Here is a 72,089-nt window from a genome sequence, read left to right as displayed (position 1 = left end):
GTCCTTACTCCTTGTATCCCTTCCCCTGCATTCTGTTTCCTTGCCTGAAGCCTTGCCTTGTCTTGCCGGCAACTCTTGCCTCGCCTCACCCGAAGTTCTTATTTCGCCTTGCATTGCCTGAAATCTTGCCTTGTCTTGCCGCTAACTCTTGCCTCACCTCGCCTGAAGTCTTGTCTTGGAGCCACCCTGTATCTAGGTCCCTTCCTGTCCCTTGCCTCCGCCGGGTAAATCAGGCCAGATTACCATTACCCTGAAGTGGGTTCTGTCCCTTCCTGTCCCTTGCCTCCATTGGTTGGAGATCCGTGCCCTACCCAGGTGATCCGCGCCCTGCCCAGGAGGAGCTTGAAGACCCCAAGCCTCTAGCCGAGCCTCGCCTCAAGTCTCTAGCCAAGCCTCACCTCAAATCTCTAGCCGAGCCTCGCCCCAAACCAAGCTTCAAGACCCCAAGCCTCAAGCCTCTGGTCCCCAGCCTCGCCTCAAGTCTCTGGTCCCCAGCCTCGCCTCAAGTCTCTGGCCTCAAGCCTCACCTCAAGTAACTGATCTCAAGCCCCTGGTCTCTAGCCTTGCCTCAAGTATCTGATCTCAAGTCTCAGGTCTCTAGCCTCGCCTCAAGACTCAGGTCTCTAGCCTCGCCTTAAGTCTCCAGCCTGAAGAATCCAGCCTCATCCTGCCTGCCAGCCAAGTCACGTCCTTGTCTAGTTCTGGGGTTCGAGCCAGAGGCAAGACCCAGGTTCTGGGTCCTTGTCCAGTCTCTGGCTCGGAGTCCAAGCCCTGGCTCCTAGCTCTTTTGTCCTGCAATGTTCCGGGTTCCCGGTTTTCGTGTGCATGTCCTTGCCCTCACCCTGTATCCTAGTCCTGTCCCTATTACTTCAGTGTCTGTGTCTTGCACTTGGGTCCGTTCCCAGCCACCTCCTTATGACAGTTTTATGTTATGTACAGTTCTGATGAAGGGTCTCGGCCCAAAACCTCAACTGTACTCTTATCCTTAGATGCTGCCTGGCCAGCTGAGTTCCTCCAGCAATTTGTGTGTGTTGCTTGGATTTGCAACATCAGCAGATTTTCTCTTGTTTCTCATGTAAGTTCTGGCTGGCCTGTCTCAAGTTCTAGATTCCTCATTCAGGGAAAACACCTTCCTTGCATTTTTTCTGCCAAGTTCGTGAAGGTTTTTGTATGGTTTTTGAAGTTGAAGAGAGTACAATCCCAATCTACTCAATATCTTCTCATTTAGAAACCCTACCAATTCTGAATCATTATTGCACTCTGCCAATGGCAATTACATCCTTTCTTAGGCAGGGGTCAAAACGGTCCACTATATTCTGGGGTGCTTTTTCCAAGCCATTCTACAAGAACAACATGACTTGCTCATTGCTGTATTCAGATCCTCTTGTAACTGATAATCTACCATTTGCACCTACATCAGACTTTGGTCTCTAGAAAAATAAACACTGCCTTATCACTGCCATTTAATAATTAATTCATTTTTATATTCATTGTACTAGAATGGATAAGCTTTGAATTTTTTCACATTGTATTCCATTTGTCATTTTCTTGCCCTCTCACTGAGCTTGTTTATATAACCTTGCAGCCTCTTCACATGCTGCTCTGTGCTCCCAATCCCTCTTGGTCTTACACTATTGGAAAATGCAGAATATATAACTTGTTCCCTCATATATTTCATTGCATCTCAGTCCTGAATGATGATGCCTTATTTTGATATTTTGAGATGATGATCCCTACAGGCAAAGTATCTCTTACACCTGCCCTTTGACGCCCTCTCAGAATTATATACATTTCAATCAGTTCTCCTCCTATTCATCTGAGCTCTGCTGTGTATCAACATTTATTTCTTCTGATCAAGTCTTTTTTATCTGCCTATTGGCTTACTAAGCTTTCAGTGACCATGTACACAGACACCCAGATCCTTTGAATACCCAATCACTCCACCATATAAGAAAAACCTGTTTTTCTGATGTTCCTACTGAAGTGGATCATGTCACATTTCTCCACATTATATTCTATTCAGCATCTCCTTGTCTATTTAGCCAGTCTTCCCTGTCCCGCTGATTTCTCCTCGCATTCTCTGTAAATCTCACACAGTTAATCATCTATTGTTAAATCTTGGAAATGTTGCCCTTGAGCTAACTCTTTGATATATATTATGAAGAGAAGAAGGTCCAACCCTATGACTATGGATCTCAACCACTTGCAGTTTCCTAACTCAAGCTTATTCCATCTCTGTTTTCTCTGTTAACCAATGCAGATTTCAAAATTAACCCCAATCCAATGTGTTCTAATCACGTCTAACTGTGGCAGTTTAAAAATCCTCCAATGGTCAAAATGCTTAATATCCACCTGTTCTCTGTAATCTTTTCTACAAGTTGTATAAACTTGAAGTGAATAAAATTGCATGACAGGCATTGAAAAACATAAAAATAAATTTAATGTTTTTCTGTGACACAGACAAGCACACAGTTCTGTTGAGCACAAGTAAATGCTTTATTACATACAATGGAAATGATGTTGCTTACTTACATCTCTGATATCAATGTGTTTTGTTTGGATAAACTGCACTGTTGAATATAAATGGTAACAAGTATGCATTGAAATTGATTTTAATTGAAATGTTTATGTTTAGAACCTTAAATTTGGTGAAGATATTTGCATAAGGCAGGCTGGGAATGTTTGCAGTTAAAGTGAAAGTAAGACTTGCACTTAATAAAATGCTTTTGGCACTGAACAGCCATTGGGGTACGTATTTCCACAGACAGGGATGTGGTGATGATCAGATGTAGATCCTGATTGTAGATTTATTCAGTTGATTACCAGTTGTTTAGGAATTGAGTTAATTTCTTGTTCTTAAAGATAATCAAAGTCATGAAAATACAGAAAGACATAATATGACAATAATAGTGATATTGTGTCTGTTCATAGAATTTGCAACAAGGTAAACAAATCAGTGACATAGATAGAAGTAATCCTGATTTCATCACCTTGTGGAAACATGTCCACAATGTTTAATGAAGAAGTTCAGTGATATTTCAAGAACTTGGTGGCATCTGGGGGGCATTGGTAGTGGACCGAAATGCAAGACACAGATACTGAAGTACTAGGAACAGGACTCAGTGTGTCAAGAAAGCAGGGGATGTGGGGAAGAAAGGACGCTGGACATTGAAACAGGCCCTGGACAAGACTAGGGTGCAGGGTCTGGGCTAGGACATGGACAAGAAACATGGAACCTGGACAAGGAACTTGGACCAAGGAGCCTGGACTAGGGACAAAGGACTCCAGAACTAGAGCCTGGACAAGGACCCAGAACCTGAGTCTTGGTGGTGGGGCTAGGAACCTTGGAGCCTTGGGCTTGGAACTCAGGAACATGGAACACGGAGCTGGGACCCCTCCTTGGAAACAGGACCAGGGGCCGGGGCTCTTTCTATACACAGAACACTGAACACAAAGAGACAGTTCTCCACTCAAGGTAGCGGCAAACGGCCGGACCTATCCAGAAGAGACGAGGACACAAAGGGACGGTTCTTAACTCAAAGTAGCGGCAGACGGCTGGACCTACCTAGCGAAGGCGAGGACACAAAGAGACAATTCCAAACAACAACAGACTGCTCCTTATCTTGACACAGCAAGGCCCCGGTCTTGCTCTGGTGGTTGAACCTGTCTGTGTTACAAGCAAGGACACAGGCGAGGTTACAGGCGAGGCTTCAGGCAAAGTTTGCAGGTGAATGCTTCAGAAGGAAGGGGAAGGGAAGGGAACAGTCCAGCAAACAATCCCTGGTTTGCAAAGGTATTTATGTGCCAGACCAAAATGAAAAATTAAAGCACCCAACAGAAGAAGGGAGAAAACAGGAAAACCCAGAACAAGGATCAATGGACCGGGCCGTGAACCAGAATGCAGACTTCACGGACTGGACCATGACACTTGACAGATGGAGCACAATGAAGACATATGGGAGATCATCCATTTTAGTGCTGATAATGTAAAAATAATTTTACTTAAATGCTAAGTGATTGGATGGTGCTGAACATTAGAAACAAGGTGTGATGATACTCACATCTCTTCAGGAGACTCTCCAGGTGCAAATAATAAGTTACCATTTATTATTAGAAGCTTTAAACATAGGAGTCACAGAGTCATACTGTCGTTGGATAGAGTCTTGGCAAGACTGCACTGGGCAGGTAGTGGAGAGTTCTGGTTTCATAACAATGAAAGGACATACTTGCCAAAGAGAGAGCAATGAATAACTGGAGTCACAGATCCCTTCCCCCAGTCTTCTATGTACTGAGTGCTGAATATATTTGGAGAGTTCACGATAAAGTCATGGTTTGAACACATTAGTCGTCCATTTGGTCAGAATATAACTGAACAGCCCTTTGCATCAGCCAGTGTACAGACATTTATTCTCATCTGGAAATTGCCTGCTTACCATTGTTTCTCATAAACTGGAGGCACAGCAATCTGAGACAGAATGAATATATATCTGTAGCCTGGATCTTTTTCATGGAATCAATTTGATCACACTGTAAATCATTATCCTAATACTTCCATTCTTTGGTGTTATGTTCAATTCTGTCTGCCTGATTTTTTTTAGCTTTAATGATGCAATATAAATCATTATCAGTCCCTGCATTGCATTTAATTACAGTTGTTCTGCGTGAAAAATAACTGAATACCCTGGCTTGGGCAAATCAGTCTTCTGTTGTTTCTTTCCATCTCCTTCTGGCCATTATCATGGTTCATTTTCCCTGCTCACTCTTTCTCACACTCCATGCTTCCAATCACTTCCCCACCTCCCATTGACTCCCCACCTCCTTGATATTTCTTCTTCGCATCTATCAGCCAGTCACCTCCCAATTACTGGGGTCTGATCTTCATCTCACCTTTACCTGTGAGCTGCCTGGGAAGTGCGCCAGACATCTGATGTAGGCATCCCTAGTACCACGTCTGACCACAGCACCAGTATCACTCCCAGTGTCAATGCTTATTACAACATGATTGTAAAACTGCGGCTACAATTTGCAGTTCAGAGACGCTTGTGCCACCATTAAGCCTCTTCACAGTTGAACAGAGATTGAAAGTCCCTTCACTCCTCAGCAACAGATGACCTTGACTCCAGTCTTGAACTGCGTTGACAGACCAAATTTAGACTGCCAGTGCAGAGAAGGCTGGAGTTAAAACAGAAAATAGTGGAATCACCTTATCTGGGTCTCACTCACTCTCTACTTCACCCTCGGTTCCGTTCACGTACGAAGCATTGAAACGTGACGCAAAGTGACAGGACTCAACCGGACCAGCGACCCAGCAGTTCGAACAGCCAGTTGGATACTTGGCAATTTGCCCATTCGTGTTACTGATGGACATTTCAGACATGAATTTCTGTCGATGTCGCGTCACATCTGTAGTCGGAAGAATTGTTTTATCTCAAAACTGGGAACTGAAAGCAACGGTGAAGGAAAATCATGCACGTTTAGAATTTGATGGTAACGCCTGGGAGGAGACGACTGTTTGATAACACTTGCCTCATTTCTCTGGGGTGTCGGTGAAATACACTTGTGTTCCTGTGGAAGGAAATCTTGTCCACTTCAAGCCGGAAGCAACAGTTTAACTCGCAGCCACAGCAGCAACTGCAGCGACACGGAGAGCGGCCGCCACAGTGCCCGGCGCGATGCCTGTTACTGGCGCTGTGGCTCATTTGACAATAATGTTTCTTCTGTTGGGTACGTTTCAGAAAGCAGGAATTGAATTAGCTTGTTCAATCTTGTTGTTTTAACCTCTTGGACGCAGTAGTTGAGATGGAGACTGTGTGTGAGTGTTAGAGCCGGGAGGGATACAGCCGACACCCCGAGTGATGCCCGGCGCTGCTGGTTTTTGCAGATTAATGGATGTGGGGGGGGGGGTGTTGATGGTGAATTGACGGGGTGAGTGAACTTGGAGGACTGATCATTGCTGATCTGAATGGACTAAGAAACAAGACCAAAGCTCGGAATATCCCCGATCATTGCGGTGAAGGTTTGGGAGCACAGTGTGTATGTGAGTAGAAAAATGAATCACAGATCCAAAATGGCAAGAGAGGAGAATGATTTCAATACTCGAGATCACAATCTGATCTTCGTACCTTCCCTGCATGTTTCTGTGTCAGTGACTGAACAGCTCTCTGAAATGTTACCGCTGGACTATCGGTTGTGTCACAACTACAGAAATGTTGGTCGATCACCACATCCTAATAAGGGTCAACTGAGGGGTGGCTGTTTCAGGATGTGGGAAATACCTAATAATATCCACATGCTTTTGAATACGTAGAAATTTTCCGTAATATTCCTCAGATGCTGCCCGGCAGGTAAAATGGATCACATTCCCGTTGCTCGGGCAGGTTTCTAAACTGTGGACACACCCGTCTGATCATCCCATTCAGCGCCATCTGTAACTTTCTTTCCCTGGATTATTGCAGGTCGAGTCGCCTTCGTCTCTGGGACAAACGTGCGAGGAGTCACGGGAGAGTCGATCACACTGCCGTGCTGCTATTCTGTCCGAAAATATGTCAAAAGTGCGATGTGCTGGGGTCGGGGACAGTGCCCTTTAAGCGGCTGCGGACACGTGTTGATCGGAACAAATGGAGACAGAGTAACTTCTGTAACATCCCAGAGATATAGTCTTGGTGGTAGAATTGCGGCAGGAGATGTGTCGCTCACTATAAAAGATCTACAGAGAGAAGATAGCGGCTGGTATTGCTGCCGTGTGCGGATTCCGGGACCGTTTAATGATCTGATAACGAATTTGAATCTCCGGGTTTTGGACGGTAAGCAGCTCAATATTACATGATTGTGTGTCAGAAATGGCGGCATAGCGGTGTAGATGCTAGTGTATTTTGCACACATCTCCTGTGATTCTGGTTCGATCCCAAGCTCCTCTGCTTAGTGTGCGGAAATCATATGCCCTTCCTTGCCTCCTCCAGTGCTCTGAGATCGCAAGAACAGGTTAGTAGATTAATCGGTCAGCGTAATCTACCTCTAGTGTAAATTAACAGCAGGACAATGGCGGGGAGCTAAATTTCCAGGGAAATATGGGGGATGTATCTGATGGGAATCTTGGGTAGCTGATATGGTCGCGATGGGCTGAACGCCCCTCTTCTACCCCCGAGAACATAAGAAATAACACAATGAATACTGATTTATTGTTCGCTCTGTTGTATATCCAGTAGAATGGATAATGTGCAGGATGACAACGGCAGGACAGTGCAATGTGATATGGACAAAGAGTGCATAGTCTGAGATTCTCTGGAGAGAATTGTTTTGTGTGTTGCATCAGATATACCACACAAAATAATGGGCTTAGGGTGCCAATAACAGTGTTAATGCTGCTGTCATGGGAGCATAACCAATAGAAATAGGTGTTGTCCACTGGGCACTTCTGGCTGTTCCACCATTCATTCAGAATGTGGTTGATCTTCTTTCTACCTCAGCACCATTTTCCATCATTGTCCTGTATCCCTTGACTCCATGTCCTGACATCTATCAATCTGTGTTTTGAACAAATATGAAGAATGGGCATCTGTAAACTAAAGGATCACGATCACAGAAAGATCTTCTTCTGCTGAGCTTTATAAGATACTAATTAGGCTGCACTGAGAGTATTGGCTACAGCTTTGGGCCCCTTAGCTCAGAAAGGATGTGTTGTCATTGGAGAGATTACAGAGGAGGTTCTCGGGTATGATTTCAGGATTCAAGGAGTTAACATGTGAGGAGCATTTGGCAGCTTTGGGCCTGTACTCACTGGAATTTAGAAAAATGTGGGAAGATATCATTGAAACCTACAGAATGTTAAAGGACTAGATAAGGTGGATGTAGAGCGAATGTTTCCTATGGTGGGAGTATCCAGAACTATAGGGCACAATCATACAAGGGGGCGCTGTGAGCGTACCCTAATGCAAGACATAGACACTGAAGTACAAGGAACAGGACTAGGTTTGTCGAGAAAGCAAGGGAAGTGGGGAAGAAAGGACGCCGGACATGACACAGTCCCTGGACGAGACAAGGATTCAGGGCCTGGGATAGAACTTGACTAGGAAAGAGGGACCAGGACAAGAAAAGCGGGCCAGAGACTGGACAACGACCCTGAACCTGGGTCTTGACTCAGGCTTGGACCCCGGAACTAGGCTATGATGTGGCTACAGGACTGTACATGTCTTGGCTTCTTTAAGACGTGGCTACAGGATTGGATATGGGTTGGGTTCTTCAAGGCTTGGGTATGGGCGCCAAGCCAGAGACTGGGCTAGGACCCAGAATCTGGGTCTTGACTCGGGCTCGGACTCCAGGACTAGGCGAAGACATGACTTGGCTAAAGGACTGGACGAGGCTTGGATTCTTTGAGGCTTTCCTGGGCAGGACGATGTAATCTTGGGCTGGGCAAGAACACAAAGCCTTGACTTGGTCTTGGGAGAACTGGACCACAGGGTCTTGGTCTTGGCAGAACTGTAACACAGAACACAGAGCCTCGGTAATCTTGGGAGACTGGAATGCAGAACACAGAGATGGTTCCCAACACTAGGTAGCAGCAAATGGCCGGACCTACCTAGCGAAGGCGTGGACACGGAGACGGTTCCCAACACAAGGTAACGGCAAATGGTTGGACCTACCTAGTGAAGGTGTGGGCATAGAGATGGTTCCCAACACTAGGTAGCGGCAAACTGCCGGACCTACCTAGCGAAGGCGTGGACACAGAGACAGTTCCAAACAATGATAGACAGTTCCTTATCTAGACACAGCAAGGCTCCGGTCTTGCTCCGGCAGTAGAACTTGACAGTAATACAGGTGAGGACACAGGCATGTTGCAGGCAAGGCATCAGGCAGAGAATGCAGGCAAGGCATCAGGAGGAAGGGAACAGTCCAGCAAATGAAGCTGAACCCAGGAGCTATTTATATAGCCAGCCCAAAATGAGAATCAGGTGCCTCAATTAGAGCACCCAACAGAACAAGGGAAAACCGGAAAACCTGGAATAAGAAATGATGGACCGGACTGTGAATGGAATGCGGACTTCACAGACTGGACCATGACAGTACTACCCACTCCCCACCACCACCACGGGAGCCTCCTGGCGACCAAACAAGCAATCCCAAACTATGGACGACACGGGCGGGTTGGGGGCATTCAACAAGAGAGAACCCAGGATATTGAGAGTTGAAAGACAGTCTCTGTGTCGCTGGGTCCTCGTCTGGCTGGAGTGTTCTGTCATACAGGGGGCGCTGGGAGTGGACCCAAATGCAAGCCACAGACACTGAGGTACAAGGAACAGGACTAGGTTTGTCAAGAAAGCAAGGGAAGTGGGAAAGAAAGGATGCTGGACATGACACAAGCCCTGGACGAGACAAGGATTCAGGGCCTGGGCTAGGACTTGACTAGGAAAGCGGGACCAGGACAAGGAACTAGGAACTAGGAGCCTGGGCTTGGACGCTGAGCCAGAAACTGGACAAGGACCCAGAACCTGGGTCTTGATTCAGGCTCGGACCCCGGAACTAGGCAAGGACATGACGTGACTACAGGACTGGATGAGGCTTGGATTCTTCAAGGCTTTCCTGAGCAGGATGAGGTACTCCTGGGCTGGGCGAGAGCACAAAGCCTTGACTTGGTCTTGGGAGAACTGGAACACAAGGACTTGGTCTTGGCAGAACTGGAACACAGAACACGGAGCCTTGGTAATCTTGGGAGACAGGAATGCAAAACACAGAGCCTTGGTCTGGAGAGACAGGAACATGGAACACAGAGCAAGGATCCCTCCTTGGGAACAGGGCATAGGGCCAGGACCCATACACAGAATGCTGAACACAACAAGATGGTTCCCAACACTAGGTAGAGCCAAACAACTGGACCTACCTAGCGAAGGCGTGGACACAGACAGTTCCCAACACAAGTAGCAGCAAATGGCCGGACCCACCTAGCGAAGGTGTGGACACAGAGATGGTTCCCAACACAAGGTAGCAGCAAACGGCCGCACCTACCTAGCAAAGGTGTGGACATAGGGACAGTTCCAAACAACAATAGACAGTTCCTTATCTAGACACAGCAAGGCTCAGGTCTTGCTCCAGCAGTAGAAATTGACAGTGATACAGGTGAGGTTGCAGACAAGGCCTCAGGAGGAAGGGGAAGGGAAGGGAACAGTCCAGCAAATGAAGCTGAATCAAGGAGCTATTTATGTAGCTAGCCCAAAATGAGAATCATGTGCCTCAATTAGAGCACACAACAGAACAAGGAAAAACCGGAAAACCTGGAATAAGGAATGATGGACCAGACTGTGAACCAGAATGCGGACTTCACAGACTGGACCATGACAGCCACGGCCTCAAGATTGAGGGGTGATCCTTTAGAACAGAGGTAAAGAGGACTTTTTTTTTAGCCAGAGAGCAGTAAATCTGTGGAATGCTCTGCCACAGACTGCAGTGGAGGCCAAGTCTGTGTGTATATTTAAGGCGGAAATTGATTGTTTCCAGATGGGTCAGGGCACTAAAGGAGATGGCATCCAGGCAGATGTATGGGGTTGAGCGATATCCAGGATCAGCCATGATAAAATGGTGAAGCAGACTCAATAGGCTGAATGGCCTCATTCTGCTCCTATGTCTTATAGTCTTATAGTATGTACAGTTCTGATAAAAGGTATTGGCCCAAGCCATCAACTGTACTGATTTCTATAGATGCTGCCTGGCCTACGGAGTACCTCCAGCATTTTGTGTGTGTTGCTTGGATTTCCAGCATCAGCAGATTTTCTTTTGTTTCTCATGTAAGTTCTGGCTGGCCTGTCTCAAGTTCTTGGTTCTTCAGGCAGGGAAAACAGCCTCCTTACATTTTTTTCTGCCAAGTTCTTGAAGGATTTTTAATGTCTTGTTGAAGCAGAAGAAAGTAAAATCCCAGTCTACTCAATATCTTCTCACTTAGAAAACCTAGCAATCCTGAATCATTATTGCACTCTGCCTATGGCATGTACATCCTTTCTTAGGTAAGAGGTCATAAGTGTCCAATATACTCTTGGGTGCTTTTGCCAAGCCATTTTACAAGTACAGCAAGACTTGCTCATTGCTGTATTCAGATTCTCTTGCAAATGATAATCGACTATTTGCACCTACATCAGACCTTGGTCTCTATAAACTTTAACATTATGTAATCACTCTCCATTTAATAACTAATTTACTTTTCTATTAATTGCACCAGAATAGATAAGGTTTAAATTTTTTCACATTGTCGGAACATGGAAACGTAGAAAACCTACAGCACAATACAGGCCCTTTATCCCACAAAACTGTGCTGAACATGTCCTTACCTTAGATATTACCGAGAGTTACCCATAGCCCTCTATTTTCCAAAGTTCCATATACCTATCCAGGAGTCCCTTAAAAGACCCTATCGTATCTGCCTCCACCACTGTCGCTGGCAGCCCATTCTCTGCATAAAAAACTTAACCCTGACATCTCCTCTGTGCCAACTTCCAAGCACCTAAAACTGTGCCATCTCATGCTAGCCATTTCAGCTCTGGGAGAAAGCCTCTGACTATCCACACAATCAATGCCTCTCATCATCTTATATACCTCTATCAGGTCACCTCTCATCCTTCATCGCTCCAAGGAGAAAAGGACGAGTTCAATCAACCTATTCTCATAAGGCATGCTCCCCAATCCAGACAACATCCTTATAAATCTCCCCTGCACCTTTTCTATGCTTTCTACATCCTTCCTGTAGTGAGGCGACCAGAACTGAGCACAGTACTCCAAGTGGGGTCTGACCAGGTTCCTATATAGGTGCAACATTACCTCTCGGCTCCTAAACTCAGTCCCGCGATTGATGAAGGCCAATACACCGCATGCCTTCTTAACCGCAGAGTCAACCTGCACAGCAGCTTTGAGTGTCCTATGAACTCGGACCCCAAGATCCTGCTGATCCTCCACACTGCCAACAGTCTTACCCTTAATACTATATTCCGCCATCATATTTGACCTACCAAAATGAACCACTTCACACTTACCTGGGTTGAACTCCATTTGCCACTTCTCAGCCCAGTTTTACATCCTATCGATATCTTGCTGTAAACTCTGACAGCCCTCCACACTATCCACAACACACCCCGACCTTTGTGTCATCAGCAAATTTACTAACCCATCCCTCCACTTCCTCATCCATGTCATAATAAAAATCACAAAGAGTAGGTGTCCCAGAACAGACCCCTGAGGTACACCACTGGTCACTGACCTCCATGCAGAATAAGACCCGTCTGCAACCACCCTTTGCCTTCTGTGGGCAAGCCAGTTTTGGATCCACAAAGCAATGTCCCCTTAGATCCCATGCCTCTTTACTTTCTCAATAAGCCTTGCATGGGGTACCTTATCAAGTGCCTTGCTGAAATCCATATACACATCATCTACTGCTCTACCTTCATCAATGTGTTTAGTCACACCCTCAAAAAAATTCAATCAGGCTCGTAAGGCACGACCTGCCCTTTGACAAAGCCATACTGACTATTCCTAATCATATTATGCCTCTCCAAATGTTCATAAATACTGTCTCTCAGGATCTTCTCCATCAACTTACCAACCACTGGTCAATAACTTCCTGGGCTATCTCTACTCCCTTTCGTGAATGAAGGAACAACATCCGCAACCTTCCAATCCTCCAGAACCTCTCCTGTCCCCATTGATGATGCAAAGATCTCCTCCCCAACCTCCCACAGTAGCCTGGGGTACATCTCATCTGATCCCGGTGACTTATCCAACTTGATGCTTTCCAAAAGCTCCCGCACATCCTTAATTTCTACATGCTCAAGCTTTTCAGTCCGCTGTAAGTCATCCTTACAATCGCCAAGATCCTTTTCCGTAGTGAATACTGAAGCAAAGTATTTATTAAGTATCTCTGCTATCTCCCCTGGTTCCATACAAACTTTTCCACTGTCACACTTGATTGGTCCTATTCTCTCACTTCTTATCCCTCCTGCTAGCATTATAATCTTCTGGACTCTATCATTACCTAGCATGTTGAACCTTTCGTAAGTTTTTTTTTCCTTCTTGACTAGATTTACAACAGCCTTTGTACACCATGGTTCCTGTACCCTACCATCCTTTCCCTGTCTCACTGGAATGTACCTATGCTGAAAGCCACACAAATATCCCCTGAACATTTGCCCCATTTTTCTTACATTTCTCTGAGAACATCTGTTCTCAATTTATGCTTCCAGGATCCTGCCTGATAGCCTCATATTTCCCCTTGCTCCAGTTATATTGTATTCCATTTGTCATTTTCTTGCTCTCTCACTGAGCTTGTTTATATAACCTTGTAGCCTCTTCACATCCTGCTCTGTGCTCCCAACCCCACTTGGTCTTACACTGTTGGAAAATTCAAAACATATAACTTTTTCCCTCATATATTTCATTGCATCTCAGTCCTGAACGATGATACCTTATTTTAAGATTCTGACATGATGATCCCTACAGGCAAAGCATTTCTTACACCTGCCATTTGCAGCCCTCTCAGAATTGTATGCATTTCAATCAGCTCTCCTCCTATTCTTCCAAGCTCTGCTGTGCGCCGAACATCTGTTTCCCTGGAATCAATGTATGAATATTTATTTCTTTTGATCAAGTTTTTTGTTTATCTGCCTATTGGCTTACTTAGCCTTCAGTGACCATGAACACAGACACCCAGATCCCTTGAATGTCCAATCACTCACCGTATAACAAAAATCTGTTTTTCTTATATTCCTCCTGAAGTGGATCATGTCACATTTCACCACATTATATCCCATTCATTATGTCCTTATCTATTTAGCCAGACCTCCCTTTTCCACTGATTTCTCCTTACATTCTCTGTAAATCTCATGGTGTTAAATCTTGGAAATTTTGCCCTTGAGCTAAGTCTTTGATATATGTTACGCAGAGAAGAGGGTCCAACCCTGTGACTATGAAGCCCATCCACCTGCAGATTCACAACTCAAGCTTATTCCATCTGTTTTCTCCGTTAACCAATGCAGATTAGAGAATTAACCCCAAAACAATGTGTCCTAATCACAGCTAACAGTGGCACTTTAAAGATCCTCCAATGGTCTAAATATTTAATATCCACCTGTTGTCCCGAATCTTTTCTACAAGTTATATAAGCTTGAAGTAAGTGAATAAAATTGCATGACAAGCATGGAAAAACATAAAAATAAATTTAATGTTTCTTCTGTGACACAGACAAGCACACAGTTCTGTTAGCCACAAATAAGTGCTTTATTACACACCATGGAAATGATGTTGCTTACTTACATCTCAAATATCAATGTCTTTTTGTTTGGATAAACTGCAATGTAGGTGATAAATGTTAATAAGTATGCCTTGAAATTGATTTTAATTGAAATGTTTATGTTTAGAACCTTAAGATTTGGTGAAGATATTTGCATAAGGCAGGCTGGGAATGTCTGCAGTAAAGTGGAAGTAAAACTTGCATTTTATAAATTGCCAATCACTCTGAGCAGACATTGGGAACCTGTTTCCACAGACAGGGATTTGGTGATGATCAGATGTAGATCATTATTGCAGATTTATTAACTTAATTACCAATTGGTTAGGAATCGAGTTAATTTCTTGTTCATAAAAATAATCAAAGGTATGACAACACCAAAAGACCTTAATATGACCAAATTAATGGTACTGTGTCTGTTCACAGAATGAGCAACAAGGTAATCAAATCAGTGACACAAGTAGAAGTAATCTTGATTTCATCACCTTGCGGAAATCTGTCCAAAATGTTCTATGAAGAAACTCAGTGAGATGACAAGAACTTGGCAGGTGGAAAACAATGAAGACATATGGGAGATCATCCAATTTAGTGCCAATCATGTAAAAGTAGTTTTTCTTAAATTCTGAGTGATTGTGTGGTGCTGAAATTTAGAAACAAGATGTGATGAAACACACATCTTTTCAGGTCACTGTGCAGGTGGAAATAATAAGTTACCAACTGTAAATCATTTAATCATATCTGGTGTATTGTGTGTTATTTGGGCGGGGTGGGGTACATCACACAGCATCCACACAAACTGATTCCCCAGTTTGGCGGGGCCGACGGCTGTCTCCCTAGACAACAGCGAACTGAGCGACCCTGAGGCTGGCCAGGGGGCTACATTGTGGGCTTTTGTCTGGGATTGGATCTACTGGTATGCTGTGTGGTTGCCCTGTTTAAATCAGTAATGTGAGTCTCTGTGGGTTATTTGCTGGTTATCGCTGTATGCGTGGAGGGTGAGGTCTTTGTTCGAGTTCAGACTAGCATTGATGAGTTGGAGGTGCTGTTGGGAGAGAGAGGAAAGTGTGGTCTGATTTGGTGGTAGTGTCTGTGAATGAATGTTCTAGCTCTGGCAGGCTCTGCCTGGTGCTTGGGATAGTATCCACCCCAAGAGGAGCGGAGGCGTGCAAGACGTGGGCGGAGCGGATCTCTCAGTTGTTAGATGAGTGACAGTGCTCTGTTGAGGAAGAGCGACAGGGATTGGCTGAAAGTTTAAGTAGGCGGGCTGGTGACGGTGTTAGAGCTGTCAGGTTCACTTACACCGTAGTGACAGCTGTCAGTTATTTGAAAGAGGGGGGGAAAGCTTTCAGTGTGTCTTCTCTGGCTAGGAGGGCGACTAAATTGCTTGCACTGCCGGGGGATCATTTCAGGGGATCAGTTGTTCAGCTGATCAGAGAGGTGTCGGGAAACTTAGTGGAGGACCAGTGGGGGAACGGCTTGGGGTCTCTGAGGAAGCACGTTCCCAGCAATGTACCAATGAACTTCCGAAAGAAAAAGACCCTATTCCTGAAGGCTTAGAGGGACCACGCCCCAGGGTGTCGTTATGGATAGAGGGAAGCGATGTTAAAGTCATCCTCGACCCCGGGGTGCAGGTCAAGTTGTTGTACAGTTCGTTTTACAACCGGTGTCTGAAGCATTTACCCTTGACAACCGCAAGGGCACCAGAGATTTTGGGTACCAGTGCCAGTAGTTATCCAGAAGACGATGACTGGTTAATGACCCTGGAGTTCATGGGGGCATTGTCTGGGCTCCCAGCATGTCGAGTTGCTTCTGAGGACATGTGTAGCAGCCTTGAGCCGGTACCGAATTTAAACGAGACCCAGCGGTGGTACGGCCTGGGGAGAGCAGCTGAGGGTGAGACCCTCTTAGTAGACGCTCCGAACTACCACGAGGGAGGGGAGTTGACCGCTGAAAACACCTCAGTGAGAGAGAGGTCGCGGCAACTGAACCCTGGTGGCATGGAAGATGAAGGCAGCGTGTGTGTGGATTATGCGACATGGTTTCATGTGCTGGATCTGAGGGGTGGATGTTGCCAGATCCCGAGGAGTGCAGCTGTCGAGCTGGAGATGGCCGTTATTAGTTCCCTAGGATTCTTCCGATCGGAAAAGATGCCCAAGGGCATATTTGGAGCCCCTGCATCCTTCCCGCGGGGCATGAGGAAGACCATGGGGGAAGTGAAGGTGTGTGGAGTTTTGGCATATGTGGATGACCGCCTAGAGCTTGGATTCACCTGGGGGGACTATGAAGCGAGGCGAGTGGCTGAGCCCAGGCGACCGAAGCGAAACGTCAAATGTAGAGGAGTTTTTGGCCGGAGGAGTTTGATGCAATGTGAGAAAAACGACCCGACATACCAGTTGAACTTCCTGGTGTTGGAACCGACGGTGGTGGACCTGGGGATGGAAACCCAGGTCGACAATCTGAATGAGACTCAGGGGAGAGAGGGGATTTGCACCGCTGGACTGAGTGCTCTGAAATGCCAGCCGGAGACTGAATGCCGCACTTGTGGGACGACCAATGCAGACTTGGAATTCACGCTCATCAACATGGAGAAGGGGCAACGGAATTCCGAGCTGACACTGCGGTCACGTACTGATGAACTAATCCAGGGAGAAGAAACAATGACCCACCTTCGAAGGGATCAGCAGAAACTCAAGAAGTTGATTCAGAAAAGATTGAAAGACTTACAGGTTGGGGAAGATCAAGGAAGTGTTCTGATTAAAGCCAACAGAAAACCGAGAGCCCGGGGAGGGGATTTTGACTACACTCCCGAGGAGGTGAAGAAATGGAGGACAGATTTCGGAAAAGGGAGGCGGATGCATGAAAGGAACCTGAAGATGACTATCGACAGTTTAAATGCTGGAGGAACTCAGAGTTGACTTGGAAGACGTCATCAGGATGGAAAAACAGGAGGCTGAAGGGGTAGCCTCAGCGAAATGTTTCAGTTTGGAGAAACTCAAACAGCAGCTACCAATCAAGGGAATGAGGAAGAATACGGATTCGAAGGATGATGTGCTGGACATGTGGTACGTGCTGCCTTTCGCTAACTTCCCCGTCATTGAGGAAGAGACCTTTGGCCCTTCTCAGGTGTAGTGGGGAGGGCTAGCTGTGGGCAGTCTGAGTTACGGTAGGATCAGGAAGGAAAAGAAGCGGGGACCCGGACACGGGACAGGGGGCTCCGAGTTGTAATGGTGGCCTGAGTGAAAGAGTACTCAGCAAGCAGGCCTGAGGTATCCCTAGAAGTGTCTGAGCCTCTAGGGTTTAGGTGAGGGGGTACCGAGGTCTCGGAGGATTAGGGAGCTCTCAGACAGGTTGGCCTATGTAGCGCCCGTGGACGGGCGGAAGGTCCATTGTTTGGGGAGCAATGTCACTGTGTGTATCTGGATGGGTTTCTATGTCTATAGGACTGGTTGGCGAGTTATTTAGAAGTCATGAGGACATGACTTTATTTGGTGGGGGGAGAGTGTAAGGGGTTTCTTTTTTTATGTCCCTGCGTAGTCTAATTGAAAGGGCTTCTTTGTTATGTTAACTGCTGAGAAAGTCCTTCCCGTGCATGAGTGGGCCAGTGAAGGAGTGGAGCTTTGAGGCTATGACTCGAGAGGCTTCGACGAGAAGAGGCGGAGGACAAGCTAGCTCGCAGTTAGTTTTTACAATGTCTCCTGGGATGGTGATGTGCCTCTCATGTGAGATGTGGCAGTCTTGGGGGAACTCCCCTCTCCCACAGAGTCAACATCTGCCAGAAGTGCATACGGCTGGGCAATCTGGAAGACCGTGTAAGGAATCTGGAGCAGCACCTGAATGACCTTCGACTCATAAGGGAGAATGAGGCAGTCATAGATGAGAGCTACAGGGAGGTAGTCACACCTAGGCTGTTGGAAGCAGGCCGTTGGGTGACAGTCAGAGCGGGGAAAGCGAAGGTGAGCAGACAGGTAGTGCAGAGCACCTCTGTAGCCATTCCCCTGAATAATAAGTTTACCGTCCTGGATACTGTTGGCGGGGACAACCGACCAGGTGTGAGCCACGGTGGCAGAGCCTCCAGCACTGAGTCTGACCCTGTGGTGCAGAAGGGTGGAACGGAGAAGAGGAGAGCTGTCGTCATTGGAGACTCTATAGTCAGGGGAGCAGACAGGAGATTTTGTGGACGTGAGAAGGACACCCGCATGGTTTGTTGCCTCCCTGGTGCCAGGGTCCGGGATGTCTCTGACCGGGTGCACAACATCCTGGTACGAGAGGGAAAGCAACCAGAAGTCGTGATACATGTTGGGACCAACGACATAGGCAGAAAGAGGGATGAGGTCCAGAAGTGTGAGTTTCGGGAACTAGGCAGAAGGCTGAAGAACAGGACCTCAAGGGTGGCGTTCTCAGGATTGCTGCCAGTGCTACGTGACAGTGATGGTAAGAATTGGAGGAGATGGCAGCTGAATGCGTGGCTGAGGATTTGGTGCAGGGAGCAGGGTTTTAGATTGTTAGATCATTGGGATCTCTTCTGGGGAAGGTGGGACCTGTACAGATTGGATGGGTTGCACCTGAACTCAAGGGAGAGCAATATCCTTGCTGATAAGTTTGCTAGCATGGTTTGGGAGGGTTTAAACTAATTTGCCAGGGGGATGGGATCCAGAGCGATAGAGCAGTGAAAGAAGTGCATGGAGTAAAGCCAGATCTAACTTACAGAGAGACTTTGAGGAAAGAGAAGCAGAATAAATGGTGTAAAGACAGTAAGGTAGAAGGGCTGAAATGTGTGTACCTCAATGCAAGAAACATCAGAAACAAAGGTGATGAACTGAGAGCTTGGATAAATACATGGAATTATGATGTAGTGGCCATTACAGAGACTTGGCTGGCACCAGGGCAGGAATGGATTCTCAATATTCCTGGATTTCAGTGCTTTAAAAGGGATAGAGAGGGTGGAAAAAGTGGAGGAGGGGTGACATTACTGGTCAGGGATACCATTACAGCTACAGAAAGGTGGGGTAATGTAGCCTGCCCACCATATCCTCTTTTGAGTCAATATGGGTGGAAGTCAGGAACAGGAAAGGAGCAGTTACTCTACTAGGGGAATTCTATAGGCCCCCTGGTAGCAGCAGAGATACAGAGGAGCAGATTGGGAAGCAGATTTTGGAAAGGTGCAAAAATAACAGGGTTGTTATCATAGGTGACTTTAACTTCCCTAATATTGATTAGCACCTGATTAGTTCCAAAGGTTTAAGTGTGTCCAGGATGGATTCCTGTCACAGTATGTGCACAGGCCAACCAGGAGGAATGCCATACTAGATCTAGTACTAGGTAATGAACTGGGTCAGGTCACAGATCTCTCAGTGGGTGAGCATCTGGGGAACAGTGACTACCGCTCCCTGGGCTTTAGCATTATCATGGAAAAGGATAGAATCAGAGATGACAGGAAAATTTTTAATTAGCGAAGAGCAAATTATGAGGCTATAAGGCTAGAACATGCGGGTGTGAATTGGGATGATGTTTTTGCAGGGAAATGTACTATGGACATGTGGTCGATGTTTAGAGACTTCCTGCGGGATGTTAGGGATAAATTTGTCCCGGTGAGGAAGATAAAGAATGGTAAGGTGAAGTAACCATGGGTGACAAGTGAGGTGGAAAATCTAGTCAGGTGGAAGAAGGCAGCGTACATGAGGTTTAGGAAGCAAGGATCAGATGGGTCTATTGAAGAATATAGGGAAGCAAGAAAGGAGCTTAAGAAGGGGCTGAGAAGAGCAAGAAGGGGGCATGAGAAGGCCTTGGCGAATAGGGTAAAGGAAAACCCCAAGGCATTCTTCAATTATGTGCAGAAAAAAAGGATGACAGGAGTGAAGGTAGGACCGATTAGAGATAAAGGTGGGAAAATGTACCAGGAGGCTATGGAAGTGAGCGAGGTCCTCAATGAATACTTTTCTTCGGTATTCACCAATGAGAGGGAACTTGATGATGGTGAGGACAATATGAGTGAGGTTGATGTTCTGGAGCATGTTGATATTAATGGAGAGGAGGTGTTGGAGTTGTTAAAATACATTAGGACAGATAAGTCCCCGAGGCCTGACGGAATATTCCCCAGGCTGCTCCACGAGGCGAGGGAAGAGATTGCTGAGCCTCTGGCTAGGATCTTTATGTCCTCGTTGTCCACGAGAATGGTACCGGAGGATTGGAGGGAGGCGAATGTTGTCCCCTTGTTCAAAAAAGGTAGTAGGAATAGTCCGGGTAATTATAGACCAGTGAGCCTTACATTTGTTGGAAAGCTGTTGGAAAAGATTCTTAGAGATAGGATCTATAGGCATTTAGAGAATCATGGTCTGATCAGGGACAGTCAGCGTGGCTTTGTGAAGGGCAGATCGTGTCTAAAAAGCCTGATAGAGTTCTTTGAGGAGGTGACCAGGCATATAGATGAGGGTAGTGCAGTGGATGTGATCTATATGGATTTTCGTAAGGCATTTGACAAGGTTCCACACGGTAGGCTTATTCAGAAAGTTAGAAGGCGTGGGATCCAGGGAAGTTTGGCCAGGTGGATTCAGAATTGGCTTGCCTGCAGAAGGCAGAGGGTGGTGGTGGAGGGAGTACATTCAGACTGGAGGATTGTGACTAGTGGTGTCCCACAAGGATCTGTTCTGGGACCTCTACTTTTCCTGATTTTTATTAATGACCTGGATGTGGGGGTAGAAGGGTGGGTTGGCAAGATTGCAGACGACACAAAGGTTGATGGTGTTGTAGATAGTGTAGAGATTGTCAAAGATTGCAGAGAGACATTGATAGGATGCAGGAGTGGTCTGAGAAGTGGCAGATGGAGTTCAACCCGGAGAAGTGTGAGGCGGTACACTTTGGAAGGACAAACTCCAAGGCAGAGTACAAAGTAAATGGCAGGATACCTGGTAGTGTGGAGGAACAGAAGGATCTTGGAGTACATGTCCACAGATCCCTAAAAGTTGTCTCACAGTTGGATAGGGTAGTTAAGAAAGCTTATGGGGTGTTAGCTTTCATAAGTCAAGGGATAGAGTTTAAGAGTCGCGATGTAATGATGCAGCTCTATAAAACTCTGGTTAGGCCACACTTGGAGTAATGTGTCCAGTTCTGGTCACCTCACTATAGGAAGGATGTGAAAGCATTGGAAAGGGTACAGAGGAGACTTACCAGGATGCTGCCTGGTTTAGAAAGTATGCATTATGATCAGAGATTAAGGGAGCTAGGGCTTACTCTTTGGAGAGAAGGAGGATGAGAGGAGACATGATAGAGGTGTACAAGATAATAAGAGGAATAGATAGAGTGGATAGCCAGTGCCTCTTCCCCAGGGCACCACTGCTCAATACAAGAGGACATGGCTTTAAGGTAAGGGGTGAGAAGTTCAAGGGGGATATTAGAGGAAGGTTTTTTACTCAGAGAGTGGTTGGTGCGTGGAATGCACTGCCTGAGTCACTTATGGAGGCAGATACACTAGTGAAGTTTAAGAGACTACTAGACAGGTATATGGAGGAATTTAATGTGGGGGCTTATACGGGAGGCAGGGTTTAAAGGTCGGCACAACATTGTGGGCTGAAGGGCCTCTACTGTGCTGTACTATTCTATGTTCTATGTTAGCAGTCGGTTGAATCATGTTACTGATAAGAAGATGTTATGAACCAATTGCGGTAGTTGTTATGTTTTTGGTGTATCTGTAAGATATTCGGGGAGAAGGCGGGAGAGAGGGACAGAGGATGGACCAGGTGCTGTGAATCCGCTAACAGAGTTGGACCCCGAGCGGGACGTTTGGCGAGGAGAGGAGACGGAGACGGACTCGTGTGGAGCATCTGGTCGACCACCGTTGTTGGTCCCAGGCGGCCAGGCGAGGTGGTCTGAGGGGTCGCAGGGCGAAGAAGAAGGGTCCTGAGCTCCAACTGTTTGTGCACAAAGAGATTGAACTTTGATAAGTGTGGCGCCTTTGATTTTCCTTTTATATTTTATTCTCTATTAATTATATAGTTCCAGTAATATCTATAAACTGTAAATCACTTAATCATATCTGGTGTATTGTCTGTTATTTGGACGGGGTGGGGTACATCACACAGCATCCACACAAACTGTTACCCAGTTTGGCAGGGCTGAGGGCTGTTTCCCTAGACGACAGCGAGCCAAGCGACCCTGAGGCTGGCCAGGGGGGCTACACTATTTATTATTAGAAGCTTTGAACATTGAAGTAACAGAGTCGTACTGTAGTTGTACAGAGCCTTGGCAAGACTGCACTGGGCAGGTCATGCAGAGTTTTGGTTTCTTAACAATGAAGAGACATACCTGCCACAGAGAGAGAACAATGAATAACTGGAGTCACAGACAGCAATTCACACCACCCTTCCCCCACGCTTCAATGTATACTCTCAATATATTTGGAGAGTTCAAGATCAAGTCATTGTTTGAACACATCGGTGGTCCATTTGGTCAGAATATATCTGAACAGCTCTTTGCATCACCAGGTGTTCAGACAATCACTCTCTTTGTCTGCAAATTGCTCACTTATCATCGCTCCTCATAAATTGGAGGCACAGCATTCTGAGACAGAATGAATATATATCTGCAGCCTGGATCTGGGGCACTGAGCATCTTTATCCCTCTGTAAATCATCATCCTAATACTTCCATTCTTTGGTGTTATGTTCAATTCTGTCTGCCTGATTTTTTTTTAGCTTTAATGATGCAATATAAATCATTATCAGGCCCTACATTACATTTAATTACAGTTGTTCTGCATGAAAAATAACTGAATACCCTGGCTAGGGAAATCAGTCTTGTTCTGTTGTTTCTGTCCATCTCCTTCTGGCCATTATCATGGTTCATTTTCCCTGCTCACTCTTTCTCACACTCCATGCTTCCGATCACTTCCCCACCTCCCACTGACTCCCCACCTCCTTGATATTTCTTCTTCACATCAATCAGCCAGTCACCTCCCAATTACTGGGGTCTGATCTTCATCTCACCTTTACCTGTGAGCTGCCCGGGAAGTGCACTAGACATCTGATGTAGTCATCCCTAGTACCAGGTCTGACCACAGCACCAGTATCACTCCCTGTGTCCATGCTTATTACAACATGATTGAATAAAGTAAAACTGCGGCTACAATTTGCAGTTCAGAGACTCTTGTGCCACTATTAAGCCTCTTCACAGTTGGACAGAGATTGAAAGTCCCTTCACTCCTCACCAACAAATGACCTTGACTCCAGTCTTGAACTAGGTTGACAGACCAAATTTAGACTGCCAGTGCAGACCAGGCTGGAGTTAAAACAGAAAATAGTGGAATCACCCTTTTTGGGTCTCTTGATCTTTCGCTCACTCTCTCCTTCACCCTCCGTTCCCTTCACGCACAAAACATTGAAACGTGACACAAAGTGACAGGACTCAACCAGACCAGCGACACAGTAGTTCAAACAGCCAGTAGGACGCTTGCCCACTTGCCCACTCGTGTTACTGATGGACATTTCAGACACGAATTTCTGACGATGTAGCGTCACATCTGTGATCAGAACTGTCTTATCAAAAAGCCGGGAATGAAAGAAATTGAAGGAAATCCGTACGCATTTAGACTTTGATGGTAACGCCAGGGAGGGGCCGAGTATTTGATAATATTTGGCTCATTTTTCGGGGGTGTCGGTGAACAACACCCGTGTTCCCGTGTGGAAGGAACTCTTGTCCACGACAAGCCGAAAGCAACAGTTTAACTCGCAGCCACAGCATCTGCTGCAGCGACACGGAGAGCGGCCGCCACAGTGTCCGACGCGATGGCTGTTACTGGCGTTGTGGCTCATTTGACAATAATGTTTCTTCTGTTAGGTACGTTACTGAAAGCAGGAATTGAATTAGCTTGCTCAATCTTGTTGTTACAATTTCTTGGAATACAGTAATTGAGGTGGAGCTGGTGTGTGAGTCAGGGAGCCTAGACCCTGAGTGGTGCCGGGTCTGCCGGGTTTGAAGATTGAAGGGTGAACTGACGGGGCGAGTGAACTTGGAGAACTGACCAGTGCTGATCTGAATGGACTGTAGAACACCTGATCCTTGTGTATCCATGATTATTGCGGTGAAGGTTAGTTTGGGAGCACAGTGGGTATGTGAGTGGGAAAATGAACGAGAGGCTGGATCTGTGATCAGAGATGTCCTTTCGATTTGGGGATTTTCCGTAATATTCCCCCGATGCCTCGCAGCAGGTAAAATGGATCAGTTTCCCAATGCTGGGACGGGTTTTCAAACTGTGCACACACCCTCTTTCATCATCCCATTCAGCGCCATCTGTAACTTTCTTTCCGGGACTGCTTCAGGTCGAGTCGCCTTCGTCTCTGGGACAAACGTGCGAGGAGTCACGGGACAGTCGATCACACTGCCGTGCCGCTATTCTGTCCGAAAATATATCAAAAGTGGGATGTGCTGGGGTCGGGGACAGTGTGGTGTTAGGAACTGGGGAGATGAACTGTTCGGAACAAATGGAGACAGAGTAACTTCTGTAACATCCCAGAGATACAGTCTTGGTGGTAGAATTGCGGCAGGAGATGTGTCGCCCACTATAAATGATCTACAGAGAGAAGATAGCGGCTGGTATTGCTGCCGTGTGCAGATTCCGGGACCGTTTAATGATCTGAAAACGAATTTGAATCTCCGGGTTTTGGGCGGTAAGCAGCTCAATGTTACATAATTCTGTGTCAGAAACGGCGGCATAGCGGTGTAGATGCTAGTGTATTTTCCACACATCCCCTGTGATTCTGGTTCGATCCCGAGCTCCTCTGCTAAGTGTGTGGAAATCATATGTCCTTCCTTGCTTTCTCCGGTGCTCTGAGACCGGGTTTTGGACGGTAGAGAATTCAATATTACATGATTCTTTGGTAGGTTAATCGGTCAGTGTAATCTGCCTCTAGTGTAAATTAACGGCAGGACAATTGTGGGGAGCTGTTTCCAGTGAGATATGGGGGATGTATCTGATGGGAATTTTGGGCAGATAATATGTTCTCGATGGGCTGAACGGCCCTCTTCTGCCCCGACAGCACAAGAAATAACATAATCGATACTGATTTATTGTTTACTCTGTTGTATATCCAGTAGAATGGATAATGTGCGGGATGAAAACGGCAGGACAGTACAATGTGATATAGACAAAGAGTGCATTGTCTGAGATTCTGTGGAGAGGAATGTTTTGTGTGTTGCATCAGATATACAACACAAAACAATGGGTTTTGGGTGTTAATAACAGTGTTAATGCTGCTGTCATAGGACCATAACAAACAGAAGCAGGAGTTGTCCATTGGACATTCCTGGCAGTTCCACCATTCATTATCATTGTGGTTGATCATCTACCTCAGCGCCATTTCCACCACTGTCCTGTATCTCTTGACTCCATGTCCAGATATCTATCGACCTGTGTTTTGAACAAATACAAAGAATAGGCATCTACAGCCTAAAGCTTCACCACCACATTAAAGATCTTCTCATGTATGTCCTGGCTGGCCTTCCTTAAGTTCTAGGTTCCTCAATTAGAAAAGCACCTTCCTTGCATTTTGTTCTGCCAAGTCCTTGAAGGATTTAGTATGTTTTATTGAAGTTGAAGAGAGTACAGTTCAAGTCTACTCAATATCTCTTCATATAGAAACCCTGCCAACCCTGAATCTTCTTTGCACTCTGCCTATGGCAAGTGCAACCTTTCTTAGGTGACAGGTTTTCTTGTCCACTCACTGGGCTTGTCTGCCTGTTCCTATCCTCTTCTGTGCTCCCAGTCCCACTTGGTTTTACACTGTTGGTAAATCTCCAGATATATCCTTTGTTCCCTCATAAATTTCATTCCATCCCAATCCTGAATAATGACCCCTTATTTTGAGATGATGATCTCTATTCTTGATAGGCAATGCTTCTCAGACACCTACTCTTTCACACCCTCTCAGAATTTTATGCATTTCAATGAGCTCATCTCTCATTCTTCTAAGTTCTGCCTTCTCCTCAACGTCTGGGTAAAGAACGATATATATTTGCATGTGAAACCTTTTTCCTGGGTGTCTATGGAAATGTAGCTCATCAGCCCCTCACTAATGTGCCACTGGATCCCACAGCAAGAAACCCACCTTTCTCTGGCTTTGTATGTCTAGGGTGTATATGACTTTGGTCCCACCAAATCCCTGAGGTTGGGGTGTTTCACCCACCCAAACCCCGGTTTAGAAACATAGAAACATAAAAAACATACAGAACAATACAGGCCCTTCCGCCCACAAAGCTGTGCTGAACATGTCCCTACCTTAGAACTACCTAGGCTTTACCTATAGCCCTCTATTAATCTCCATGTAACCATCCAAGAGTCCCTTAAAAGACCCTATCGTTTCTGCCTCCACCACCGCGGCCGGCAACCCATTCCATGCACTCGCCACTCTCTGCGTAAAAAACTTACCCCTGACACTTCCTCTGTACCTATTTCCAAGCCCCTTAAAACTATGCTGTCTCGTGCTAGCCAATTCAGCCCTGGGGAAAAGCCTCTGACTATCCACATGATCAATGCTTCTCATTATCTTGTACACCTCTGTCAAGTCACCACTCATCCTCCATCACTCCAAGGAGAAAAGGCCGATTTCACTCAACCTATTCTCATAAGGCATGCTCCCCAGTCCAGGCAATATCCTTGTAAATCTCCTCTGCACCCTTTCTATGGTTTCCACGTCCTTCCTATAGTGAGGCGACCAGAACTGAGCACAGTACTCCAAGTGAGGTCTGACCAGGGTCATATATAGCTGCAATATTACCTCTCGGCTCTTAAACTCAATCCCACAATTGATGAAGGCCAATGCACCATATGCCTTCTTAACCACAGAGTCAACCTGCATAGCAGCTTTGAGTGTTCTATGGACCCCAAGATCCCTCTGATCCTCCACACTGCCAAGAGTCTTACCATTAATACTATATTCTGCCATCATATTTGACCTACCAAAATGAACCACCTCACACTTATCTGGGTTGATCTCCAACTGCCACTTATTAGCCCAGTTTTGCATCCTATCAATATCCTGTATAACAGCCCTGTATGACATTATCTACAACACACCCAACCCTTGTGTCATCAGCAAATTTACTAACCATCCCTCCACTTCCTCGTCTAGGTCATTTATAAAAATCACAAAGAGTAGGGGTCCCAGAACAGATCCCTGAGGCACACCACTGGTCACCGGACTCCGTGCAGAATATGACCCATCTGCAACCACTCTATGCCTTCTGTGGGCAAGCCAGTTCTGGATCCACAAAGCAATGTCCCCTTGGATCCCATGCCTCCTTACTTTCTCAATAAGCCTTGCATGGGGTACCTTATCAAATGCCTTGCTAAAATCCATCTACACTACATCTACAGCTTTACCTTCATCAATGTGCTTAGTCACATCCTCAAAAAATTCAATCAGGCTTATAAGGCACGACCTGCCTTTGACAAAGCAATACTGACTACTCCTAATCATGTTATGCCTCTCCAAATGTTCATAAATCCTGCCTCTCAGGATCTTCTCCATCAGCTTACCAACCACTGAAGTAAGACTCACTGGCCTATAATTTCTTGGGATATCTCTGCTCCCTTTCTTGAATAAGGGAACAACATCCTAACTCTCCAATCCTTCAGAACCTCCTCCGTCCTCGTTGATGATGCAAAGATCATTGCCAGAGGCTCAGCAATCTCCTCCCTGGCTTCCCACAGTAGACTGGGGTACGTTTTGTTCGGTCCCAGTGACTTATCCAACTTGATGCTTTCCAAAAGCTCCAGCATATCCTCTTTCCTAATATCTACATTCTCAAGCTTTTCAGTGCACTGCAAGTCATCCCTACAATCACCAAGATCCTTTTCCATAGTGAATACTGAAGCAAAGTATTCATTAAATACCTCTGCTATTTTCTCCGGTTCCATATACACTTTTCCATTGTCACATTTGATTGGCCCTATTCTCTCATATCTTATCCTCTTGCTCTTCAAGGTTTGTGTGAATCCTTTGTGATTTGCTGCCCCCGGCAATCGCCATTGGCAAGAAATAACAGATCATACACCGCATACATTTATAAAGAAGTATATTTAAAAATGTCAACTTAAGCAGCCAGTTGTTAAAGGAAAGAAAAAAAAACAAAAAAAGGCCTATTATAGTTAAACAGTCACATATGCACGGTGGAGCTCAAATCTTCCAAACGCTTTTGGTTTTTGATGTACACACTGCACCTTCCTAACGTCACTCAAAATCCATCTCAAACAAGCGGGCTCTCCCTCACAAGTATTGGTCTTCCTTCTTGAAGCCACTCATCTGCACAAAACACCTTGTGGAATAGGAATGGCATCCTCAGCCATCTTTTCTCCTGTCTTCTCCCAGCAAAGACCTCTCCACCCAGTGTTCTCCAGAACCCCCTCCCAATTCCACCATCCTGATTGGCTGACATCCTAAGCTGAACAACAAAGCTCTTTATCTCAGATCAAACCCAAACAAGCTGAAAACAGAACTGCTAAATTGAAACACCTACGGCATAGCAGTAAAAATCTTAAACAGGCTGTTAAACCTAGAATCAATATATGAACATTTATTTCTTTTATTCAAGTTTTTTTTATTGTGTATCTTCTTATTGCCTTACTTATTTTTCAGTGACCATGTACACAGACACCTAGATGGTTTCAATGTTGATTCACTCACCATATAACAAAAATCTGTTTTTCTAATGTTCCTACTGAAGTGGATCATGTCACATTTCAACACATTATATTCCATTCATCATGTGCTTGTCTGTTTAGCTAGACCTCTCTTTTCTGCTGATTTCTCCTTGTATTCTCAGTAAATCTCACACAGACAGGTGAGGATCCATCATTAAATCTTGGAAATGTCCTTGAGCTAAGACATTGTTATGTTATGAACAGAAGAGGTTCTAGCCCCATTACAATGGAGACCAATGAATTGCAGCTTCCCAATGCAAGGATAACTTCAACACACACAAAATGCTGGAGGAACTCAGCAGGCCTGTCACAACCACAGATTCGGCAGCGCAGTAGATACGGCAATTGTGCAAGTGAATATGCACATGTCAGCTAATTATTTCATTGTGATTGTATTTAACTCCACACTTGTCATCATAGTGCAGTCAAGACTTGGACACAGCACAGCAACGCTTCGCTGTCTGTTTGCATTTGGCCTTGCCTGAGAAATTGGACTGTTGAGACAACTGACTCTGAAGACTAGCGGTTTTCATTTAATATTTAGTTGTTCTTTTCAGCCGCAGTATAGGTTTCGTTTTCCATTTGAGAGTTTTAGTTAACAGCCCTGTTTGGCCTGGCACTTATTGTTTTCTTTTCCCTTTAACACTGTTCGCATTACTGTCTGAATTATCGACCCGCTTCAGTGTCTCTCACTCCGCACTTGGGCCATGTCCAAACTGTTGGTGATAAGGCCAGGCATCATCTATGGAAAAGAATACAAAACTAATAGACCCTGGTGATGGATTTCAACCCCAAACCCTTTCCATAGATGCTGCCTGGCCTGTTGAGTTCCTCCAGCATTTTGTGTGTGTTGCTTGGATTCCAGCATCTGCAGATTTTCTCTCGTTTGTGACAAGGGTAATTTGTTTATTCTATCTCCGTTTTCTATGTTAACCAATGCACAGTAGTATATTAATCCCAATCCAATATGTTCTTATTGTGCTTAACAGTGGCAGCTTAAAGACCCTCTACTAGTCAAAATACACAATTTTGACCTGTTGCCACTGACCTTTGCTGTAAATTGTCTGAGCTTGATGTGAGTGAGTAACAGTTTCTGACTAAGCATTGACCAACAGAAAAATAGGTTTAATATTCCTTGTGTTACACAGACCAGCACAACAGTTCTGTTAACCAGAAGTAATTGCTGTATTACACACCATGGATATGATGTTGCTTATTTACATCCCTGATATTAATGTCTTTTTATTTAGATAAACTGCACTGTCAATAATAAAGGTTAACAAGTGTGCCTTGAAGTTGCTTTTAATATAATTGTTTCTGTTTAGAACCTTAAGATTAAGTGATTAGGTGAAGATTAGATTTGTATAAGGACAGACTGGGAATGTTTGCGATTGAAGTCAAAAGTAAGATGTGCATTTTACAAAGTGCCTTTCTCACTGAGCAACAAATGGGAAGATTCTTCCACAGACAGGGATGTGGTGATGATCAGATATAGATCATGATTGTAGATCTTTTAATTTGATTAATTCTTGGGCAGGAATGGTGATAATTTCTTGTTCTTGAAAATAATCAAAATTGTGCCAATAAGGAAAGATCTTAATGTGACAATATTAATGGTGCTGTGTCTGTTCATACACTTGCAACACAGTAAACAAATCCATCATACAAATAGAAGTAATCCTGATTTAATCACCATGTGGAAGCATGTCCACAGGACTTTACAAACAAGCTGAGTGAAATGACAAGGACTTGGCGGATGGAACACAATGAAGAAAAATAGGAGATCATCCATTTTAGTACCAATAATGGAAAAGCAGAGTTTAATAAAAACTCTGTGATTGGGTAGTGTTGAACTTTCAGAGTAACAAAGTTGTAGTTGTGCAGAATCTTGGCATTGGTCCAGCAAATCCATTTTGTAAAAACACTGAGCTATGTAACCACCAGCAGAAGCTCCTAAGTCCTCATCCGTGGGAGAGGACGGATACACCATGATGGCTACACCTGTGGATGGTTTGAAATACTGGCTCAGGACACAGGATTCTGGCGAGTTACTCTTGGTGGCCTGTGCCACAGTAGAGGTGATGGTTTTAGCTAACTAACAGAGCATTGGCAAGAGTGCTCTGAGAAGGTAGTGGAGAGTTTTGATTTCTAAACAATGAAAGGACATACTCGCCATAGAGAGAGAACAATGAATAACTGGAGTCACAGACAGCAATTCACACCACCCTTCCCTCACTCTTCAATGGAATGAATACTCAATGTATTTGGAGGCTTCATGATAGATTCATTGCTTGAACACGTCAGTGGCCCATTTGTTCAGAATATATCTGTGATGAGAGACTTTGACAAGGATGGTTAGCATCCAAGTACTGGAGTATCAGAGACTAGAATCAAGACATAGCCACCAATTAGCAGATCAGGTCTGAGTCTTTAAAGACTGTATCAGCAATCAATATTCTGGAGAGTCAGCGTGTCCAAACCCCAGAAGCTGGTGTGGTCGGGTGCTATCATAACAATATCTGAACTGCCCTTTGACCTCCCAGTGTTCAGACAGTTACTGTCCTTGTCGAGAAACTGCTTACTTATCTTTGTTTCTCATAAATCGAAGGCACAGCAATCTGAGACAGAGTGAATATACTGTATATCTACAGCCTGGATCTGGGGCACTGAGCATCAGAATGCACCCTGTGTGTTCACACAGCAGCTGAACATTCCGGTGTGGGTGAATCTTTTCTGGTGCAGTACATCTGAGATTGTCACGTGGCATTCTCAAGGTGTTTAAATAACATGGAGAGATTCATAAAAAATAGTTGATTGACATGTTGAAAATATGGTGATGTATACTGAGGTCCATGTTGGTCAAGCTGATGTCAAATCAGGCTTGGACATTGACTAATAATCCAATTTGTATTTTAGATTAGAAGTCACCTCATGACTACGTAGCTCTCAGAACTGGAATAAAAATATCCCAAGGTGTTATTTTCAATAACAAGAAATTGTCTCCATTCCTGACCAATAATTAATCAAATTAAAAATCTACTATTGCCATCTACTATATATCTATTTATATTATCTGGTACTTTCCTCTTTCTCTTGCAAACACTCAGAAATCCGTAGTTAGAGTTCTTTCCAATATGGAGAAGAACATATTGTGAGAACTAAATTTAATATACCAATGTGGAAGAAGTACAAATGGTGATGGGAAGCAGTACTTGGGCAGACGTTGCATCGCAGAAGCTGCATTGGTAGTTGTAAGAGGTGGACTGTGTAGAGATGGAGGCAGTATATTGAGCCTGGTAACTATAGAGAGGATGTACACCTGGAGAGATGAGAAAAGTGTTAGGTCCTATTGGCAACATATTGATGATGGGGAAAATGACCCAGGATGGATGTAGAAGCTGGTGGGGTGGGGGCGTGGAAGGTGAGGTCACTGTCCTTGCCGCTGATATGAGGGGAGGAATGAGAGCACAAGTGAGGGGAGCAGAACTGTTACAGTTACTGACAGTTGGCGAGAAATAAGCAGTAAGAATATTTGCAACTTATATGTATAATAATAATACCAGCAGAGATTAAAAAATCAGTATTTATCACTCTTCCTAAGAAAGGTGGAGCAATAGAATGTGAATTACATAGGACCATAAGTTTAATGAGTCATATCACCAAGATACTTCTAAGAATTTTGATGACAAGAGCTAAAAATAAGATACAAGCTGAAATAGGTAAAGAACAATGTGGTTTTGTGAAAGACAAAGGTACAAGAAACGTAATATTGATGTTAAGGATACTATCAGAACTAGCAATTCAAGTGCAGAAAGATTTGTTTCTTTGTTTTATTGACTACACAAAAGCATTTGATAAAGTGAAGCACAGTGAGTTATTTGAAATATTACAGAAAACTCTAGATTAGATTCGAAAGATCTCCGCCTAATCAGAAATCTGTACTGGGAACAAACTGCAGCTGTAAGAATAGATGGAGAAGTGAGTCAGTTTATGAAAATCAAGAGGGGCGTTAGACAAGGGTGTGTTTTCTCCCCTGATTTATTTAATGTGTACAGTGAAGCAATATTACAAAAAATAAGAGACATCTTGGGAATCAAAGTTGGTGGTGAAAACATCAATAATTTCAGATATACAGATGACGCTGTGTTAATTGCAAGTACGGAGGAAGAACTACAAAACTTAATTGATACAATTGCTGAAGAAAGTGCAAAAATGGGTCTATCTATCAATTGCAAAAAGACAGAATGTATGGTGATATCCAAAAAGAAGGAGAATCCTATCTGCAGGCTGAGAATAAACGGGGAAGACGTAAAACAAGTACAGAACTTTTGCTACTTAGGAAGCTGGGTGACATCAGATGGCAGGTGCGACTTGGACATCAAAAGAAGAATAGGGATGGAAAAAGACACCTTAACGAGAATGAAGTGTATACTTACCAATACTAAACTAGGCATGACAATCCGCCTCAGAGTACTGAAATGTTACATTTATCCAGCTATGTTATATGGCTCAGAATATTGGACAATGTCTAGTAACATGAAGAAATGAATTGTAGCAGCAGAGGTGTGGTTTTTGAGGAGGATGCAAAGAATATCATGGATGAAACGAATATCTAACGAGGATGTCATGAACAGAACATACACAAAAAGAGAAGTAATGTATGAGATCATGAAAAGACAACGTAACTTCATTGGACATGTGATTAAGAAAGAGGAGTTAAAATGCATGGTAATTATGGGAAAGATTGAAGGAAAGAAAGCAAGAGGAAGACAAAGACAAATGATGATGAGGACAGCAGCCAGAGAACTGGAAATGAATACCAATGAATTGATCCACTTGACCCGAAACAGGAGCATGTGGGTCATGGCAGTCAAAGCTCAAACTGGGCATGGCACTTGATGATGATGATGATATTATATATATATAATATAAAACAAGTAGTGCAGAATTAGAGAAGCAGTGTTCATGGATGGAGGAGGGGAAGAAGCTGTTCCCCTCCACTGAGTATGTGTCTTAAAGCTCCTGTACTTCCTCGTTGATGGTAGCAATGAGATGAGGCCATCCCCTGGGTGGTGGGGCCACTTAATGATGGATGTTGCCTTTATGAGGAATCAGTTTTTGAAGATGTCCTTGATGCTGGGGAGGATGGAACCAGTAATGAAGCTGGCTGAGTTTGCAGCCTTCTGCAGATTTTTCTGATCCATGCTATGGTTCATTGATACCTGATAGTGAAGTAACCAGTTAGAATGCTGTCCGTGGTACATCTGTCATAATTTGCCAGTGTCTTTGGTGACACAGAAAATCTCTTCAAACTCCATTGAGATGGCAGTGCGCTTGGTTACAGCGGCTCTCGGATTTAACCAAACATGTAATTGTTTGTCCTTTCTGTCTTTTTTATGATCATAAGACACTACTGGACACTATGAACACTGAGTACTGCATGACTACCCCACTAGTGAATTGCTGGATAGTGGGGGAGCTGGACTTTTTGCATACTGTGACATCAGCTGCTACAGCCACACAGGGAAGAAGGCATCAGAGGCAGTGCATGGTCCAATAAACTGTGCAAATGATTGTCTGGCACTTTTCTTATAATCGCAAGTCCCTGCTGGAAATTGATAATGTGAAATACTGCATTGGGGTTCATTAGCGAGAGCAACAGGAGGGCAGATGCGTGGCCTTGGTTGTTGTGTGAACCAGGTCTCGTACTGTGATGACTCCTGTTGCAGCTGGCCAGGGGAGATGACGCAGGAGGCAGTGTAGGAGAGAGCAGAGACTCGGCGGGCACACTAATATCTATGCTGGGTTGAAGCTGACCCCTGTAGGTCGGTTCTCCTGTTGGTGCTACTCGCTAGTGTTCACTCAGCGGAAGTCAAGCTGGATTGCTTTGGTTTGTGGCTGCACTAGTTCATGATGAGGAACTGCTGCGTGCTTGTTCTTGTGGAAACGTGGCTCCATGATAATATCACATGCACCATCAATCTATAGGCCATGACACTGACTTGGGCTATATTATCTTTTTGTGACTGTATGCTTTTCTGAAATCATAACTACGGTATATGTCTTATACGTGCTGTGTGATGTGTGTGACTATTGGAACTGTGTTTTGCCACGTGGCTCTGGAGGAATGCTTCTTTATTTGGCTGTATATGTGTGCATAGTTGAATGACAATTGAATTTGAAACTGAAATACAGCCACTGACACTGTTACTAGCATGGAAAGAGGATTAGCTCTTTTATTGGCAGGAGAATAAGAGTGGGATTAAATGGAGCCTATTCTGCTTGGCTTCTTTCTTTCTTCCTCAATCTCTATCTTTCTCTATCTCTATCTGTCTCTATCCCTTTCGCTATCTCTCTCTCTCTTTCTCTATCTCTCCCTCTCTCTATCTCTCCCTCTCTCTCTCTCTCTCTCTCTCTCTATGTATATATATATATATCTGTATATATCTCTTTCTATATATCTCTCAGCACAAGTTTACTCCCAGTACAAATTGCTTTAACAGATCCAATAATAACTGTTTCCATATTGGGAATTTTAAAGGTTGCCTTGCATTTATTGTGGACTGCACATAGGCAGGTATACTAGAGATTCTGAAACAAGCACTATATGACTGTAGTTGAGAGATTTTAAACACAAACTAAATTGTTGACATTTGCCTGCAAAGTTTGTTAAATTTTCTCTCACATTTTAATTATCAGGTATTTCATTCGCAATGACATGTTGATTCCAGTAATGTTTCCAATGACTTGAGTGGTGCAAATACTTTTGTTATTGATCCTGATTTTAAACTTACTCAGAGTGACAGAGTTCCACGTCATGTAACAAACCAGCAAGAATGTTCTTTGTGATTGCCTGTGGCTTTTCAAATAATACTCCTCATTGTCCCATTTGTTGTTTATAGAAGTGAGAAACAATACACTGGCAATGGGAAAGAGAAATCCAGTGCAGAAGATCAACAACCTGTTGTAAATTGTTCAAGAGAATTGTAGCAGAAAGTGAGTCTGTAGGGAGAAAATGGTTTATTAATCTCACAAGTTTAGCAAAAGTTGGAATAGATGCATGTTCCACATAGGATGTGCATTCCCTAACTGACTATGCAAGGATATTCAGCATTAGTGTAAAAGAAACAGAAAATATTGTCTCAATCACAAGTTTTAGGCTAAAATCTATTTTTTAGGCTAAAATCCATTTTTTAGGTTATTGAGACCATTTGGTCTTTATCAGATTGTGTGACCAACTCCAGACATTGTAACATTTTAATCAAAAATCACCCAAAGTAGCTTTTTCTACAGCTGTGCAAAACCTGGAGACAATAAATCAGTCATCTTAAAGAAAATGAAAAGTATCTTAGCTTTGAAATGGAGAAAGTGTTGGAAAAGGTACAGAATCAGTAATCACTGCGACAAGTGTGGATTGTTTAGAAACATCCAGTGTGTCTTTGTTAAAAACTAATGGTGTCTAATTAATGTGACACAGTTTTTCAAGAGGTCGAATTATCACTGAGCATTTCATAATGTGTTAGATTTGCAAGTACGAGTAGCTTAGGTGCACACCTTGGTTGGCATGAATGACATGGGCCTATTTCCATGCTTTATTACTCTATACTCAATTATAGATTTTTCAGCAAGGTTAATATAATATAAAAGATAGTAAATAAGAAATAAAAACTGTAAATTATAGTAAGTATATATAAAACATTTAATTAAATAAGTAGCGCCAACGGTGAGGGAAAGAATAGATCATATTTTCAAAATATACAGATGGTGTAAAACTTGGCTGCATTGTGAATCATGAAGTAGACAATAGTGGACATCAGGAACTGGATGGAGGAATGGGTGATAGATGCTCAGAAGTGTGACGTGTTATATTTTGTGAGGAAAAGCAGATATAAACCAGGTGGTTCATATGAAAGTGAGAATAGTATGGAAATTTGTAACAAGCAACAAGAGACTTTCCACTGAAGATGGAATTTAATGCAGACAAGTGTGAAGTTTTGCACTTTGGCAGGACCAATCTTACACAGTGACTGGTGGAGCAATGAGGATTGTGGTAGAACAAAAGGGATCTGCAAATACAGGTCCGTAATTCGTTGAAAGTGCTGTCATGGGTAGATAGGGCCATAAAGAAAGCTTTTGCACATTGGCCTCCAAAAATCAATGTTATGTTGAAATTGCATAAGATGTTGGTGAGGCCTAATTTTGAGTATTGTGTGCAGTTTTGGTCACTTGCCTATAGGAAATATGTAAACAAGATTGAAAGAGTGCAGAGAAAATTTACAAGGATGTTGCTATACCTGGAGGACCTGAATTATAAGGAAAAATTGAACAGGTTAGGACTTTATTCCCTAGAATGTAGAAGATCAAGAGGAGATTGGATAGAGGTATACAGCATTCTGAGAGGTATAGATAAGGTTAATTCAAGCAGGCTTTTTCACCTGAGGTTGGTTGGGACATGGGTTAAGTGTGAAAGGTGAAAATTCTAAGAACATGAGGGGAAACATCTTCACCCAGAGGGCCGTGAGAGTGTGGAATGAGATGACAGTATAAGTGGTGTATGCAAGCTCAATTTCAACATTTAAGGGATCTTAGATGTTCCAGGTCGGGGGAATAAGAGTCCGACAAGACCATTGTGTCCAAGCACCACAAAGAGTTTATTATGAAACACAGGCCCCCATCTATTGCCTTCTCTGAATCAGCAGTCCAGTCCATCCTGTGTATTGAGAAGTCATTGGGTCTCACAGATTTATCCAGTATGTCTGAAGTAAGCCTCGTCTCCATGAAACAGAGAATGTGACAATTCCTCATTTCCCTCTGATACAGTAATCTTGCCCTTAGGTCCTCAATCTTGTTCTCCATCGACTGTACATTTGCTAACAATATACTGTGTAGAGTAAATTTCATGCCCTGATGTTTCACTCTAGCTTAGAGTCTTCCCCTCCTCCCTCTCATCCAACCATGGCGATCTACCTTTGTCTGCTTAAGGATGCCATACCTGCTTGCTTGAGAGTTAAGTCCGCTGAGTTCTTCAGAAGATTGTGAAATGACTAATTCTTCTAAATGGTTTAACATGATGTTAAAGGGAAATTACAGTCTACGGACAGCAGTGAGGGTCATTCAGAAGAAGTATATTTTGAAGTTTTGTAAGCCACCCGTAGCACGTTGCCATTTTTCACTCATCCTCGCCAAAAGAGTGTAAGTAACTGGGTCCTCCGTAGAATTACATTTGACCCAGCACTTACTGACTCCCAATTCAAAGACATTCTGTTTACTTCACTGTTTTATTTCTGTAACAAGAGCATTCCTGTGCATCAGCGCAAATTCAAAGTTTTTTTTGCCTAATTGTGGGAATGAGAAAGGCACTTTGAACCTGCATATCCATCACACTTACTGGTTCTCCAGAGCTAACCCAGCCCTCATTTAGTTCTATGTGAGTTATTGATTGAGAAAAATGAATGAGTTCACTGACATGAAAGTAAATTAACTTTTCTTCTGTTGCAGGAACCAGCACAACATCTGCTTCACCCACAATTAAGTCCTTGTCTGCAGACCATGGAAATGACATTGCTCCATCTGCTTACCAGGGTCAGTCTGCATCTTCCAGGCGGTACAATTTATCTTCTAAACAATGACATTAATGCTTCTTTATTTGTGTAAACTGCACAATTTAACTATCGATCTTCAAAGTGGGCAAGGAGGCCTCGAAATTGCTTTCAATTTAAATGTTCATGTGTAGAACATTAACAATTATGGTGGCTTTAACTTAGATAAAGTATTCTCTGGCCAGGTCTCTGTCGATCCCATGGTCCTTAATCTTCTAGATCAGCCTACTCTGAAGCACCTTGTCATTCGCTTTACTGAAATTGAAGTCAACAGCATCCACTCTCATTAATTAACCTAACATCTCCTCAAAAACCACATATAGGTAAAACATTTCCTTCCCTGTCTAGAGAAGGGGCTAGACTTGACCTCTCCCTAGGAAATGAGGTGGGCAAGTGGTTGATTTGCTCAGTGGTGGGGGAGCACTTTGTGATCAGTGACCATAATTATATTAGCTTTTGATATGATTCAATATAATGTCGTAAACTGGGGTCAGGCTTATTCTGATAGCATCAGACAGGAATTCTTAAAAGTTGATTGGTAGAGGCTGCTTGCACGTAAGGGGACATCTGGCAAGTGGGAGGAACTTAACTGTGCGACAGGAAGACTTCAGCAGCAGCATGTTCCTGTTATGGTGATGTGCAAGGCTGGTAAAATTAGAGAACCCAGTGATAAAGGATATGGAGGATCTGGTGCAAAAAAAGGAGGCAAGTGATAGGTATAGGCAGCTTACTTCAAGCAATTATAATATTGGATGTAGGAGAACACTGGGGAATGAAATTAGAAGGGGGCTACAAGATATCTCTGGCTGATAAAATAATGGAGATTATCAAAGATTCCACAAGTATACTAAGAATGAAAAAGCAACTGGAGGAAGAATTATCCTTCCATGGATCACTGTGGTAATCTAAATTCTGAGTCATGGTAAATGGGCGAGGTCTTCATTAGAATTGGTATCGGTTTATTTGTTGTCACATGTGTTTTTACAGTGAAATGCTTATTTTGCATACTGTTCATACAGATCAAATCATTAGGTAATGCGGGGTCACATTTCAGACCCTGAAGAAATATATACAGTGCTTTCTGTCAGTATTTATTGTGGAGAATGACATGGAAAGCTAATTGGAGCAAATCAAGTAGCCTCTCAGGCAGGAGATGATACGTTTCATCACCAACCTCTCAAAGTACTTCATCACAGTGGATGTAAGTGCTGCTGGTTGTTAGCTATTCAGGCAGGTTACCACAATCTTCTGAGGCAACAATATAATTGAAGCCTGCTTGAAGCAGTTGCGTACCTCAGACTGTTCAAGCAAGAGTTTAAAGATATCCAGTCCGTTGATTAGCACCAGGTACCCCCTCTGGGTCAGATGCTTTTTGTGGGTTCACCCTCCTTCAGGACGCACTCACGTTTGCTTCAGAGACTGAAATCACAGGGTCATCGTGGGCTGTGGGAGTTTGTGAAGTTTCCTCAATGCTTTGAGAGCCAAAGCAAGTACAGAAGGCATTGAGCTCATCTGGGAGTGAAACCTTGTTGTCATCTCCGAGCCCTGAAGAAGGGCCTTGGCCAAAATGTCAACTCTTTGTGTATTTCCATAGATGCTGCCTGACCTGCTGCATTCCTCCAGCATTTTGTGCGTGTTGCTTTGTCACCTATGTCGCTTGGTTTCAGTTTGTAAGATATAATAGCATTCAAGCCCTGCTGTAGCTGTCGAGCATCCCCAGTGACTCATGCTTGTTCCAGATTGCCACTTCACATGTGAGATGGCTTTCCAGAGATTGTAACTGTGCACCTTGTATCTTATTTGGCTACCATACCTGAGTGACACTGATCTACAGTAGCCCTCAGCAGATTGGGGAGCTCAAAGTTCATCCAGCACTTCTGGTTGGGGAAAACTCTAAATGATTTTATGGGGACATGCCCATCTACAATTGTTTTAATAAACTCCGTCACCACAGTGGTGTATTCATTCAGATCTTTTGATGAGTCCTTGAACATGGCCCATCCACTGACTTGAAGCAATCCCATAGCCACAACTTTGCCTCCTGCAACCACCTCTTTGTTGTGCTCATCACTGGAGCTTTGATCTTTAGAATCTGCCTGTATGCAGGTAGGAGAAGGACAACCAAGTGATCAGATTTCTCAAAATGTAGTCTAGGCATGGAACAGCAGGCTTTCCTAATTGAGGTGTAGCAGTGGTTGGGACCCCTGGTGCTGCAGGTTAAATGCTGACGATAACTGGGCAGAGATTTCTTCAAATAAGCCTGATTGAAATTCCGAACGACGATTCAGGTGGACAATTTCTTGCTTGTTGATGGCAGCAGTTAATATTTCAAATGCCTGGAGAAGGTCCGCTTTTGGTGACAGATTAGCAACTGAAATGGCACCACAAGACAGTCAACTGTATCAAGTCTGCTATGGAAAGGCCGGGACTGAAGAAAGCTGATTGCCACCACCTGTCTGAGGACAAATTTGAGAAGTGAGGGAGGTGTAAGCAGCTAACATCCCAGTGAATAGGTAGAAATTTTCTATAGCATTCCTCAGATCCTGCCCTGCTGGTAATTCGATCTGTTTCTCAGTGTAGGGACAAGATTTCAGACTGCGGTTGTGCTCCCTCTTCTCGTACCAGACAGTACTATTTGTGACATTGGCTTGTTACTGGTTAGAATGAATGGAGACAGAGTAACTTCTGTGACATCCCAAGGCTATCATCTTGGTGGTAGAATCGGGGATGGAGATGTATCACACACTACAAGTGATCGACAGGGAGGAGTTAGTGGCTGGTATTGCTGCCGTGTGGAAATTCTTGGACTGTTTAATGATCGGAAAATGAACTTGAATCTTCTGGTTTTGGACAGCAAGCAGTTCAATATTCCATGTATCTGTCTCATCAATGGTGGTGCAGCAGTGTAGCAGTTTCTGTAACTGTCCCACAGATCCTGTGACCCAGGTTCAACCCTGAGCTCCGATGCTCCATATAAGAAGGTCACCTCGGTTCCCCAGGTGCTTGAGTTTCCTTCATTTACATGGGGAACATTTGTTTGGAGAGATTATATTGCTTTGATTGAATGAATAGTGCTCTTCCGCCTGCTGAAAACATATGAAGTAACACAAGAAATATTGATTCTGTCTTTGTTGTTAATTGATGTACATGTAGTATGGATAATGCGCTGGGTGAAAGTGGCAGGATGCTACAATATAAAATGTACAATGTAATAGTGATCTCTGTAGTACCCATGAGTTACCACGATAATGTCAACGGCTCGTTAATGACAGAATGCCTTTTTCACTTGACTCTAATTCTCACCTTGGAACATTCTCATTACTTATTTCAATCTCTTCCTGGGGAAAAGCACTGAACTCAGAGGTAGAGGATGTAACAGACTCCTTGACTTACTGGTAATATCTGACCAAATTAGTGGAATGCAGAAGCCCAAGGAAAATTGATTCCCCAGGAATTATGTATAGGGAGATAGGAAAAAGGCTGAAGAGCAGGACCTCCAAGGCAATAATTTCTGGTTTAATCCCTGTTTCACCTGCTAGTTAGAGCAAGAATAGGATGATAGTACAGATGAATGAATGGCTATGGAACTAGTGCAGGGGCAGGGTTTCAGGTTCTTGGATCATTGGAACCTCTTCTGGACCAGGGGTGACCTGAACATAAAGGACATGAGGCACCTAAAGTGGAGGAGAACCAATTTCTTGGCCAGGAGGTTTGCCAGTGCTACTCAGGATGGCTTAAATTAGTTTGGCCGGGGATTGGAACCAGAACACCAGGTCAGAAAGTGGAGGGATGCAGAGGAAGGTAGATGTCAGGGCCAGTAAAAACAGGCAGGAGAAAAGTAATAGGCAGATGCAACAGATAGTTTGAAGTGTGTGTAATTTAATGCTAGGAGTATTATGGATAAAGATGATGAACTGGAGCATGGATCAGTACATGGAATTATGATGTTCTGACCATTGCAGAGACTTCGTTGAGAGAAGGATAGGAATATGTGCTTAATTTATTTGTTTTGCCACTACATTGTGGGTTGAGGGACCTTGTTATAAGAATCACCCATTGTAACAATGATCAGAAAGAATCTCTATTTGCCTACAAATAACCTTTATTGTCTAAACTAAAAAGTATGTGGGTTCACGAACTAACTACTTGTCTACACATCCACCAGAATTCCCAGAGCCTCCATGAACAGTCAGTGAACGGAAAAGGTACTACCAGCAAAAGGAGTCTATGCTGGCCAGGCGCTCCTCATGGTCCTGATCTCCACATGTCCGTGGGATCCTCCTCATCTGCAATTGTTGATCTCTGGTTGCTGGAGAGTTATCGCTGTAACGTATTTGAATCGCCTGACTTTTATGGTGTACCTCATCAGTTGAACTGGTGGATCTCCATCCATTGGCTCAAGGTCACGTGGCCCACCTGGGTCATCTTCTTACTGGTTCTAGTCCAGGGTTATAACCAACATTGTTTCATGTTTTTGTCCACCCCAGCCTTATGTATTTGTGTCTTTCAACTCTGACTGGTCCAAACCAGTTAAACTAAGTAACCCAAACATCACTTCTCTGGTAAATCTACCACTTTACATAATAAATAGCTACCCATCTGAGAATGGCCTCAGGTTTAGCAGGTCATTAGCTGAAGCTACTTGTGTCCACATTCAATTGATCTGATTAAATTACCACAGAGCAAGACTCAGTTCAGAGTTCACAAATTGGGTGGGGGGGAAATAATGACAATTGGTTTGTCTACTTCCCCTGCCTTTGATTCATCCAAGTCCACTAATTTGTAGACAGTAGTTTCTTCAGGCAGTAGTAGGCATGAGGGTTTAGTTTAGTTGGCTATTTTATTACTAATTTATTTGGTTTGGGACTACATTATGAGTTGAAGAGCCTGTTTATGTGCTGTACTGTTCTATGTTCTGAAACATGGGTCTGGAAGTTTTGGCAAATTATCTCAATATCTGGGTAAGACTGTTTTTACACTCAATACCATCTTGTTCTGATTTCTGCACATTTCATTCTTACAACTGTCATTACAGATCTTACAACCTCTCTGTCTACATCTCCCAGAGATTCCAGTTCAACTCCACATTTACCTGTGAGTAAATAACTTTTTATCCAGAAGATGTGTTATTATTCATAAAATTTCACTGAGAGGACAAGATTATCTTTTTCTGCATTGCTTGTTCCAGAGTTGTATTGTACATGCATACTTTGACAATGAAATAATCTTTGGAATGCCAGATCTTTAACATACACATAGACATCCGTTAGTCTCATGAGACCATGGATTTGTGCCTTGGAAGGTTTCCAGGGCGCAGGCCTAAGCAAGGTTGTATGGAAGACCGGCAGTTGCCCATGCTGCAAGTCTCCCCTCTCCACGTCACCGATGTTGTCTAAGGGAAGGGTACTAGGGCCAATACAGCTTGGCACTGGTGTCATCACAGAGCAATGTGTGGTTAAGTGCCTTGCTCAAGGACACAACACGCTGCTTCATCTGAGGCTCAAACTAGTGACCTTCAGATCACTAGACCCACACCTTAACTACTTGGCCATGAACCAACACCTTTCATAGAAAAAGTTAAATAATTGAAGAGATTGTTCTGAAGTGAAAGCAGAACTCTGTTTGGTTCCTGGTGAAGGGAGGGGAGACCATAAGACCATAACAAGAGGAGGAGGACAGGAGCAGAATTAGAATTTGGCCCCTCAAGTCTGCAGTCTCTTGCACCCTTACTAATCAAGAATATATTAACCTCCACTTTAAATGTATATATTTAATATATATACCATCTCTGACAATGAATTCCACAGATTCACCACCCTACAGCTAAAAATATTCCCACTAATCTCTATTCTAAAGGGATGTCCTTTTTATTCTGATGTTGTCCCCTTCTTGTCCAAAACTCTCTCACTATTGGAAACATCCTCTCCATTTCCAGTCCATTCCGGCCTTTCGATATTCAGTGGGTTTTAATGAGATCTCAACTTATTCTTCTAAACTTGCAGCAATTACAGACCCAGAACCATCAAACATTCCTCATACATCAAGCCTTGCATTCCCGGGTCATTCTCATAAACCTCCTCAGGACTCTTTCTAATGTCAACACATATTTCCTTAGATATGAGGCCCAAAAGTGCCCAAAAGATTCCAAATATGTTGACAAGCACCTTATCAAGCCTCAGCATTACATCCTTGCTTCATATTCCAGTTCACTCCAAATAATTGCTAACATTATATTTCTTTCCTCATCACTAACTCAAACTGAAAGCTAAAATCTATGGAATCCTACATTAGGACTCTCATGTCTCTTTGCACCCGACACTTCCAGTCAAGATGGTGCCAGCAAACAACGGCTCCTCAGGCAACATCTTCCAGGTAGCCAATCTCTCCAATTATTTAACTTTTTCTACAAAGATGTAGAACTTTCAAAGTTCTGGCATTCCAAAGGTTATTTTATTGTCAAAGTAGACATGTACAATACAACTCTGATATTCGTCTTCTCCAGATAGCCACAAAATACAGAAAAACCATGGGTGTTGTTAAAAGAAAAGACATCAAACCCTCTCAACCCTTTGTTTCTGTCTTGATGGTTTTGGAGACTGTTAGAGCCTGTGATGGGTTGTTTGGAGCTCGATCAGGTTATCTGGCATGTTGCAATCCTCAAATAGTACAGGTTACCTCATGCAGGAGACCAGAGAGGGGCCATAATCAACTCCATTTTGAAGCATTGAGGGAGATTGAAGTATCATGGTGAACGTGGAGGAGGTCAGTGGTTGCTCTCCATGGAGACCATGGATTGACGGTGGTTGGTAGCCAGCTCAGCAGCGTTCGGAAGGCCTCAGATCAGCAGTGCAGTGGTCAGAAGGCCACAGGTCAGTGGCGCGGTGGTCACTCTACATGGAGGGACTGAGTTCAAGCAGTCACTCTCACGGTTCTGGTGGGAGGATATGCTCGAAATTCTGAGATGTATGAGATTATTAGTCAGTAATTTATTTTGCAGTCCTTCAGGTTTTTATGTTTTCTTGCTTCTTGCTAATTGGCTGGTTAGGGTTCTGGGTGGACAATGTGTTGGTTTTTGTATGAGGGAGGGGTTAGGGATTTGGGATCTGATGTTCTTGATGTTTTTTCTGTGTTGGCGATCTCCTTTTTTGTGTGTTTGAGGGGGTTAGGAGTTTGGTGCTGTTGTTGCTGTTTGTTTTTGCAGGGGAGGGGTTTGGCGGTGTGATGTTATTGTTACTGGTTTCTACATTGCATGGCTATCTGGAAAAGACCAATATCGGAGTTGTATTACATGAATACTCTGACAATAAAATGAACCTTTGGAATGCCAGTAGTCACAGGCAGCCAACTAGAAAAGAGCCCTTTATGCCCATGCACTTGTATGCGTAATCAATGAGTTTGCACCAGGGCTCAGTGCATGAAGGTGAGGTGAATCTATTGAATTGAAGTGTTGAGGACTGAGCAATGGAGATGCTTCATTTGTGTGACAGGGTTTATTGTACAATCAATAATGCTGATAGCCACATGGATGGATATACCAGTATAAGATTTAACTTGGGAAATAATTCATCTTTCTCACAGTTTTTACATCCTTGGAACATTCTCCATGATATTGACCTGCACAACTGACACTTCCCACTATTTCCTGAACATTCGTCCAGCAGATCTGCTCTTCTGTGGATAATTTATGTCGATCATCTCTAAAAGGCTTCTGATGGGTTCCATTACATTTCAGAACTTATTACTGCTCCAGCTGTCTCACGTGCTCTTATTTGTCAACATTTCACAGCAGAAATAGAAAATGAAGATCAGTTCTCCCAGCCCTACCATGGTGAACAGTTCACTATTGCCTTCTCCTAATGGCTCATTTCCATCTCTTTTTACAACCCTGTGTGACCACAGCCAAGCTGAGGAGGATCCTAGCCAGGATAAATCCATACAAAGTTGCCGGGTGCTGAGGGATTCAGCTAAACGTACATCTTAATGGATATCTTTAATACGTCTTTACAACACTCCACACTGTGCATGCAGACTTTAAGGAAGCCATGTCGGCATTATACAGTGCTTGCAGTTCGCTCATTTTAAATTTAAAGCTGAGAAAATAGGTCTTGTTCTCTGTTTCAGGTTCCTGGTGAGCTTGCCAACCTGATTTTTCTGCTTTGCTGGACCGCTCGTGTCTCAGTTTTCGTCTCTTTTCTTTCCATCACCGTGCTGCTTTGCAAGTGGAAACGTAAGTGACAAATTAATATTTAATATTCAAAACATTTTGTTAAGATATTTATGTAAAGTTGCTCTTCACATGTGATGATGATATTTATTTGAAGTAAAATACTTTATTTGAGCAAAGTAATTACAAAGGTTAGATATGTGACTCTCATGTTTCCTTCAGTGTAGATAAGACCATGTCTCTACTCAATGAGGTACTCCCGGTATCTGTGTGAAACTTGTAAACAGCTTATTCCCATTTCCTTTGTTCTCTGGTCATAATGTATAGTTGTCATACTACACACATTTGTCTCCTCTCTGTCCACCTGTGTTCACACTTTTAGGGAACTATGAACTTGCACACTCAAGATTCACTCTTCAGTCACAGTTCCCAGAGACACGGCATGGTTTACCAATCATCCCATCCACATTTCCTTCCAATTCATTAATATGCATGGCAAACACAACAGAACAGACAAGAAAGTAGAAGCATTGAACAATCATTGCAGGCAAAAGAGATCTGAAAAATGAAAGAATGACATTCTATTTACAACCCTTTGAAGAGAGAGGAGCTGAACCAATGCATCTCCCCATGTATCTAACCATCCACCATCTTCTGACTGGACTGGTACACTTTCAGACAATCTTAGAGAATCTGAAGCCACCTCCTTTCCCCCAGACACTGAGACCCATCTCACATCTCCAACATTCATTCTTCAATGATAATTGACTACAGTGTTATTTCATACAACCATGGCTTACAAGGGAAGTCAAATCTAATGTAAGCAAAAGAGCAGGCAACAAAGAAAAAAATAGTGAGAAGATAGAGGATTGGGAAGCTTTTAAAACCCTTCAGAGAGCAACTAAAAGAATCAGCAGGATGGAAAAGATGAAATATGAAAGCAAAATGGCAAACAATATCAAAGTGGATAGTAAAAGCTTTTTCAAGTATGTTAAAAATAAAAGACAGAAGAGAGTGGATATAGGACCGCTAGAAAATGAGGCTGGAAAAATACTAACATGGAACAAGGAGGTAGCAGATGAACTGAATGAGTGTTTTCCATCAGTCTTCACTGTGGATTACACTAGCAGTGTGCTGGGTGTTGAAAGGTGAGAGGGAAGAGAAGTGAGTGCAGTTATTATTACAAAGGAGAAGGTGCTCAAAAAGCTGAAAGACTTAAGGGTACATAAGTCACCCAGACCAGATGAACTGGAACCTAGGGTTCTGAAAGAGGTAGCAATAGAGATTGTGGAGGAAATATTGATGATCTTTCAAAAATCATTGGACTCTGGCATGGTGCCAGAGGACTGGAAAATTGCAAATGTCACACCACTCTTTAAGAAAGGAAAAAGCAGCAGACGGGAAATCATAGACCAGTTATCCTGACCTCAGTGGTTGCGAAGATGTTGGAGTCAATTGGTAAAGATGAGGTTGTAGGGTACTTGGTGACACAGGACAAGATAGGACAAAGTGAGCATGGTTTCCTTAAGGGAAAATCTTGCCTGATGGATATGTTGGAATTCTTTGAAGAGATTACTCATAGGATAGATAAGGGGGATGCAGTGGATGTTGTATATTTGGACTCTCAGAAGGCTTTTGACAAGGTGCCACACATGAGACTGCTTACCATATTAAGAAACCATGGCATTACAGGAAAGTTACTGGCATGGTTAGAGCATTGGCTGATTGGTAGGAGGCAGTGAGTGGGAATAAAAGGATCCTTTTCTGGTTGGCTGCCAGTGGCTACTGGTTTTCTGCAGGGTTTGGTGTTGGGACTGCTTCTTTTTATGCTGCATATCGATGATTTAGATGATGGAATACATAGCTTTGTTGCCAGGTTTGCAGATGATATGAAGATTGGTGGAGGGGCAGGTAGTGTTGAGGAAGCAGGAAGGCTGTAGAAGGACTTAGACAGATTAGGAGAATGGGCAAGGAAGTGGCGAATGAAATACAATGTTGGAAAATGCGTGGTCATGCACTGTGTTAGAAGTAAATATGCAGACTCTTTCCTAAATGGGGAGAAAATCCCAAAATCTGAGCTGCAAAGTGACTTGGGAGTCCTTGGGCAGAATACCCTAAAGGTTAACTTGCAGGTTGAGTTGGTGGTGAGGAAGGCAAATGCAATGATAACATTCTTTTCAAGTGGTCTAGAATACAAGAGCAGGGATGTGATGCTGAGGCTTTATGAGGCACTGATGAGAGCTCACCTTGAGTATTGTGAACAGTTTTGAGCTCCTCATCTAAGAAAAGATATGCTGGCATTGGAGAGGGTTCAGAGGAGTTTCACAGGGATGACTCGGGGAATGAAAGGATTATCATATGAGGAATGTTTGATAGCTCTGGGTCTGTACTTGCTGGAATTTAGAAGGATGACGGGGGGATCTCATTGAAACCTTTCGAATGTTGAAAGGCCTAGACAGATTAGATGTGGAAACGATGTTTCCAATGGCGGGGGAGTTTAGGACAAGAGGGCACAGCCTCATGATAGAGGGGCGTCCATTTAAAGCAGAGATGTGGAGAAATTTCTTTAGCCAGAGGGTGGAGAATTTGTGGAATTTATTACTACAGGCAGCTTTGGAGACCAGGTTGTTGGGTGTATTTAAAACAAAGCTTGATAGGTTCTTGATTGGCCACAGCATCAAAGATTACAGGGAGAAGGGTGGGGAGTGTGGCTGAGGAAGGGAAAATAGATCAGCCATGATTGAATGGCGAAGCTGACTCGATGGACCAAATAGCCAAGTTCTGCTTCCATGTCTTATGGTCTAATGGTCTTTTTTTATAGAACCAACATGGCATTCTGACAGTCACTGAGACTGCTTTGGTATGTAATTTGAGTGGAGAAAATTCATTTTTCTACTTATTGAGGTTTACTTCAATTTGATTATAAATGAACATCAGTCAGTGAGTGGATTGCACAACATTATATTCTTTCTTCAGATTCACTGGTAAATATGCAAAGAAAGAACAATTTTGATAAAGATGTTTCCCTTATTATGCACAAGTGAAGTATTTGCTCGTTATATCACCATGAACTGCAGTCTGTGTAGTTCAAGTACAACATCTAAGGTTCACTCATCAGTGTTCTGCATTTTTGTGTCACTCAGGCACATCCTCCATCTGTCTGAACAGGAGCAGCACCAAGCCCGTGAGAGACTCCATACCCTTGCAGCAATCACTTTGATGTCCATGGGAAGGCCTTCCCATAGTGAACCAAAGATTGACCACATATGTTGACTGAAATACCCATCCCAAGTGAGAGTGCAGGATCCAGAGTTAGTACCAAACTTTACAGAAAAGTTATGAACTGGAAAGAAAGCATGAAATTTTTGTTTATGGGAACAATATCCTTTCTTCTGGACTCCAGCTATGTGACAATGTCATCAAAGTAACAAATCATTACATAACTGAAAAGTTATGATGGTTTTCATCTGATCAATACAGACTTCAACAGGCATTTACAAATGTAAGCCGAAGAAATGTACAAACACCATTAAACTACTTGTACATGGCTGATGCGCTCCAACTTCACGGCATGAAAGCATTTTTTGGAACTACAAATAAAACTGACCTTCTCTGGAGAGATGGCAACACCACAGATTACAATGTCTGAGCATATTGCTCCATCTATAAATTGGCGTTGAAGGAGAATTGATATATGCCAGGAAAGTAACTGAAAATTGCCCCTCACTTATATGAATTGTGATGGAAAAATAGCAGAATGTCATATCAGAACTGTTTATTGAAATTCACAATGCTTCAGCCTGGATTGCCTTTTTGAAAATGGTATTTTCTATTTTAGTATTTTCGACAGAGTTTTTGGATTATGTGCATGTATTATTTTTGATGTACTTATTTATCAATGAATGATATATGTCTTAAAAGACTTAATGGCGTTACTGAAGGAACTGAATGATTTCAGAATCATTGGCTTAATTTGGGTTAATAAACCACAAAATGATGTGATGATGTTGGGAGTACTGAGATAATTCATCCTGGTTAGATTCTGGAGTGGATCTTGAGATGCATCCCTTATTCTGCGTTATATTTTTGTCTTCTATTTGAGTAATCATACCTGACTTGTTGAATTTGATGTGCCTTATCAGGAGGGATGAGACCACAGAAAAATATGACTCTTTGTAGGAAGAAAACTGAGGCATGACTGTGATCCTGAGGAACTGAGGGGAATTGCATTGGACGAATGTAAATGGTTATGATAGTGCGGTTGTACAATAGGACACTGACAATAATGTAACACCTGTGTAGCACTTGTTTTATCTTGTGTGACTGAGAAAAATCAAATTGCATAGACCTACACCAGGTGCTAGTGGGCCATCAGAAGCTCTAGGTATCGAAAGGAGGCAGTGAATAGAAAACACACGCTTCTGGGGGTAAATTTTATTTATAGAAAATAGCAATATATATAAAATATTTACATGAGAAAGAATAATTCAAAATTTCAACATTGCATTTTAGCTTCCAAATCTCAGATATCAAATGGAAACCAAATTTCTTTTTAGTAAGAATCAGTGAGATTCATTAGAATATCCTTTGTTACTCCATTTCTCTAATTAGATTTAATGTTATTCTCTATTCAAAGGTTTACAGACTAACACTTGCCTTTTTATTTATCCCTAGTTAGTTAGGAAGCTAATTGAATTCCTATTTTCAAGTATTATGGTTAACCTCAGTTTCAGTTCAGGTCAGTATATCTACAAATTCAAATTCAACCCCAAATATATATCGATACAGCTTAACTCTTTTCACAACAAATTCTCCAACATCACAACTTTTAAACTAAGTAAATCTCATTCAGTCACTGATCAAAGTTCTTGCAAAAATAATTAGTTCTTCCATAAAATCAAATCAGATCCTCCGAATGAAAAATAAGCTTATACATCCAACCATATTAAATCCTCCACATCTTGAAGCATTCAGACCCGCGCTGGTTCCTCGATCTTGGGTGGCTCGCCATCCTGTTTCTTGGCTCATTGGATGAAATGGTGGGTCATCCACTGAAAGTCCATTCACAATACATTACACAAAAAATAACTCGACCAAGTCCCTTGGTTTGCTTGCAATGTTGAATCAGATTCGCAGGTCCGGCAAGTGAGACAGGCGTTGCACTGACCTTGAATAGGTATTTTAATCATTTATTTACAAACAGTAAAAATACGACCAAATATTCATGTTCCCCAGTCACAGACACTACAAATCCCAACAAACACATGGATATTTGACAAACAGACTTAGTTAAAAGTATGTGCAGAGCATACCTTCCCAATCATCATGTGCATCCTTGCCTTAAACAAAGGAAGAAGAGGGAAAGCCTCTTCCATGTGCAATTTTATATACCCAGGATATTTGAAACTGGACCACCAGGCAGTTATCCAATGGGAAAAGATGCTGCAGCTCCTAAACTAACTAATCGCAATGGAGGCATCCCTGTCTGTCCAGGTAGACCCATTGTTTCAGTTTGCTCCTACTCCACCGAACTTATTTCTGCATACCTCGACACTGTTTTATCCACCCTTGTTCAATCCCTTCCCACCAATGTTCGTGACATTTCTCATGCTCTGGACATTTTCAATGATTTCAAGTTCCCTGACCCCCATCGTCTTACTTTCACCATGGATGTCCAATCCCTATATACCTCCATCCCCCACCAGGAAGGTCTCAAAGCTCTCCATTTACCTGTGGATTCCAGACCCAACTAGTTCTCCTCTACCACCACTCTCCTCCATCTAGCGGAATTGGTCCTTACTCTTAATAATTTCTCCTTTGGCTCCTCCCACTTCCTTCAAACTAAAGGTCTAGCCATTGGCAGCCATATGGGTCCCAGCTATGCCTGCCTTTTTGTTGGCTTTGTGGAACAGTCCATGTTCTAAGCCTATACTGGTATCCGTCCCCCACTTTTCCTTCGCTACATCGATGACTGCATTGGTGCTGCTTCCTGCAAGCATGCTGAGTTCGTTGACTTCATCAACTTTGCCTCCAACTTCCACCCTGCCCTCAAATTTACCTGGTCCATTTCCGATATCTTCTTCCCCTTCCTTGATCTCTCTGTCTCTGTCTCTGGAGACAGCTTATCTACTGATGTCTATGATAAGCCCATGGACTCTCACAGCTACCTGGACTATTCCTCTTCCCACTCTGTCACTTGTAAAAATGCCATCCCCTTCTCTCAATTTCTCCGTCTCCGCCACATCTGCTCTCAGAATGAGGCTTTTCATTCAAGGATGAAGGAGATGTCCTCCTTTTTTAAAGAAAGGGGCTTCCCTTCCTCCACCATCAACTCTGCCCTCGAACGCATCTCTCCCATTTCACGCACATCTGCTCTCATCCCATCCTCCCGCCACCCCACTAGGGATAGGATTCTTCTTGTCCTCACCTACCACCCCACCAGCCTCCGGATCCAACATATAATTCTCCACAACTTCCGTCATCTCCAATGGGATCCCACCACCAAGCACATCTTTCCCTCCCCCCACCCCACTTTCTGCTTTCTGCAGGGATTGCTCCCCACGCAACTCCCTTGTCCATTCGTCCCCCGCATCCCTTCCCAATGATCTCCCTCCTGGTACTTATCCACCTAAGCGGAACAAGTGCTACACCTGCCCTTACACTTCCTCCCTCACCACCATTCAGGGCCCCAGACAGTCCAGGTGATGCGACAGTTCACCTGTGAGTCTGCTGGTGTGATATACTGTGTCCGGTGCACCTGGTGTGGACTTCTATATATTGGCAAGACCGACGCAGATTGGGAGACCGCTTCGAAGAACAGATACGCTCTATCCGCCAGAGAAAACAGGATCTCTCAGTGGCCACACGTTTTAATCCCATGTCCCATTCCTATTCTGATATGTTAATCTATGGCCTCCTCTACTATCGAGATGAAACCACACTCAGGTTGGAGGAACAACACTTTCTATTCCATCTAGGTAGCCTCCAACCTGATGGCATGAACATTGATTTCTCTAACTTCCGTTAATGCCCCACCTGCCCTTCTTACCCCATCCTTTATTTATTTATTTGTTTATTTATTTATCTATCTATCTTTCTTTTTTCTCTCTTTCCCTCTCACAATAACTCCTTGCCTGTTCTCCATCTTCCTCTGGTGCTCCCATCCCCCTTTCTTTCTTCCAAGGCCTTCCATCCAATGATATTCCCCCTTCTCCAGACTTGTATTCCTTTTGCCAATCAACTTCCCAGCTCTTGGCTTCATCCCTCCCCCTCCTGTCTTCTCCTATCATTTCGGGTCTCCCCCTCCCCTCCCACTTTCAAATCTCTTACTGTATATTTTTTCCGTTAGTCCTGACGAAGGGTCTCAATCCGAAACGTCAATTGTACTTCTTCCAATAGATGCTGCCTGGCCTGCTGCATTCCACCAGCATTTTGTGTGTGTTGCTTAATCATAATGGAAGTAACTTTCAACAATTAGAATAAGGCACACTGCACAGGACACGGAAGAAGCGAAAGTGATGATCCAACTCTCAGACTAGTATGACTCTCATGAACTCCCAACTAAGTTATACATAAAACACGAGAGTACAATACCCAGTACTGTAAACCCAACAGTCACCTCCCGGTATACTATAGTGTCCACTAGCCTCCCTCTACTCCAAGAGGCCACCAGCCCTACCCTAGAGTGTAATAGCCAATGAGCTAGTCTCCCATTTAATTTGATCAACCAGGTGAGAGATTTTACCTGACCCACCAGAAATGTAGATCCAGCATCCTTAACCAATAACCGTACAAGTGACACTTTCCTTTGTGAGCAGGTAATCCAAGGCCATCAAAATCAGTCCCTGTGACAGTCTGGCTGTACCATGCAGAGAAAGGCTATTACTCAAAATCTTCCTTCTTTTGAAATAGTCCTCTTACCAACCGGCGTAGGCAAGTGTTCATCCCGGGCACTAGGGTGGCATACATCCCCCACCACATATCAACCGCACCACCCTGTGGAAACAACGGGTAGGCCTAGGAACTGCGTATCCAGTAAGTGCCATTCAGCTTCCAACAAGTGCCCAGCCTCAAAACACCATCTGGCATGGACACAGTCATCCCAGGATACTGTTCCTGCTCACACTTGCCATCCACCTTGCACGTTGTACCTGTACTCAACACCCACACTCACACTCTGTCAGCTGGGAAGATCACATTAAGTGTCAGGGCATTCCAATTAAACAAATGGTATGTAGGGAAATTTCAGCCCTTAAAGCGCACACACCACCAGGACTATCAAAGCTCAGGTCCCTTAAGCCTGTTACCATTCTGTGGGTTGAGGGTGGTTGGGATAGACTACTCCCTCTCTGCTCCCCCAAAACAGAATGCCAAAACCCGAGAAGCTAGATAATTTCTCCCAACAGGCTTTTCTTTGTCATCGAAGGGAGCGATATCAGTGGCATCCTTCTGCAATGTTGAAAGGATTTTTCATACAAATTTAACAATCTGACCCATTGGTCCAGTGTTCAAATTCAAACGCTAATCACAGGAATGTATAACGGGATCTCCCACCACAAATCAACGATCACCACTTTGCCATTCTGTAAAGCAGGGAGATAGAAATACACTCGCTCCTGATTAGTCACTGGATATTTAACAAACCCAAAAACAATAAAACTACAAATGCTCAATTCCCTTGGAAATGTGGGCATCTCATATCCGGAATAAAGTTACCCAAACTCCCACCAAGTTTCAACTCACATTTCATATGGCCAGTGTGTAATGAGACATCCCTAAATTAATTACCATATTAAAACACAATAAACATGTAACAGGTTTAGAAAACAAGAAACAAATGGATTAAACACAAAACATAAATCACAAAATCTGGATTGTACTCATCTTCTTTAACACTTCCTATAGAACTGCAAAAACTTAAACCAGACAGTTAATTCAGAGAAGTAGCACTTATTGGAGAACAACTGATTAGGAAAAAGCAACTGGGTGGGACCAGAGTCTCTTAAAGTCAAAGTCAACACACACACACACACACACACACACACACACACACACACACACACGCATGCACACACACACACACACACACACACACACACACAATGGGTTGTGAATCCACCAACCACCCCCTCCCTACAACAATGGGATGTGAATATATTAACCATCCCTGGACTGCTGCTGCTGGTGATCATTAGCAGGGAACCCTGAATGCAAGGCGAGGAAACTGGCAGATGACAAAAAGAACCCTTATCTGCAGAGAACTTGAAGAAAGACCCTTCCCCCTCAACATTCTCCCTTTTTCGCTTTTCCATACAGAACTTCCTCCACTTTGCACTCGCCATTTACCTGCTCCTCTGGAACTCAGCTTTAAACAATGCTAAAAACATTTCTTTATGGAATATGCAAGATCTCCCACTCCCCATCTGCTTATCTAACCTGGATACGTGCACCCTGTTCTACATTCTCTAGTCCTTGTAATGATTGAATCACTGTACTTACAGGATGACCAACAGCTACTCCTTGAACTGGAAAAACTGCCTCCATTACCATGTGCCTCACCATTCCAGAAGTTACTCCACTGTCCTCTGGTGGGTTCCAACTATCATATTTCTGTGATAAGAGGCTACTGACATAGAACTTTAGCACCATTCTCTACCATGCTCCATTCTGCTTGGGGCTTTGAATTCCATTTGGTAAGAGTAGATACCTCAGTTTAACTCCTGCCAGAACCCAAATCCATAGTGATGCATTAAGCTCAAGGGAAGCAAGCAGTGATCTCAGGACATTATTGATGGCGTGTTGGGACAATTGTCTCCCTGAGGCACCCATCTGTGTATTAGATAGAAACACTCCGGTACTCACCCCCCACCCCATTACCTCAACAATTTGTACCTGTCCTTAAACTCGCCAATTCCTTAGCAGAGTATTGTCTGAGCTCTGTTGTCTCAAAGGTGTCCTTTACACTGCCCCCACACATTCCTGAGCCTGCTTCCCCTCCCCTTCTTGAGAGGAAGAAGCTGCAGATTGATGCCCCCACCCCCACGGCGGGTGTTGGAACTCGTAATTACTGGCCTGGCCTGTACTGTTTTGGACACAAAAGGGAGAGGGCGATCATTTCGAGGATTAAACGGAGGGGTCCACTCTACTCTCTCTCCCCCTCATTTTCATCATCCATCCAGACATCGCCATCTCCCAGACCCACAGTAGGATCATCGCCCTATCTCAACATGGCTCAAGCCTTAAAAGTACAGGTTCCCAGTTGGCCCTTCAGGCCCTCTTGAAATTCTTTTATTAGCCAGCAGGCTATCTGTGTATTCATATCTTCTAACTTCACAGCCCACTGTGAGCCACCAATAGTGACTCACTCAGAATAATACAACACTGACTGAGACCTTCCAATTCATTCTTTAGACTCGCTATTATTTTATGCTGATGCCTTACTATTGCTGCAAAAAGACAGAAAGCATCCCGCCGGCTCTCTTTCCTCCTGGGAAAACCCAATGATTTAAGTATAGAAAAAATATGATGTCCTATTTCAACCCCAGTGAAATCTAACTGGTCTGACCGATTTACTGGCATCCATAACCCATCAGCAGGTTAGCAAGACTTCCAAACCCTGCACTATTATTTGTCCACCCTGGTCTCTGCATCTCTCAAATGGAGAGTCATCTCTTTTAAATAACCTCTTAAAGAAATGTATTTCTGCTCAAAAAGCCATACTCTGCTTGCAGTGCCAAGTTTAATATTATATCAGGTATATGAGTCCAGAAAGTAAGACAGAAAATACACTGACTTTGAATGGATATATTAATTAGTTATTTACAAATAATAAAAATTTGACCAAACATTCATGTTCCCCGAGTTACAGATATTATAAAGCTGACTACTCAACAAACATACTTAGTTAAAATTACGTGCAGAACATACCTTCCTAATCGTCATGTGCATCCTTGCCTTAAACAAAGGATGAAGAGAGAACTTGCTTCAACTCCACCACCATCAACCCCGTGCCGAAGAAGTCTTCAGTGTCCTGCCTCAACGATTACCGTCCCATTGCACTCACATCCATCATCATGAAGTATTTCGAGAGGCTCGTCATGAGGCACATCAAGACCCTGCTGCCCGCCTCATTGGGCCCACTGCAGTTCCTGTACCATCCCAATCGTTCAACAGACAACGCCATTGCCATCACCCTCCACCTGGACAAAAAAGACACGTACGTTCGAATGCTGTTGATAGACTTCATTTCAGCATTCAACACAATCATGCCTCAGAAACTGATTGGAAAGCTGAGCCTACTGGGTCTGAACTCCTCCCTCTGCAACTGGATCCTAGACTTCCTGACTGGGAGACCTCAGTCAGTCCGGGTCAGAAGCAGCATCTCCAACACCATCACACTGAGCACGGGGGCCCCCCAAGGCTGTGTGCTCAGTCCACTGCTGTTCACTCTGCTGACCCACGATAGTGCTGCAACACACAGCTCGAATCACATCATCAAGTTCGCCAATGACATGGCCGTGGTGGGTCTCATCAGCAAGAACGATGATTCAGCATACAGAGAGGAGGTGCAATAGCTAACGGACTGGTGCACAGCCAACAACCTGTCTCCGAATGTGAACAAAACAAAAGAGATGGTTGTTGACTTCAGGAGGACATGGAGCAACCACTCTCCACTGAGCATTGACAACTCTTCCGTAGAGATCGTTAAGAGCACCAAATTCCTTGGTGTTCACCTGGTGGAGAATCTCACCTGGTCCCTCAATACCAGCTCCATAGCAAAGAACGCCCAGCAGCATCTCTACTTTCTGTGAAGGCTGAGAAAAGTCCATCTCCCACCCCACCATCCTCACCACATCCTACAGAGGTTGTATTGAGAGCATCCTGAGCAGCTACATCACTGTCTGGTTTGGAAATTGCACCATCTTGAATCGCAAGACCCTGCAGCGGATAGTGAGGTCAGCTGGGAAGAGCATTGGGGTCTCTCTTCCCGCCATTACAGACATTTATACTACACACTGCATCCGCAAAGCAAACAGCATTATGAAGGGCCCCACGCACCCCTCATACAAACTCTTCTCCCTCCTGCCATCTGGCAAAAGGCACTGAAGCATTCTGGCTCTGATGACCAGACTATGTAACAATTTCTTCCTCCAAGCCATCAGACTCCTCAATACCCAGAGCCTGGACTGACACCAACCTACTGCCCTCTACTGTGCCTATTGTCTTGTTAATATTTATTGTAATGTCTGCACTGTTTTGTGCACTTTATGCAGTCCGGGGTAGGTCTGTAGACTAGTGTAGTGTTTGTGTTGTCTTATGTACTTCAGTGTAGTTTTTGTATTGTTTCATGTAGCACCATGGTCCTGAAAAACGTTGTCTCGTTTTTACTGTGTACTGTACCAGTAGTTACAATCGAAATGACAATAAAAAGTGACTTAACTTGACTTGAAAGCCTCTTCCATGTGCAATTGTATATACCCAGGATATTTGAAATTGGACACCAGGCAGTTATCCAATGGGAAAAGATCCTGCTCTTTCTAAACTAACTAATCACAACGGAAGCAAATTTCGACAGTCAGAATAAGGCAAACCCCCACAAGTCAATGATTTTCAGAACTAATTTCCTGTCACACGGTAGAGATCTTGGACTCTACTCTCTGCTGACATTGTCTCACTAGAGCCGGTGCTCATTATAGCCAAAACTTCAATAAATGTTTTATCAATATCGTCTCTCCTCCCGGAGTTTCACCCTGAGGAGTTCCAATAAGTAGGGTAGAGATATTAACTAGTAATTCAACTTTTAGCAGTTTATACCTTTAGTTAGTTTCTAGTTTGCCACGTTTCTATCGTTTGTCTACGCCTGCGTCAGCCACATCTTGTACTCATATAGCTATTTTTTCAAGTTCTTTCTTTTTTGAATTCAGTAAACCTCATTTACACCCCTCCACAAGTGAAGCTTTCTAACATTGCATCTTTGGGTCTAACTAACCTGGGTTACAGTAACTTTAAAGATGACCTGAAGAACCGCATTGTGTGACTGTGCTGTAGTGTACAGAGAGGAAGATTGAATCTTGGATGCATGTTTTAATCACCTGAGTTTGTCACAAAGGCGAGAGACATGCTTCTTAGGAACAGTCATCATGTCAATATGTGGAGGCTATTCTGACAACCTAATCAACCTAACCCACACAGAATCAAGGTGCTCACTGTCTGCTGGGTGTGTGACAAGAATACACATAGATTAAGATGTAGCTGTCCTGTGCTGGCACCAGTGGAATCAGCAGTTGGTCTGCCACCTGTCTTCAGGAGAGAGAGAGATAAGGAAAACAATGGAGCAGCACTTGGAGATGTTAATGAAGGGACGGGAGAGTTTAACAGAAGGAGAGCTGTCAAGAGCGGCTCACCCTTTGAACCCTGAACTGTTTGAAGTGATGGACAGGCGATACCCCAGCAGGGGGATAAAAAGGGACAGGTTCGCTAAGGCAGGACACACGACACTCGAGGTAACAAGACCCTGGAAGCGGTGTGTCTCTCACAAGTCAGTGGGAAGTACCGGGCCATAGACGCACAGGGTGGAAAGGCACAGTCGGCGGGAACCTGGTGTGTGTCCACCCTTGCCTGGGTGCTGAGTTCACCACAGAGAAACGATCGTATCTGGAAACGGAGGGGTCACGGTCGGTGACCTCAGATGACATCACAAAGGACTCGCCCGAAAGCTGACTGCGAAGGTCTGTGTGGAAGTCGTTTTGAATATTCATTCGTTTTGCTCTCTCTCTCCTTCCCCCCACTGTCCATCGCCACAGCAGCGATTACTGAGAACTGAACTGAACTAAATTGAACTGAACTTTGCGTCGCTTTGAAACTGGTCATTTACCCCTAGACAACGATACAGCTTGATTGATCCTGTTATCTTAATTCTGTGTACATGTATGTTTATCATTGCTGAACTGTTGCATTCATTACCCTTTTGATTAGAGTACTGTGTTGCTTGTTTCTTTAATAAAACCTTCTTAGTTCTAGTAATCCAGACTCCAACTGAGTGATCCATTTCTGCTGGTTTGGCAACCCAGTTACGGGGTACGTAACAGGTGAGTCTAGGTGTATGGCAACATGGTTGGAATTAAATGTGAAGCAGCGGTTGTGATGGTTCAACAAATACACTTGAATTGCTGTTAACTTTCTGTCCAACATTCACATTTGATTTGAAAGCCGAGAAGAAACATGAAGTGAATATTTCACAGCAAGACACACAACACCATTGGTGAAGAGTGACTTCTATCCTGACCGAAATATTGTTATTGCATTGTAAAAACATTGTAAACTGCCTCTAGTGTAGATGAATGGCAGGGGAATAACAGGGAGCTGTGGGAGAAAGGTTCCATGAAGATAGTGTGGAGTGCATCTAACAGGAACATATGGACAGATGATATAATCTCGATGTGCTGGATGGTTCTCTTCACTGCGATTTTCCAGCACTACCCCCTATCTCTGGACTCCATGTCCAAATGTCTATCAATCTGTGATTAGAACAAACACAATAACTGAGCTTCTGCACCACCCCAGAAAGCTCCTCTCATCTATATCTCAGCTGGCCTATCCCAAGTTCCATAATCTTTCCCGACACCTACCCTACCATTTTCTCCAATGTTTTTGTTCTGTTCTCCTGTTCTCCTAAGTTTGAAATTACAGTCACACTCGACTCAGTTTCTCCTCTTAGAAGAACCCACTAGAACAGTATCTTCCCTGTGCTCTCCCTATGGTAAGTAAATCCTTTCTTTTGACAATAAACCAAAACTACAACAGAGAACAAGTCCAGGCCCCATATAACTGAAGTTTTGCTTCCTTACTCCTGCAGTGAAACTCTCATTAATCAAGGATAACCAGTCATTTGTACCTACACGTTGGTCTGAATCGGCTTGTGTACCATTTTGCTAAACTCCAACACTGCCCAGTCACTGACCACCAGGTTCAGGGACAGTTATTATCCTTCATCCATCAGACTCTTGAACCAGCATGCATTACCTGACTCACCTCAACCCTGAGTGCATTTCACAACCTATGAAGTCACTTTCCAGGGATTTGTGTTATTTATTTATTTAGTTAGTAATACACAAAATGCTGGAGGAACTCAGCAGGTCAGACAGCATCAATGGAAAGAAATAAAGAGTTGATATTTTGAGCTAAGAGTCTTCATCAGGACTTGAAAGGAAGGGGGAAGGAGGTGTGGGAGAGGAAGGAGTACAAGCCAGCTGAGGGGGAATGTATGTAGCTGGGTGGGGAGGGAGACGCTGTGGTAGTGAGTCTGGGTGAATACGTGGTCAGAGAGCCTGACAGCAGTGGAGATTACAGAGGGGAAGCAACATGAGGGGGTTTCACTGAACTCCCGTCTGTTATGTTCTGTAACAAGAAACTAATTCAAAGGAAGACACAGGGAGTCTGAAATACCTGTTTATTTACTTCATGCGAGGCAAAAATGTATCATGTGGTACCGTGGTGACGTATGCAATTAACATACTTTCACATATAATCCATAATGAATTATTTAAGTGAACAAGAATGCTTAATCAAACAATATAGGTACGACATTACTCAAATATTAATGACATATCAGATACACAACACCATGAAGTAAATTCTCGAAGAGTCTGAGGGCAACAGAGATCACAGAGGGGGGGGCAATGAGAGAGGGTCTCACTGAACTCCCATTGAGGAGAAGATTTAAACTTCTTCAGGGTAGGGTTGCCTGGAAGAGTGTGGACAGATCACAGTTCTGGTACAGCTTCACCTTGGTGTAGATGCTGTACTTGGTTGATCTCCATATGTTTCTCGTTGATCTGAAGGCATTTCTTGCTTTGCTGGGTCTGCCAGTGCTGGATGTCGTTCTTGGTCCCACTATCCTGCCAAATGATGCTGTTCAGGTAGGTGAATCTGCCGGTGCTGGATAAGTCAAAGCCATATCACATGCCTTGACAGGAGGAGGAGACTTTACATTGAGGGTCATAGTCTCACTCTTTCTCTGGCTGACTCTGAGTCCAGCCTGTCCACCAAAGGAACACAAGTGGTGAGTTTCCTCCTGCCATGTGCTGGTATGAATGTGATAGTAATATAAGGTCATCTGCACAGTCAAGATCTTCTAAAGTTGAGAATAGTTGTTCACCTAATGCTTCTCTGCTTATTTTTCGTTGCTTGCCTCATAACCCAGTCAATCACCAGGGTAAATAATATCGCCAACATCACAGAGCCTTGCCTGACTCCCGTCTTGACTTCAAAGCTCAAATTGCAGTCCAAACTGTGCAGGTGAAATTAGCATACAAACTCTGGATAAGCTGAACAAACAATTTTGGAAGGGATTCCATATGATCTGAGAGTTCGCCAGAGGCTCTCCCTGTGAATGCTATCAAAAGGCTTTTCAAAGTCCACAAAATTCACATACAGTTGTCACTGCCACTCTGTAAACTGTTCTGTGATGTTACACAGCATCAAGTTCTGGTCAGTACAGCCTCTTTTCCTCTTGAAGGTAATTTTCTCTTTCTGCAAGCACACATCGACAGTATCTGCAATCCATTGGACAATCATTTTGGTGAGAATCACTTGGCATTCCTTTCTTGGAGATCCTATTGTTTGGAAAACGGCCAGTGTGTGAGTGGGCCAGTGAAGGAGTGGAGCTTTGAGGCTTTGACTCAAGAGGCTTCGACGAGAAGAGGCAGAGGACAAGCTAGCTTGCAGTTAGCTTTACAATGTTTCCTGAGACGGTGATGAGATGTAGCAGTCTTGGGGGAACTCCCCTCTCCCGCAGAGTCACATTTGCCAGAAGTGCATACGGCTGGGCGATCTGGAAGACCGCATAAGGAATCTGGAGCAGCAGCTGGATGACCTTCGACTCATAAGGGAGAATGAGGCAGTCATAGATGAGAGCTACAGAGAGGTAGACACACCTAGGCTGTCGGAAGCAGGTCGATGGGTGACAGTCAGAGGGGGGAAAGCGAAGGTGAGCAGCCAGGTAGTGCAGAGCACCCCTGTAGCCATTCCCCTGAATAATAAGTTTACCGTCCTGGATACTGTTGGCAGGGACGACCGACCAGGTGTGAGCCATGGTGGCAGGGCCTCCGGCACTGAGTCTGACCCTGTGGTACAGAAGGGTGGGACGGAGAAGAGGAGAGCTGTCGTCATTGGAAACTCTACAGTCAGGGGAGCAGACAGGAGATTTTGTGGACATGAGAAGGACACCCGCATGGTTTGTTGCCTCCCGGGTGCCAGGGTCCGGGATGTCTCTGACCGGGTGCACGACATCCTGATACGAAAGGGAAAGCAACCAGAAGTCATGATACATTTTGGGACCAACGACATAAGCAGGAAGAGGGATGAGGTCCTGAAGTGTGAGTTTCGGGAATTAGGCAGAAGGCTGAAGAACAGATGAACTTTGTGATCAGGGCTGGTTGGTGTGAAAGCAGCATGAATTTTGTCCACAACCTTTATTGTGTTGATCTGATATGAGTAAATTATGCATCACTGTCCTTCCTTGTGTGACTCACAAAATAACGATTTGCACTTTCTACAGAGGTTTTGCATGCCCATGACTGAAGTGCTGAACATGTGGTTAATATGGGGAGAAATGTCACTGAAATTGTCAGCTATATGGAAGTGCTTTCGTAAAGCTCTTGTAGGATTACTTCAGAAAAGTTGATTTATTTGTGTTTTTTTTTGCTGTTGCACACAGTTGCGATCTTTGAATGCTTAAAGTTGTGATCGTGTACAGATTGCAGATGAGCATCTGGAAGATCATGCCATCATTCAGTTCAGTGAGACATTGACGCTGACCCAGCCCACCTAGACCAGGCCCATCAATAGTGTCCGGCGCGATGGCTGTTACTGACGTTGTGGCTCATTTGTTAATGATGTTACTTCTGTTAGGTACGTTTCTGAAAGCAGGAATCGAATTAGCTTGTTCAGTCTTGTTGCTTTAACCTCCTGGATGCAATAATTGAGATGGAGTCTGTGTGTGAGTGAGGGACCCAGGAGGGTACAGCCGAGATATTAATGGGGCGGAGGTGGTGGTGGAGGTGAACTGACGGGGTGAGTGAACTTGGAGGACTGATCATTGCTGATCTGAATGGACCATGAAACAAGACCAAAGCTCGGAATATCCCCTGATCATTGCGGTGAAGGTTTGGGAGCACAGTAGGTATGTGAGTGGGAAAATGAATCCCAGATCCAAAATGGCAAGAGAGGACAATGATTTCAATACTCGAGATCACAATCGGATCTTCGTACCTTTCCTGCATGTTTCTGTGTCAGTGACTGAACAGCTCTCTGAAATGTTACCGCATGACTATCAGTTGTGTCAAAACTACAGAAATGCAATGCGATCACCACATCGTATTCCGGGTCAGCTGAGGGGTGGGTGTTTCAGGATGTCAGGAATACCTAATAATATCCACATCCCCTTGAATACATAGAAATTTTCCGTAATATTCCTCAGATGCCGCCCGGCAGGTAAAATGGATCACATTCCCGTTGCTCGGGCAAGTTTCTAAACTGTGGACACACCCGTCTGATCATCTCATTCAGCGCCATCTGTAACTTTCTTTCCTGGATTGTTTCAGGTCGAGTCGCCTTCGTCTCTGGGACAAACGTGCGAGGAGTCACGGGACAGTCGATCACACTGCCGTGCCGCTATTCTGTCCGAAAATATGTAAAAAGTGAGATGTGCTGGGGCCGGGGACAGTGTGGTGTTATGAACTGTGGAGATGAACTGATTAGAACAAATGGAGACAGAGTAACTTCTGTAACATCCCAGAGATATAAACTTGGTGGTAGAATTGCGGCAGGAGATGTGTCGCTCACTATAAATGATCTACAGAGATAAGGTAGCGGCTGGTATTGCTGCCGTGTGGAGATTCCGGGACCGTTTAATAATCTGAAAACGAATTTGAATCTCCGGGTTTTGGACGGTAAGCAGCTCAATATTACATGATTCTGTGTCAGAAATGGCGGCATAGTGGTGTAGCCGCTATTCTGTCGGAACATATGTAAAAAGTGAGATGTGCTGGGGTTTGGGGACAGTGTCCTTTTAGCGCCTGTGGCCACGGGTTGATTAGAACAAATGGAGACAGAGTAACTTCTGTAACATCCCAGAGATATAAACTTGGTGGTAGAATTGCGGCAGGAGATGTGTCGCTCACTATAAATGATCTACAGAGATAAGGTAGCGGCTGGTATTGCTGCCGTGTGGAGATTCCGGGACCGTTTAATAATCTGAAAACGAATTTGAATCTCCGGGTTTTGGACGGTAAGCAGCTCAATATTACATGATTCTGTGTCAGAAATGGCGGCATAGTGGTGTAGCCGCTATTCTGTCGGAACATATGTAAAAAGTGAGATGTGCTGGGGTTTGGGGACAGTGTCCTTTTAGCGCCTGTGGCCACGGGTTGATTAGAACAAATGGAGACAGAGTAACTTCTGTAACATCCCAGAGATATAAACTTGGTGGTAGAATTGCGGCAGGAGATGTGTCGCTCACTATAAATGATCTACAGAGAGAAGATAGCGGCTGGTATTGCTGCCGTGTGCGGATTCCGGGACGACATAATGATTTGAAAACTAATTTGAATCTCCTGGTTTTGGACGATAAGCAGCTCAATATTACATGATTCTGTGTCAGAAATGGCGGCTCAGCGGTGTAGCGGCTAGGTAATTGCCCCACATCTCCTGAGATGCAGGTTCGATCCCGCGCTCCTGTGCGGAAACCATATGTCCTTCCTTGCTTCCTCCGGGTGCTCTGAGATCGCAAGAACAGGTTAGTAGATTAATAGGTCAGCATAAACTGTCGCTAGTGTAAATTAACGGCAGGACAATGGCGGGAGCCAAGTTTCTGGGGAGATATGGGGGATGTATCCGATGGGAATCTTGGGCAGTTGATATGGTCTCGATGGGCTGAACGGCCCTCTTTTGCCCCTGAGAACATAAGAAATACCACAATGAATACTGATTTATTGTTCACTGTTGTATATCCACTAGAATGGATAATGTGCAGGATGACAACGGCAGGACAGTACAATGTGATATGGACAAAGAGTGCATTGTCTGAGATTCTGTGGAGAGAAATGTTTTGTGTGTTGCTCAGATATACAACACAAAACAATGGGCTTAGGGTGTCAATAACAGTGTAAATGCTGCTGTCATAGGAGCATAACAAACCGAAGCAGCAGTTGTCCATCGAGCAATCCTGGCTGCTCCACCATTCATTCAGAATGTGGTTGATCTTCTTTCTACCTCAGCGCTATTTTCCGCCACTGTCCTGTATCCCTTGACTCCATGTCCAGACATCTATCAATCTGTGTTTTGAACAAATACAAAGAATGTGCATCTACAGCCTAATGGATCATGATCACAGAAAGATCTTCTTATGCTGAGCTTTACAAGATACTAATCAGGCTGTACTGAGATTATTGGCTACAGTTTTGGGCCCCTTATCTCAGAAAGGATGTGTTGTCATTGGAGAGATTCCAGAGCAGGTTCACAGCGATGATTATGAGATTCAAGGGTTTAACATGTGAGGAGAATTTGGCAGCTTTGGGCCTGTACTCACTGGAATTTAGAAAAATGTGGGAAGAAATCATTGAAAGCTACAGAATGTTGAAAGGACTAGATAAGGTGGATGTGGAGCGGATGTCTCCTCTGATGGGAGCACAGCCTCAAGATTCAGGGTGACCCTTTACAACAGAGTTATGGAGGAATTTTTTTTAGCCAGACAGTAGAAGATCTGTGTAATGCTGTGCCACAGACTTCAGTGGAGGCCAAGTCCGCGCCTATATTTAAGGTGGAAGTTGATCACTTCCTGATCAGTCAGGGCATCACAGGATACGGCGAGTAGACAGGTGTATGGGGTTAAGTGGGATCCTTGATCAGCCGTGATAGAATGGTGAAGCAGACTCAATGGGCTGAATGGCCTCATTCTGCTCCCATGTCTGATGGTTTTATGGTATGAACTGTTCTGATGAAAGGTCTTGGCCCAGAAAAAAAACAGTACTCTTATCTATGGAAACTGCCTGGCCTGCTGAGTTCTTCCAGCAATTTGTGTGTGTTGCTTGGATTTCCATCATCAGCAGATTTTCTCTTGTATCTCATGTAAGTTCTAGCTGGCCTGTCTCAAGTTCTAGTTTTCTCGGCCAGGAAAAACACCTTCCTTGCATTTCTTCTGCCAAGTTCTTGAAGGTTTCTGTATGTTTTGTTGAAGTTGGAGAGAGTACAATCCCAATCTACTCAATATCTTCTCATTTAGAAACCCTACCAGTCCTAAATCGTTATTGCACTCTGTCTATGGCAATTATATACTTGCTTAGGTAAGATGTCAAAATGGTCCACTATATTCTTGGGTGCTTTTGCCAAGACATTCTACAAGTACAACACGACTTGTTCATTGCTGTATTCAGATTCCCTTGTAAATGCTAATCTACCATTTGCACCTACATCAAACCTTGGTCTCTATAAACGTTAACATTGCCTTATCACTCTCCATTTAATAACTAATTCACTTTTCTATTCATTGTACTAGAATGGATAAGCTTTAATTTTTTTTACATTGTATTCCATTTGTCATTTTCTTGCCCTGTCACTGAGCTTGTTTATATAACCTTAACATGAGGAAATCTGCAGATGCTGGAAATTCAAGCAACACACACAAAAGATGTTGGTGAACGCAGCAGGCCAGGCAGCATTTTTTGTGTGTGTTGCTTATATAACCTTGCAACCTCTTCACATCCTGCTTTGTGCACCCAATCCCTCTTGTTCTTACAGTATTGGAAAATTCAAAATATATAACTTGTTCCCTCATATATTTCATTGCATCTCAGTCCTGAATGATGATGCCTTACTTTGAGATGATGATTCCTACAGGCAAAGTATCTCTTACACCTGCCCTTTGAAGCCCTCTCAGAATTTTATACATTTCAATCAGCTCTCCCCCTATTCATCTAAGCTATGTTGTGTGCTGAACATCTGTGTAAAGACCAATATCTGTTTACCTGGAATCAATGAATGAACATTTATTTCTTCTGATCAAGTCTTTTTTATCTGCCTATTGGCTTACTAAGCTTTCAGTGACATGTACACAGACACCCAGATTCCTTGAATATCCAAGCACTCAACATATAACAAAAATCTGTTTTTCTGATGTTCCTACTGAAGTGGATCATGTCACATTTCTCCACATGATATTCTATTTGTCATCTCCTTGTCTATTTAGCCAGTCTTCTCTTTTCCGCTGATTTCTCCTTGCATTCTCTGTAAATCTCACACAGTTAATTAGCTATTATTAAATCTTGGAAATGTTACCCTTGAGCTAAGTCTTTGATATATGTTATGAAGAGAAGAGGGTCCAACCCTATGACTATGGAATTCTACCACTTGCAGTTTCACAACCCAAGCTTATTCCGTCTCTGTTTACTCTGTTAAACAATGCAAATATCTGAATTAACCCCAATCCAATGTGTTCTAATCAAGTCTAACTGTGGCAGTTTAAAGATCTTCCAATGGTCTAAATGCTTACTATCCACCAGTTCTCCCTAATCTTTTCTACAAGTTGTATAAGCTTGAAGTGAATGAAATTGCATGACAAGCATTGAAAAACATAAAAATAAATTTAATGTTTATTCTGCGACACAGACAAGCACACAGCTCTGTTAAGCACAAGTAAGTGTTTCATTACACACAATGGAAATGATGTTGCTTACTCTGATATCAATGTGTTGATACTTAGATACTCTGATACTCAGATCTCTGATATCAATGTGTTTTGTTTGGATAAACTGCACTGCTGATTATAAAAGTTAACAGGTATGCCTTGAAATTGATTTTAATTGAAATGTTTATGTTTAGAGCCTTAAGATTTGGTGAAGATATTTGCATAAGGCAGGCTGGGAATGTTTGCCGTTAAAGTGAAAATAAGACTTGCATTTAATAGAGTGCTTTTAGCACTGAGCAGCCATTGGGGTACCTGTCACAGACAGTGACGTGGTGATGATCAGATGTAGATCCTGATTGTAGATTTATTCAGTTGATTACCAGTTGTTTAGGAATTGAGTTAATTTCTTGTTCTTAAAGATAATCAAAGTCAAGAAAATACAGAAAGACATAATATGACAATAATAATGATATTGTGTCTGTTCATAGAATTTGCAACAAGGTAAACAAATCAGTGACATAGATAGAAGTAATCCTGATTTCATTACCTTGTGGAAACATGTCCACAATGTTTAATGAAGAAGCTCAGTGATACTTCAAGAACTTGGTGTCATCTGGGGGGCATTGGTGGTGGACCCAAATGCAAGACACAGATACTGAAGTACTAGGAACAGGACTCGGTGTGTCAAGAAAGCAAGGGAAGTGGGAAGAAAGGGCGCTGGACATTGACACAGGCCCTGGATGAGACTAGGATGCAGGGCCTGGGCTAGGACATGGACAAGAAACACGGAACCCGGACAAGGAACTAGGATCTAGAATCCTGGACTGGGGACACGGGACTCCAGAACTAGAGCCTGGACAAGGACTCAGAACCTGGGTCTTGGTTGGGACTAGGAACCTCAGAGCCTTGGGCTTGGAACTCAGGAATATGGAACACAGAACCGGGATCCCTCCTTGGGAAAAGGACCAAGGGCCGGGGCTCGTACACAACACACAGAGCCAGGATCCCCTCCTTGGGAAAAGGAGCAAGGGTCAGGGCTCTTTCTGTACACAATACACTGAGCACAGAGACAGTTCTCCACTCAGGGTAGTGGCAAATGGCCGGACCTACGTAGCGAAGGCGCGGAAACAGAGACAGTTCTCACCTTAAGGAAGCGGCAAATGGACGGACCTACCTAGCGAAGGCGAGGACACAAAGAGGCTATTCCAAACAATGACAGACTGTTCCTTATCTTGACACAGCAAGGCCCCGGTCTTGCTCTGGCGGTTGAACCTGACGGCATTACAGGCGAGGGTTCAGGTGAAAGGGGAAGGGAAGGGAACAATCCAGCAAACAGTCTCTGATTTGCGGAGGGATTTATGTGCCAGACTGAAATGAAAATCAGATGCCTGAATTAAAGCACCCAACAGAACAAGGGAGAAAACAGGAAAACCTGGAAAAGGATCTATGGACCGGGCCGCGAACTGGAATGTAAACTTCATGGACCGGACCATGACAGTATCCACCCCTCCATGGGAGCCTCCTGGTGACCCAAAAGGCTTCACCAGACGATGGACTACACGGGTGGTTGGGGGAGGGCGGACAACAGGAGGGAAGCCAGAATGGCGAGAGTAAAACAACAGTGTCCGTGTCACTTGGTCCATGCTTGACAGGACTGTTCTGTCATCCAGGGGGCGTTGGTGGCGGACCCAAATGCAAGACACAGACACTGAAGTACTAGGAGCAGGACTTGGTGTGTCAAGAAAACAAGGGAAGTGGGGAAGAAAGGACACTGGACATTGACGCAGGCCCTGGATGAGACTAGGATGCAGGGCCTGGGCTAGGACGTGGACAAGAAACATGGAACCCGGACAAGGAATTAGGAAAAATGAACCTGGACTAGGAACCCAGGACTCCGGAACTAGAGCCTGGACAAGGACCCAGAACCTGGGCCTTGGTTGGGACTAGGAACCCTGGATCTTGGAGTTGGAACTCAGGAACCTCGGAGCCTTGGGCTTAAAACTCAGGAACCTCGGAGCCTTGGGCTTGAAACTCAGGAACCTAAGAGCCTTGGGCTTGGAACTCAGGAACCTCAGAGCCTTGGGCGTGGAACTCAGGAACCTCGGAGCCTTGGGCTTGAAACTCAGGAACCCAGGAGCTTTGGGCTTGGAACTCAGGAACCTCGGAGCCTTGGACTTGGATCATGGAGCACAGAGCCAAGACCCCTCCTTGGGAGCAGGATGTAGGGCCGGGACTCGTACACAGTACACAGAGCCAGGGCCCCCTCCTTGGGAATAGGACCAAGGGCCGGGGCGCTTTCTATGCACAAAACACTGAACACAAAGAGACAGTTCTTCACTCAGGGTAGCAGCAAGTGGCCGGGCCTACCCAGCGGAGGTCAGGACACAAAGAGACAATTCCCAACACAAGGTAGTGGCAAACGGCCGGACCTACCTAGCGAAGGCGAGGACCCAAAGAGACAATTCCAAACAATGACAGACTGTTCCTTATTTTGACACAGCAAGGCCCTGGTCTTGCTCTGGCGGTTGAACCTGACAGCATAACAGGCAAGGATGCAGGCGAGGTTGCAGGTGAGGCATCAGGTGAAGGTTGTAGGCAAAGGCTTCAGAAGGAAGGGGAAGGGAAGGGAACAGTCCAGCAAACAATCCCTGGTTTGCAGAGGTATTTATGTGTCAGACCGAAATGAGAATCAGATGCCTC

At 43.9% G+C, this 72,089-nt stretch overlaps 1 protein-coding gene across 1 annotated transcript; it reads left to right on the top strand.

Moving 5' to 3' along the window:
• Positions 1-24,032: 24,032 nt before the first annotated feature.
• LOC140200957 (uncharacterized) lies at positions 24,033-71,666 on the top strand. Its single transcript, XM_072264601.1, has 5 exons — positions 24,033-24,084; positions 24,567-24,914; positions 38,444-38,527; positions 43,580-43,638; positions 71,337-71,666. The coding sequence occupies exons 1-5, from the start codon at positions 24,033-24,035 to the stop codon at positions 71,664-71,666; spliced, it is 873 nt and encodes a 290-aa protein (XP_072120702.1).
• Positions 71,667-72,089: the final 423 nt, after the last annotated feature.

The sequence above is a fragment of the Mobula birostris genome, chromosome 7, assembly GCF_030028105.1.
Source record: "Mobula birostris isolate sMobBir1 chromosome 7, sMobBir1.hap1, whole genome shotgun sequence".
Classification (NCBI taxonomy): Eukaryota; Metazoa; Chordata; class Chondrichthyes; order Myliobatiformes; family Myliobatidae; genus Mobula; species Mobula birostris.
This window is presented reverse-complemented; position numbering and strand designations above follow the sequence as displayed.

Coding starts and splice junctions, on each gene's coding strand:
- LOC140200957 (XM_072264601.1), top strand. CDS start 24,033: ATGGCTGTTACTGGCGTTGTGGCTCATTTGACAATAATGTTTCTTCTG. Junction 24,085..24,566: donor AATAATGTTTCTTCTGTTAG/GTACGTTACTGA, acceptor GGACTGCTTCAG/GTCGAGTCGCCTTCGTCTCT. Junction 43,639..71,336: donor GTTCAACTCCACATTTACCT/GTGAGTAAATAA, acceptor GGTTGGGACTAG/GAACCCTGGATCTTGGAGTT.